Source organism: Pseudochaenichthys georgianus, chromosome 21 (assembly GCF_902827115.2).
Source record: "Pseudochaenichthys georgianus chromosome 21, fPseGeo1.2, whole genome shotgun sequence".
NCBI classification, from domain to species: Eukaryota; Metazoa; Chordata; class Actinopteri; order Perciformes; family Channichthyidae; genus Pseudochaenichthys; species Pseudochaenichthys georgianus.
In genome coordinates this window covers 31,690,155-31,760,307 of record NC_047523.1, presented here as the reverse complement: position 1 = coordinate 31,760,307, position 70,153 = coordinate 31,690,155, and the positions used below count along the sequence as shown (strand labels likewise).

Genomic DNA, 70,153 nt, shown 5'->3' with positions numbered 1-70,153 from the left:
AGACTAAATGAGCAACGCAAATGAAGAGAGGGCAGCCCTGGGCTATATGGAGTACATCCTTGAGGAGGATCACGACAGCGAGATAGAGGATCAATCAATCAATCAATCAATGTTTATTTATATAGCCCAATATCACAAATGTTACATTTGTCTCAGTGGTCTTCACAGTGTGTACAGAATATCAGTATGACAATACGACACCCTCTGTCCTTAGACCCTCACATCGTACAAGGAAAAACTTCCGGAGAAAACCCACAGTTTAAAGGGGAACATGGGAGAAATCTCAGGGAGAGCAACAGAGGAGGGATCCCTCTCCCAGGACGGACAGACGTGCAATAGATGCCGTGTGTAAATTGAAAAGAGGAAAACGTTTCCGAGGATGAAGACTACCTTGAGGCAAACGATGAAGATGAAGATTATGATTATGATCAATTAGATGAGGAAACTGATATTTGCCCAGATGAGACATTCATGTCCAAAAATGGTGAAATTCAGTGGTCCTCATCCCCTAATGGACACCAGGCAACACTATCGGCAGCAAACATAATGAAGGCAGTGCCAGGTCCCACCAGGAAGGCAGTCTCTCGTGTCACAGACATCAAGTCTGCTTTTGAGCTGGTAATTTCGAACACAGTGCTGAAGATCGTTCTGGATATGACCAATCTGGAAGGGAGACGTGTATATGGGGAGGAGTGGAAGGAGCTGGATGAAATGCATTTACATGCGTATTTGGGTCTCCTCATCCTGGCTGGGGTCTACAAATCCAAGGATGAATCGACAGCCAGCCTGTGGGACGCAGACACAGGCAGGAATATATTTCGAGCCACAATGTCTCTGAGGACTTTCCACATTTTCTCAAGAGTGATCCGATTTGATAATCGTGACACAAGAGCTGGCAGACGTGAGAGAGACAAGCTGGCAGCTATAAGGACAGTGTGGGACAAGTGGGTAGAGCGGCTTCCACTTCTCTACAACCCAGGACCTAATGTCACAGTGGATGCAAGGCTGGTGGCATTCAGAGGTCGTTGCCCGTTCAAGCAATACATGCCTTCGAAACCGGCAAAATATGGCTTGAAAATATGGGCAGCATGTGATGCAAACTCCAGCTATGCATTAAACCTGCAGGTTTACACTGGAAAGCCAGTTGGAGGAGCCCCAGAGAGGAATCAGGGCATGAGGGTTGTGCTCGACATGGCACATGGTCTCAGGGCAGGGGTCACAACATATCTTGTGACAATTTCTTCACGTCCTACAACCCGGGTCAGGAGCTCCTGAAGAGAAAGCTAACAATGGTTGGAACTGTACGAAAAAACAGAACGGAACTCCCTGCCGAAATGCTGGTGATCAAGAACAGGGTCCCTCAATCCTCCAAGTTTGTGTGCACAGACACCACAACCCTACACACACACACACACACACACACCATGTATACATCACTTCAGGGGACATTACATTGACTTACATGCATTTCCTAGAGACTTATCCTAACCTTAACCATAACCAACACATGCCTTACCCTTACCCTAACCCTAATCCTAATCCTAACCAAGTGTTCACCCTAAAATGAATGATTCCCCTTATGGGGACCTCCAATTTGTCCCCATAAGGGAGGCGAGTCCCCACACGTGACTATGTAAACAGATGTAGGTCCCCACAAGTGTAGTAATGCTAGTCCACACACACACACACACACACACACACACACACACACACACACACACACACACACACACACACACACTTTGTATTGAAATACTTTCAATACAAATCCTTATGACTCATTTGGCTTGATTCTAAGTGAACGGGTCAATTTGTCTCTGGCCCCACGCAAGAGCATGGGCACACATTAGACCTAGTCTTATCCCATGGTCTGCCCATTTCAAATGTCAATGTGTGTGAGGCAGCTTTATCGGATCACCTGCCTGTGCTATTTGATTTTATTCTGCCCTGTCATAGTCTTAAATCATGCGCTCCTGTCCGTCACGGTCGTATGATGAAACCTTCCACTGCTGCTAGTTTCTCCCCTGCCTTTGTTAAATTAACACAGTCTGATACTATGTCCGCTGACTCCATGGACACTAAGCTATTAACCTCAGCCTTTCTCTCTTCCTGCACTGGAGCTCTTGACATTGTTGCTCCCCTGAAACTCATGCGCCCCAAAGTTAAATCTGAACCCTGGCTCAATGACGTCACTCGTGCTGCCAGGCGTGAGTGCCGGCAGGCTGAGCGCAGGTGGAAGAAGGACAAGCTTCATGTAACTCGTGACATTTTGAAAGAGAGTTGGAGAAAGTATCAGAGCACTGTAAAAGCTGAAAAGATGAGTTACTTTTCTGATGTTATTTCTAGTAATTTAAACAAACCTCGTGTTCTTTTTAAAATAATCGATGCTATGTTAAACTCTCCTTTATCCACTTGTATTGATGCTTCAACTGAGATGTGTGAAAAATTCCTCTGCTACTTTATAGACAAGATCTCCACTATTAGAGCAAGTATCTCACCACCCTCTTTTGACCCCTCCATTGACCTCACATGCACTGCTGTCTTCCAGCAGTTTGAACCTGTGTCGTTGTCATCTCTCAGTGACATTGTTGCTAAATTAAAACCCTCATCTTGTCCCACAGACCCAGTCCCTGCTCGACTTTTTAAAGAGGTATGGAACACTATTGGACCTAATGTCCATAACATTATAAATAGCAGCCTAGAGTCCGGTTCTGTGCCAGATTATTTCAAACAAGCGGTTGTGGCACCCCTGATAAAGAAAACTAATCTGGACACTTCTGTCCTCTCTAATTACAGACCCATCTCGAAGCTTCCTTTTATTTCAAAGATATTGGAGAAAACCGTACTCTTACAGCTGCAGTCTTTTATACATGCACACAATATTTTCGATATTTTTCAATCCGGTTTTAAAGCGCTTCACAGTACTGAGTCTGCCCTTCTAAGAGTGTTCAATGACCTCCTGGTCACGACAGACTCTGGTGACTCTGCCATCCTTATGCTCTTAGACCTCACAGCTGCTTTTGATACGATTGACCACTCCATCCTTATCTCTCGTCTAGAGCACTGTGTGGGTATCAGGGGCGCTGCCTTAGAGTGGTTCAGGTCCTATCTGTCCAAGAGATCTTTCTCTGTTACGCTTGGTGACTTTACATCCTCTTCTGCCCCCTTATCCTGTGGAGTTCCCCAAGGTTCTATTTTGGGGCCTATTTTATTTTCCTTATACCTTCTCCCCCTTGGACTGATTTTTAGAAAATATGGCGTCTCCTACCACCTTTATGCGGACGACTCCCAATTATATCTACCCCTAAGAAAAAACACTAGCTCTCTGATGCCCCTGGTTGACTGTCTTAATGACATAAAGGCCTGGATGGCGCTAAACTTTTTAAATATAAATGAGAGCCAAACGGAGGTAATTGTGTTTGGACCAAATGGTGATGTCCCTTCCATTGACCTGGGTTCCCTGCAACAGTATGCAAAACCCATGGTCACTAATCTGGGTGTCAAAATCGACAGTGCTTTTAAATTCGATAAACAGATAAACTCTGTGGTTAAATCCAGCTTTTATCACTTGAGGCTCCTGTCCAAAATCAAACCAGTTTTATCCTTTTTAAACTTTGAGCGTGTAATTCATGCCTTTGTTTCAACTCGTTTAGATTATTGTAATGCACTTTATGCCGGCCTAAATAAGACTTCGCTAGCCCGCCTGCAGCTGGTACAAAACGCTGCGGCGCGGCTGCTCACAGGAACCCGCAAGTTTGACCATATCACACCAGTTCTGGCTTCGCTCCACTGGCTTCCTGTCCATTTTAGAGTCCATTTAAAGATTTTATTGTTTGTTTTTAAATCTCTTAATGGGCTGGCCCCAGAGTACATCTCCGACCTCTTACAGGTGTACACCCCCTCAAGGGCTTTGAGGTCGGCTGATCAGCTGCGGCTGATAGTCCCAAAAACAAAGAAAAAGACCAGGGGAGACCGAGCGTTCTCATCGGTAGCCCCCAGGCTCTGGAACGACCTGCCCCCTCATGTTAAATTGTCGCCCACTCTTGAAGCTTTTAAGTCCCGCCTAAAAACCCACCTATTTTCCCTCGCTTACCAGTCAGTCTGAGCTGAGCTATGTCATACCTATTTGTATGCTTTCACTGTCTGTCCATGGCCTTTATGTGCCTTGTTTTTATTCTTATGTGTGCTTTTTTTATCTATTCGTGTAATATTATATTTTATTATAATGTTATGTTCATTGTGAAGCACTTTGGCAAACCCTCTGTTTTTAAACTGTGCTATACAAATAAAGTGGATTGGATTGGATTTGACCCTGAACAGAAGAGGTGTCTCGTCTCTATTTATCAACATCAACCAATTGTAAAACAAGTTGGAAATTTTTTTAATTAATTTAAAACATGTTATGTTATGCAAAACTAATGTATTTTATATCGAGGTTTTTCCAATGTAAAAAAGAAAATAGAAAAATGTGTTTGAATGTATATTGTTAAGTGTAAGTATTAATATGTCTGCATGTAACTGCACTATAACTGTTCCACAGTAAGAGGGCGCTATAGGCATAAGGAGGCGCAGCTATTGTAGCTGACGTCAGGTATCAGGTATAAGGGATTGTTCCCTCCCCTTCTATCTCTCTCTAGCTCTCATGGAGAGCAGGTCAAGTGGTTCAATGCACATATGAAAATAAACCACGCCAGTTAAGGCTAAAGAAGACCTCGTCGTCATGACCAGTTTATTGCTATACATGTGACTCTGTCAACAGGTTATGGGCCCAGATCGCAGAAGAGCGAAATAACGATCGCTAGTTAGCTGAAAAGTTTAGGCTAGTTTAGCGGCGGGAAAACCGCGGGACGCTAAAGCTAAGCTAACGGGCAGCTAAGCTAAGCTACAATCAAAAGATGGCGACCAGAGGCAGAAGCAAGTGGCCCACGTTTGACGGAAGGGCAGAAGAATACGAGCTCTGGGAAGAGCGGATGTTGTGCTGTATGCACGGAGTGGGGCTGAAAAAGACCATTTTGACGGGCCTCACGGGAGAAATAACGGAGGCCGCGCAAGCCCTGGATACTAAGCTGAACGCTTAGGCGAGTCGAGACGACGCCCGGAGAGCAGCGGGAAGGGAGGACTTCACCTTCGGGTCACAGACAGAATACGCCAGCCGGTCAGCGCAGCAGCAGCAGGCCCAAAGGAAGGGACTGATCGTGGACACAGGTGCGTCGTCCCACATTATCAACGTCAGGAACCGATTCAAGAACTTTGACAGCACCTTCGAGCCGGAGAGACACAGCATGGAGCTGGCAGACGGGAAGCGCACTTTCGGGTTGGCGCACGGGAGAGGAGACGCACAGGTATGCCTCATAGACAGTGAGGGGCGCCGGTGCACAGTGACGTTGAAGAACGCCCTCTACATACCCTCGTTCCCCCAAGAACTATTTTCTGTAAAATCTGCTACTGCAAATGGTGCCAAGGTGTTCTTCAATGAAGGTAACGATGTTCTTGTGGAGCCTGACGGTACGAGATTTAACATAGAGGTGTACAAGAGAATATTATCTACAAACAGAATGTAATGAAAATGATGTATGTAATGTCAGTCATGATATTCAGACATGGCACGAGATCATGGGTCATTGTAATTACGAGGATATACTGAAGCTGCAGGCGGTAACAGTAGGCATGCACATTAACGGTGAAAAGCATAGACCTAACAAAGAATGTGATGTGTGTATAAAGGGAAAGTTCACTCAAACAAGGAACAGAGGTCCCACAGAAAAAGTAAAGACACCACTTGAGCTAGTTAACACAGATCTAGCCGGTCCAGTAAATAATGAGTCCATAGGTGGCTTTAATATGCAGTCTTTCACAGATGTGTATACAGGGCCAGTGTTTGTTTACTTTCTCAAAGCAAAGAGTGACGCACTTCAGGCCACAGAGAAATTCCTTGCAGATGTCGCTCTGTATGGCAGCGTAAAATGCCTGAGGTCCGACAACGGAACAGAGTTTACAAATAGAGAGTTTCAGTCACTGCTGAGAAGGAACAAGATCAGACACGAGACGTCCTGTCCTTACTCCCTGCACCAGAACGGGATAGCTGTGCGCCCTTCCCTCTGAAGGGCGCACTCTTTTCGAAATGGCTAGGTGTAAGCTAATAGACGGTAACTTACCTAAGAGTCTATGGCATTATGCGGTCCAAGAAGCAGCTTACACCAGAAATCGGTGTTTTAACCAGCACACGGGCACCACCCCATATACAGCACTGACAGGAAAAAGGTGTGATCTAGCCAGGATGCACAAGTATGGGTCAGTGTGTTATGCTTACCAACAGGACAGAGGAAAACTCGAGTCCAGGTGTGAGAAAGGACTTTTCGTAGGGCATGACAAGGGCAGCCCCGCTTTTCTAGTCTATTATCCTGGTAAGGGGAAAGTGCGAAAGCACAGGTTAGTAAAGTTTGTCACAAAGACAACATGTGAGAACGAGACACAGGAGCCAGAGCTGGACTCCAGAGTAGGGTGTGAGAAAAGAGAGACGCCACAGCCTAGTGTACTGAGCACAGACATGCAGACAGACGGTCAACAGCCACCGGAGGATGATGGCGAGAAGCACCCTAGGGTGACGTCAGGTGCCTCATGCAGTGGGAGATATCCCCCCATGGAACATAAACCCCCAAAGTATCTGAACGACTATGCCCAGAGAGAAAGTGACGAGGATGACAGTACACTTACCAGCATAGATTACTGCTACAGAGTAGTGAGTGGTGTACCTCAGACCTTTTAAAGAGGCCATGATATCCCCTGAGTCAGGAGAGAGCGATGGATGAGGAGATGAGGTCTCTGGAGGACAATCATACTTTTACTCTAACAAAGTTACCCGAGGGTAGACAGACAGTGGGAGGCAAGTGGGTGTACTCAATCAAGGAGGGTATTGAAGGGCACGACAGGTACAAGGCCAGGTTTGTAGCTAAAGGCTACAGTCAGAGGGAAGGAATAGACTACGGTGAGACATTCTCCCCTACAGCTAATCTGACCAGTGTATGGGTAGTTATGCAGAAGGCAGCCGAAGACGACTTGATTTTTACACCAGATGGATGTGAAGACAGCCTACCTGCATGCACCCATTGATAGGGAAATATATATGGAACAACCTGAAGGTTACGAGAAGAAAGGAGAGAAGCTAGTGTGCAAGCTAGAAAAATCCATTTACGGCCTGAAACAGTCTGGGCGAAATTGGAACGAGATGCTTCATACATGTCTAATTGAAGACCACTTCATACAGAACCCAGTAGACCCCTGTGTTTACACAAAGGAGTCAAAAGAGTCAGGAAAAGTGATAATTGTGATTTGGGTGGATGATTTGATCATCGCAGCAGACAACACTAGAAACCTAGAGCAGGTGAAAGGTATGCTCTCCACCAGATTCAAGATGAAGGACCTGGGCAGGTTAAAACATTTTCTAGGCATGGACTTCGAACAGTCTGCCAGTTGTGTAAAAATATCCCAGAAGAGATATGTGGAAAAGATACTGAATCGTTTTGACATGCAGGAGTGTAGAACTAGGGAAACACCATGTGATCAAAAGCTAGACTACAATGAGGATGCACAAAAATTGACGGATGTAAAAATGTATAGAGAAGCTGTAGGCAGCCTCATTTATTTGACAACATGTACTCGCCCTGACCTATGTTTTGTAGTGAGTAAGTTATCACAGCATTTTGCTGATCCCACAGAAGAGCACTGGATTACAGCAAAACTTTTTTTCCGTTATCTTAAAGGTACAGCAGATAAACAGCTTTGTTTCAGGAAGAGCAGCGAGGGCTTAGGGCTTCAAGCCTATAGTGACGCAGATTGGGCGGCAGACGCCACAGACAGGAGAAGTACCACAGGGTATTGTGTGAGTATGGGTACAGACAGCTCACTGGTTTCATGGAAAACAAAGAAACAGCCCACAGTGGCACTGTCAACTTGTGAAGCCGAATATATGGCTCTAGCCTTGACAATACAGGAATGTATTTATCTGGAACAACTGCTCGAAGGAATGGATACCTATGTATATAAGAAGACTGTTGTTTATGAAGACAACCAGGGAACCATTGCACTTGCCAGAAACCCTGTGTGCCGACAGAGGTGTAAACATGATATAAAATATCACTTCATTAGATCTGTCATCAGAGAAGAAAAGATGACACTGGTTTACTGTCCTACAGATGACATGGTTGCAGACGCTATGACCAAGCCTGTCTCCAAACTGAAATTGAAAACATTTGCAGGGGTCATGTTCGGTGTGTAAAATATTGCCTATTATGTAATATTGACTGCCATGTTCTTTTGATGTTTTGAACTGTTATTTTTCTTGGAAAAGTTGTACAGTATACATGTCATTCATAAGTGGGAGTGTTAAGTGTAAGTATGAATATGTCTGCACTATAACTGTTCCACAGTAAGAAGGCGCTATTGGCGTAAGGAGGCACAGCTATTGTAGCTGACGTCAGGTATAAGGGATTGTTCCCTCCCCTTCTATCTCTCTCTAGCTCTCATGGATAGCAGGTCAAGTGGTGCAATGCACATGAAAATAAACCACGTCAGTTAAGGCTAAAGAAGACCTCGTCGTCATGACCAGTTTATTGCTATACATGTGACTGTCAACATATATGTTTTGAGAAAAACGAGTGACTTATTCTAATGGATCTTTGAGGGGTGAATAACACATTGATAGTAATAAAAAGGTACAAACTATGTAAAAAAAAAAAAAAATCTGGATTTTGGGACTTCTGACCATTTTTGGATAATTAAGCATGCACTGGGTCAAATTGACCCACAAATATTATTGCTGTTACAAAAAACGAATATAACAGGTTAAACACATTTGTGCATTCTTTATAAATGCAAACCGAGTCAAGCTGACTCCGGAGGTAGCGGTATGCACCTTAAAGTTGTTTGCAATCCGCCAAAAAAGCGAGAGAAGAAGAAGCCGACTCGGAGCTGTCCGACTTCAGGCGAGCTTTTTGAGACTGTAACTAGGCTTGTTTGAGACACATTGCGGTCACATCACTAAGCCACCAGGGTGGGAGGAGGGGGTCAGGAGGACGGGACTGAACTGACCGCCCAGGGGCAAGGCAGAGGACCAGGAAGGGGTCTCGGGCTGACGGCCCGGGGGTAAGGCAGAGTCCAAAAAGGGGGATTCGGGCGGACGGCCCGGGGCAAGGCAGAGGGCCAGGAAGGGGTCTCGGGCGGACGGCCCGGGGGTAAGGCGGAGTCCAAAAAGGGGGACTCGGGCGGACGGCCCGGGGGCAAGACAGAGTCCAAGGTGGGGACTATGGAGGGGTGAAGGCAGCGGCAGGAAGAGTCAGGGGGCCGGGCCCGAGGGCGAGGCCCGCTGCACTCAGGGGGCCGGGTTCGAGGGCGAAGACTAGACAGCTCCGCAGGCCGGGCAGGAAGGCGCTGACGGGACAGCGCCGGAGGCCGGGCATGACCCGGTGTCGGAGCTGGTGGGACAGGCCTCGGCAGGATCCCCCACGGAAGAGGACCAGGACACGGGATTGGCAGGACCCCCGGCAGGAGAGCAGTCGGCGGGGCCTCCAACAGCACAGGACAAAGGGTTGGCAGGACTCCCGGCAGGAGAGCAGACGGCGGGACCCCCAACGGGACAGGACAAAGGGCCGGCAGGACCCCCGGCAGGAGAGCAGTCGGCGGGGCCTCCAACGGCACAGGACAAAGGGTTGGCAGGACCCCCGGCAGGAGAGTAGTCGGCGGGACCTCCAACGAGACAGGACAAGGAGCTGGCAGGACCCCCGGCAGGAGAGTAGACGGCGGGACCCCCAACGGGACAGGAAAAAGGGTTGGCAGGACCCCCGGCAGGAGAGCAGTCGGCGGGGCCTCCAACGGCACAGGACTAAGAGTCGGCAGGACCCCCGGCAGGAAAGCAGTCAGCGGGACCACCAACGAGACAGGACAAGGAGCTGGCAGGCCCCCCGGCAGGAGAGTAGGCGGCGGGACCTCCAACGGGACAGGACACAGGGTTGGCAGGACCCCCGGCAGAAGAGCAGTCTGCGGGACCCCCAACGGGACAGGACATGGAGTTGGCAGGACCCCCGGCAGAAGAGCAGTCTGCGGGACCTCCAACGGCACAGGACATGAGGTTGGCAGGACCCCCGGCAGAAGAGTAGTCTGCGGGACCTCCAACGGCACAGGACATGGGGTTGGCAGGACCCCCGGCAGAAGAGTAGTCTGCGGGACCTCCAACGGCACAGGACCTGGGGTTGGCAGGACCCTCGGCAGAAGAGTAGTCTGCGGGACCTCCAACAGCACTTCAGTAGGGACTTTAGATGGGACTAGAGAAGGGACTAGGAAAGTGACCTGAGGAGGGACTAGGGAAGGGACTAGAGAACGAAACTCGAGAGGAGACTCGAGAGGGGAACTAGAGAGGGGACTTGAGGAGGGACCTGGAGAGGGGACTTGAGGAGGGACCTGGAGAGGGGACTTGAGGAGAGACTAGAGGAGGGACTAGAGAAGGGAACTTGAGAGGGGACTCGAGAGGCGAACTAGAGAGGGGACTCGAGGAGGGACTAAAGGAGGGAACTGGAGAGGGGACTCCAGAGGGGACTAGAGGAGGGACTAGAGAAGGGAACTTGAGAAGGGACTCGAGAGGCGAACTAGAGAGGGGACTCAAGGAGGGACTAAAGGAGGGACCAGAGGAGGGAACTCGAGAGGGAACTCGAGGGGGAACTGGAGATGGGACTGTGGCAGCTGGGGCCACATCTGGGTCTGGCACCAAGGCTGCTGGGACCGGGACTGTGGCCGGAATTGAAGCCAGAATCCTGGCTGAAAAGTCCGGTTCTGGAGCCGGAAACATGGCTGTAAAGTCCGGTTCCGGAGCAGGGACCGTGGCTGCTGGGACCGGCAATGGAGCCGGAACCATGGCTGCTGGGCAGGGAACCGGAACACGGATCCATGGCTGTGTGGGGTGGTACTGGAGCACGGTACCGTGGCTATGTGGGATGGTACTGGGGCACGGAACCATGGCTGCTGGGGCCAGAACTGGGTCCGTAAACCTTGGCTGCTGGGGGCTGAACTGGTTCTGGAACCCTGGCTCTTTGGGCTCGTGCTGCCAACCTGGCCTTGCGACCCCTTCCTTTAGGAGCCGTTTGGAGGCTCCGTGGACCTCCAAAGGCCAGACGAGTACCAGCGAATGGCTCCTGGACAGTAGCAAACACTGGGTGAGAAGCAGGGGCTGACGCCAGACGGACCACACCAATGCGTGTGGTGTCAAAACAGGAGTTGGGAGACCTGGGTCTGTCAGGATCGGGAAAACAAATTGTGAGGTAATCCAAAAGCCTGGCAGGTAAGAATTTCACCAAACTTTGATTCCTCAGTGTAAGGTGGACTGCTTCTGCCAGAGCAGCATCTCGCTGCTGAACCCTGACCGCTCCTATCCATTGATGAGAGCAGGTAGCCAAAGAAAACGTAAAATCCAATAATTCCTGCTCAAAAGGATCTGCTGGGCCCATATTTAAGGTCGGGTTGTAATGTTACGGTGTGTGAAGCAGGTAGGACCCAAATGCAGATTAAAGTACAAATAATTCCTTTATTTCAAGGCTATGCTGACAAATACAGAACAGAACACTCACCGAGGACAAGCCAATACACAAGACAACCCGACAAAGAGAGACAGAAAACCCAGAACTTAAATACACCCAGGACTAATCACATAAACACGAGACAGGTGAGGAGGGAGGAGAAAACACATAGGTACCAGGTGAACACAATTGGGTAATCAGAGAGGGAAACCGACAGAAAGCAAACAGGCAGGAAACGGGGGTGAACACTTTACAAAATAATATAGGAAACCCAAAGATAGAAAAGGACAAGAAAAATACCAACACAGACAAATCCTAACAGCAACAAGCAGTGAAGTGGAAAGTAATGTACACAATCTACAGAATAACATATAGAATGAATTGAATGATGAATAAACAGTGGGGTATGAATACACTAGATATCAGCCTGTGAGCAGTATGAACAGTGTGTATGAATATGCTAAGATATATAAAGTATGAAAACGGTAAGCAGTATAGTATAAAATATATAGATATTAATTTCATGATGATAAACATTGTGGAACAATGATGAAAAATGGGAATGGATGTGGCGACGTAAAACTGACACAAAACAACAACTTTTGCCAGCCAATTGGAGAGTTTCATCAGCAGCACGTGGTAAAACCCATCAATGAGCGCTCAGCTCGAGATACCAGCGAGCCGTTTCCCATCAAGCATTTCGCTTCCGCAGCTCGTGGAGAGCAACTGCGCCAACTCGCCTCGCCTCGCTCTCAAGGCTGCGGGCGTCTTTGTCCCGCGAGATTTCAAAGTTTCATGTGGGCGAGCCTCCAGAGCAAGTCGGACAAAATGACTAACCATCATGCAACGCACTAGCAAGACGTTGATCGCAACTGCGCAGGTCTTGCTTGTCTCAAACAAGCCTACTGTCACTGTCACTACCCGATCCGTCCCCCTGCCCGATCGGTACTGCGCATGTGCGAGATGGTCCGCCATATTGGACAACTCCGGACGGCAACCCAAGATGGACACTTGACACAGTGGCTTTTAGCAAAGCTCAAAAAGAAAACTCGAGAGAGATGAGTTATTGTTAATACAACGTGACTTCACTATTATTTAACAACTCTTTTTATTGGGTTCTTTTATGTGGGGTTAAGTACATTGTCAGAATAAGTGAGAAATGGATTTAACTTCTGTTAGACAGCTATCATACTGAATACATATTTACTGTGAATGTATGCAAAAATGTATGGAATATGGCTGTCTAACAGAAGTTAAATTCATTTCTCACTTATTCTGACAATGTACTTAACCCCAAATAAAAGAACCCCATAACAAGAGTTGTTAAATAATAGTGAAATCACATTGTAATAACAATAACTCATCTCTCTCGGTTTTTCTTTTTGAGCTTTGCTAAAAGCCACTGTGTCAAGTGTCCATCTTGGGTTGCCGTCCGGAGTTGTCCAATAGAGAGGCGAAGTCCCTCCCTTTCCGGGAGCCTCCATGGGACCCCGGAAGCGTAAAATTATACATTGAAGTCAATGGAGAGAGAAAGGTTATCTTTTGATCCCGTTTGAATTGTGCCACGAATGACACATATGATGTTTGTCAATTTAAAAGAATATTTTGCAAGTCAAAAAAATAAAAATGTGTCGTAAAACTGTGAAGTTACACATTTTTTTGTGTGAAACCGCTGAGTGAACTACAGGTCTCTGGTCTCGCACAATACGCATCACAAAGACGGCCGTCACGTTAGCAAATTTCACCTGTTTCTTTCAGAATGAGAATAAAAGTATAAAACGAGGTGAAAATCACTACAGGTCTGGACACGTTGAGAGCTGTACATACACGAAAGGGGAGTTAGTCGGTTCTGTAAGAGCAGCGGGACCGGCTTTACAAGGTTTCGGTGAGTAATATGAGTGCAATGTGTAACGTTAATGTCAGCTAGGCTAGCTAACATTAGCTAACAAGGTACACTAACGTGTTTTGTTTCAGGAACTAGTTTTCTCCTTAAGAACTTCGTGGTCTCTGTGTATGCTGTGTGGATAACATTAGTGTTCACAAGAACAAGGTAAACCCCAGTGTTTTGTTTTAGTTGCTCTTCAGATTGAAGCGGCCAGTTTTATATCGACTATACTGTATGTGTGATCTCCTTTTACATCTCGTTGTGTCATTTGAGTTTATTTGCTGTGTGTAGATTCAAGGGTTTTGGTTATCTTGTCAATTTGTTTGGTTATCTAGGCACAGCTGTGTGTGACTCCCTCTGGTACAGTGGTATGTGTTTTCCTAATATAGAGAGCATTGATTAATTACTTAACTACACACTGAGTCTAGATCCTGACCAAGTCCTTTTTTATTGTTGATCAAATGTTTTTCAAAAATATATTCATACACATTTAGGAAAATACAATGTACAATCACAACCAGTACAACACAAATTACAAAAAATACAGAAAAAACAAACAATAACAACAATCAGACAAGAGTACAAAACTATGGAAAAATAACCCCTCCCACCCCCAGATCCGGACCATCCTTGTATTATTGCTCGTTCAATCTATTATAGCATGCTAACAAACATGGTACTTACTTTATTTGTACAGATCTGCATGGGAGACGATGGCGCGATGCAGAGCGCTGTCTGCGATTGTGCACGGGGGATGTACAAATGCAGCCACGCTGCAGCATTGGCAATATGTGCCATGTGGCAGATCAGCTCCACAGATGTTGAGTGCCAGTGGAGGAAGCCTGGCACTTCCAAAGTAGTCCAGCCGGTGTCTCAACTTTACCAACAGTGAGAGGAGACATACAACCCACTGGCCAGAGACATCGCCACTCAGGATGTAGACTGGTTCAGGTCTGCACTGAGGGGCGCACAGTGTGGCATGGCATGGCTTTTGTCACCTGAGCCAGAGCCGCGGCCTCAACATCAGGCCATTGTCACCGTGCCGGAGCTGGTGAAGGGGCATGGGGGTCGGGGGCTTGAGGCAATGCTTGCCTCAATGCGACTGAGCAGAGACCAGCAAGCTGCCATCCAGACAGTGAAGTGTCCACCATCATTATACATGATGGTGTATATAGGATATATATATATATATATTTGTATACATATCTGTAAATTGTATAATTTTATTTGATTTAAAAGTCTTTTTGATCTCTCTGTCTATAAACACAAACTGAGTAAGATTGACAATAAAGTTGACTTTGAAAAATATATATATTCTTTATGAAAATAGTTGACTGTTGGAGAAATTAATTGATTTGATTTTCTGAAGTTAATTTAACTTTGGCGACCATGTAAGGTCATTATTAAAATTACAATCAATTTGTTTAGGGTTGACTAAAATAATGATAAACATTTCATTTGGATAATTTACTGACAGAATAAGAAACTCAATAATGCTCTACTCACCTGTTCCTTTTTATAAAGTGAAACAGTTGAAACGATAGATTTTAGTAAACTTAAAAACAACCTTCTCCAAAAGCTATCGAGGAATATACCGAATACTTATTTTAGAACGTTATTACATATTATTTGTATATAGTTTGAATGATCCATAATTGACAGAAGCTTGTGTTTACACTGACCTGTTACTCATATATTAATGTCTTTGTAACTTCTGTAAACCACTACCTCACTCATTTCTTTCATTCATCACGGTTCAGTAAACTAAGTGACACATAAACCAGTTTAATCATTATAATAACGTAGGATTGCAACTCTTTGAAACTGTAGGTGGCTCTTAAAAGAGCCGTTGTATTTGGGTGTGCTGGTCTCAGGTCAGTTTAAGCCCTCTCTCCGCGGATGCGGCGGGCCAGCAGGATGTCCTTGGGCATGATGGCGACCCTCTTTGCTTGGTTCATCTTACTGGGGGCAGCTACATGGATGTCGGTGCAGTCCACAGTCATTGTGCAGTTGAAGGCAGAATGGATTTATTATTGACTCCGAATGAAGCACAACTTCATGTCATACAATACATTGACTTTATTTGTAATTGTGTAAACAAATAAAGCATTGATTAGCAAGCAGGACCTGCAGGAACAGAGCACGGTGATGGATGGAGCTGGGAAGAGAGAAGAATAAAGAAAACCGATCAACTTTATTATCGGATATTAAAAATTCAATTTCAAAACAAGTTGCCGCTCCTACAGTTTTCTAGTGTGTAAAGATGATTTCACTTGACCTATGCACAATATCACACTCAATACATGTGTGTCTCTGGGGGGTGCATTGTGCCTTTGATGTATATAAATAATATACCATAACCAAATACTATTACGTACAGTGGAAATCAGGTTGCCAGAGCAGGTCAGTGTGCATGTTCCTCAGGGTCTCAGCAGTTACAGGTGAGGGAAAGGAAATAAAAGAGAAAAAGGTCAGTAACAACACTTTAAAGTAACAACACTTTGAATAATTATCTCTTCTAATAATTTTCTCTCAGTAATCACTCAACTACTGTCTTTCCAACAAACAGATTGACTCACCCTTACTGTCATCACAATGAAACACGTCCAGAAGAATGTCATGCAAAGCTATCAGTACTTGAGATTATATTGGCCCCAAAAAGAACCTTGAAAAGGACGTGTGTGTGTGTGTGTGTTTGTCAGGGAGTGTATTGTGTGTGTCAGGGTGTCTGGGAAAGTGTATGTGTGTGTGTGTGTTGATATCTTGGTCAGGGAGTGTAGTGTGTGTGTCAGGGTGTCTGGGAAAGTGTATGTAAGAAGGTTTATATATATAGGATTACTTTAAAACAGTCCCAAATAATACATGTTCACTTCAATACAGTTCAAGATAATACCTGTTTACTTTAATACAGTTTAGAACAATATCTGTTTGCTTTAGTTTACTTCATGTAATAAAATAATAATTTCATGGTAAGGCTACCATTACTAAAGTAATGTAATGCTAACTAACGTGCTCGCTACTCGTCGCTACTAGCTAGGTAGCTAACTTGACTGTGTTCCATGCACAACATGTGTATTACCTGATATGTCTGATCCGGCGACTCCTGGTCCTTTCATCAGACGGGAATCGATAGAACGAGCAAGTGGTTTGATCACTTATGTGATTACAACCTGGTACAAAGCACACAGGCATCTTGTAAAAGTGAATTTATTTTGAGCAATCTCTTATTTATTGGAGGGAATAAATCAGTTATGAGATCTTCTTCTTCTTCGCTTTAATTACGAGTCACAACCACTTGGAGAATTATCGCCTGTGACATCACTTACGCGAGCCAGAATGGGATTTGGGATTTGTAGTCTTTGTAGTCGCGTATTTTTCATAGTCTTATATTTCAACAGTTTTACGACAAAATGTGACTTTTTTGACATGGAACTTATTGTTTAAGATTGACAAACATCATATGTGTAGTTCGTGGCACAATTCAAACGGGATCAAAAGATACGTTTTCTCTCTCCATTGAATTCAATGTAAATTTTTCGCTTCCGGGGTCCCATGGGCCGGAAGTAGATGGGCGTGACTTCGCCTCTCTATATGGCGGACCATCTCGCACATGCGCAGTACCGATCGGGCAGGGGGACGGATCGGGTAGTGACTGTCACTACCCGATCCGTCCCCCTGCCCGATCGGTACTGCGCATGTGCGAGATGGTCCGGAAGTCCGGACGGCAACTCAAGATGGACACTTGACACAGTGGCTTTTAGCAAAGCTCAAAAAGAAAAACCGAGAGATGAGTTATTGTTAATACAACGTGACTTCACTATTATTTAACAACTCTTTTTATTGGGTTCTTTTATTTGGGGTTAAGTACATCGTCAGAATAAGTGAGAAATGGATTTAACTTCTGTTAGACAGCTATCATACTGAATACATATTTACTGTGAATGTGTGCAAACATGTATGGCATATGGCTGTCTAACAGAAGTTAAATTAACAATAACTCATCTCTCGGTTTTTCTTTTTGAGCTTTGCTAAAAGCCACTGTGTCAAGTGTCCATCGTGGGTTGCCGTCCGGAGTTGTCCAATATGGCGGACCATCTCGCACATGCGCAGTACCGATCGGGCAGGGTGACGGATCGGGTAGTGACAGTAGGCTTGTTTGAGACACATTGCGGCTCGCCTCGAAAGTAGACGAGAGTAGCCGATCGCAGCCGGGGGAGGTGTCAAAAAGCTCGTCTTAAGTCGGACAGCTCGGACTCGGAGTCGGCTTGACTGGCTGGGTTTGCAATGGCGGAAATTCCATTTTACCCACTGTAGACAAAGGTGATCTCCATTGCTTTATATAGGTTTGTTAATTCAGTCATGATGATGAACCACACCAGTGACTGGGTTCCATAATTAGAAATGCTCCTCCCTCTTAATGTTTGCAAAACTGATAGGTGGACAGGCTACAAATGATCAGTCCCTTCAGATCCGCACACATGAAGCTTGATGAGCATGAATTGAACAGACCTGCTGCTGTGTTAATTCTTTAGCTGCCACTTTAAGCTTTATGATGTGTACAACATGGATGTAATTTGATTTAATCTTGCCATTTTAAATGATGTATTCAATAAATAAGGTTAAACCAAATCATTACATTACAATAGATTTTATTTTAATGATTTGGTTTAACTTAAAGAGAAACTTTATTGTTATTGCACATATTACAGGTACTGAGACAACGAAATGCAGTTTAGCTTCTAACCAGGTGCAACAAGCAGTGAAGTGGAAAGTAATGTACACAATCTACAGAATAACATATAGAATGAATTGAATGATGAATAAACAGTGGGGTATGAATACACTAGATATCAGCCTGTGAGCAGTATGAATAGTCTGTATGAATATGCTAAGATATATAAAGTATGAAAATGGTAAGCAGTATAGTATACAATATATAGATATTAATTTCATGATGATAAACATTGTGGAACAATGATGAAAAATGGGAATGGATGTGGCGACGTAAAACTGACACAAAACAACAACAAACTTTTGCCAGCCAATTGGAGAGTTTCATCAGCAGCACGTGGTAAAAACCACCAATGAGCGCTCAGGTCGAGATACCAGCGAGTCGTTTCCCATCAAGCATTTCGCTTCCGCAGCTCGTGGAGAGCAAGTGCGCCAACTCGCCTCGCCTCGCTCTCAAGGCTGCGGGCGTCTTTGTCCCGCGAGATTTCAAAGTCTCATGTGGGCGAGCCTCCAGAGCAAGTCGGACAAAATGACTAACCATCATGCAACGCACTAGCAAGACGTTGATCGTAACTGCGCAGGTCTGCGCAGGTCTTGCTTGTCTCAAACAAGCCTGCTGACAACCTCCCCCGGTTGCGATCGTCTCAAACAAGCCTACTATCTACCTCGCCCCGCGGCAGATAACTGGATGGCCTACCTGCCTGTCAGCCTTCCATCCATCTCGTGCACAAACTTATCTCGTGCCCTCATTGGTCATGTGCACGTTCGTGTGTGTTGGAGGAGGGGCTCTGTAAGGAAGTCTGAAGGAAGGGGCAGATTTTTTTCGGTTGTGTACTTTCACATTCTAGCTTTAGCTTACTCTTGCTAGTTAGCATGACAAAGTAGCCTACCAAAAGTATAAGTAGGCCTACCCATTATTAAGAGTAATGTAAAATTGGGTAAAAAGTGTTGATCCATTGAAGTGTTGAAACTAGTTTCTTATATCCTAAACTCTAATCATGTATTAGATGAAAATATAATATTTTTAAAATGTGCTTTTTTCATCATTTTTGCATTACACCTTTGCGTTTCTTAATCAGTCAAGTCAAACTAGGATTACAGGTTTTATTTCTTATCTCTATGTATTTATACTTAACCTAATAACAATAACCTTTCGCGAGATTAAAGACAGCAACTGTAGCAACTTTTTTTAATCGTTTTATTTATTGTAACAGCAGAAGAAACATCAGGCCTGCTCAGCCCCTGGAGAGAGGTTGGTGAGTTGGCCTTCATAAACTGCAGTATACAGGCTTTTCTCACAGAAAACATGATGACTTACCAGGTACTAATAACATACAGTTTGGATTGCATTTGGATTGCCTGTTTTGTGAGTTAGCTCAAACATGGAAAAGAGTCATTGTTATTAGTTGCTCCTGTTATTTTGCTATGGTAAGACAAAATGTGCTGTGAAAAAGGATGTGTGTCATTAGCTCGATATTGGTCCCCGAGTAAAGCATAGACACTGGAAATAAGTCCGTAAGGGTCTGTTTGTACAACTTTAGTTTGGCCAAATATATGTTGACCATAACATGTAAACGGTTCTGAATATACAACATTGAATTATCCATTATCCCATTTTACTGTTATGCCCAAATCCACTGCGGAGACCACAGTTCCAGTGTCCAGCATGATATTTAACGTCAGGAAGAGCCAGAATTTTGCACAGACGTTCCTGAGGACGTCATCAAGCATGCTTCTCCACCAACACCTTCCTCAGGTGCTGGATTCAGAGCGGCCGCAGTAATGCTTCCTCTTGACTCGTGTCCAGCTGTGGAAAATAAACATCAATATGAGTTAGTTACTTATACAGCATAATACTCCTTATGTACCTATACTCTCATGGATATGTTTCATGACATAATGGTAAGTCAAAGCAAGCTAAATTATGTCAGAACATGTAAAAGAAAGATCAAGTTTGGCAAATAATATTCTTAAATTAGATTTGTATTATTTGATCGAAAACCAAAACTGTCCCATTCAGTAACATGGACATGGGGCACAGTCAATATTCCACAAATATCTGAAGAATAAACAGTAAGATGACTGAAAAACCCAAATGATAGCAAATATCTGTGACTTGTATGATATGCAGGGATCATACAGTTAAAGAGTTGTCAGTTTATTGTTCAGAGTATACACAGGGTTCATTATGTTCTAGAAGTTATTTCTCTTTCCTTTGCAGAGGTTGTAGTAGAGGAGGTTGTCTTACCACTAGCACTACATGGTGTTGTGATGGGCTTTTCCAGTTGCTCTCCTGCATCAATGGAGGCCCGGATCTTCCTCACCACGTAGATGCTAGCTGTGATGTGAAGCCAAACGATAAAATAACTGTTAATAGGTACAAATATAGCACATATACCTTGCAGGATAATTATTAATATTACATTAAGAAGTAGAAGTAGTATTCAGAAACATTTTACAGCAAAAAATACCTCTAATTTTTGTTAATATAAATATTTCCCTGTGAAATGTAGCAAAGTATGTGTAGAGTAACTTCAAATGGATACTCAAATAAAGTATAGGAAGGCCTTTTTCAATAAATGTAGCCTGCTTCCCACCACTCCATGTAATTAACTTAGGCTAATAGTTTTCATATTTCTCTCTCCTCGGCGTGAGCGCGGTCATAAAGATTGAATACAGGGCGAGAAGAGAACAAAACGAAAACAAATCCTACCTTTTATTATCAGTCAGACCATGGTTGTTTCCTTATTTGTATCTATTCGGTATAACCTAACATGTAACCTCTTCCGTTGCAGGTAAACGTCGCTGTCTGAACTCTCCAATATTGTGTTATAAAACCTGAGCTGTTACAAAAGCATTCAGCCAATTACATTCCGCGGATAATGACCGAGGCGGGGCTTAAAGCTTGTACACGCATTCTGATTGGCTTAGCTGTTACACAATTGCATAATAGGAAGCGCATGATACATATCCGTAAAAGAGAGCTTTTAGATGAGTCCAACATCGCAGATAACCTTCCTGCTTGAGACAGGCTCATCTTAGAAAAATGGTAAGATAGGTGCAGTAGTGGAAGAAATATTCATTTACTTAAGTATAAGATTAATACCACAGTAAAAAAAAGACTCCATTACAAGTAAAAACTGCCTAAGTAAAAGTACAGGTGAAATACTAGATCATTTCAACAGTTACTTTGAGGTTAGAGAGCAAATGTTCGCTAGGGGGTTTAATGAACAACTTATCTGAAACATGACATCAAACTACACAAGTATAAGAGTTCTAATATTTACAAAAAGGTTAAAGGTTATTTTGAAACAGTAAATAATTGTTTTTTTCTAAATTAAGCACATGCTTGAATGAATGAAAACAAAACAAATTGGGGTGATCCATGTAATAATTTATTGTCAGGCATTTTATTGCAATTGACAGAGCTTAAATGGTCCTTGTCCAATCTTAACAACCATCATAATGAATAACTATTCATGTAAAGCAGGGTGAAACCTACCTGGAATAAACACTGCACCCATCTTTTTCACAATAAGAGTACAGCAGTTTCTCATACAGTTTTCTTTGTATCTTCAATATATACACAGATTTCATTTAACTTAAAACAGCTTCACACAGCAAAACAACCACAACAAGTTCACACCGGAAACAGACGCATTCTTTCATATTACACTATTTTTTACAATAAAAAATAAAGTCGCAATCACCAGGGAAACAAACAAAACATAGTTAGTGAGGAGTCAAAGTCGGAAGGAATGAGCTGAAGTTGAAGGGAGGAAGGGTGAATTGGTTCAGTGTATACATCAGTGTTGGAGGATTTATTCATGTAGGCAAATGTAAGAACAAATACTGAAATGTCAATGTTTTTTGTCCGTTATCATGTCAGCATTGTCAACAAAGAGGTGACTCCATATTAAGCCCTTCCTCCCCTCAAGTTGTCACATTTTGTTTCACTAAACAAGACCTCACAAAAGACACAAACATTCACTGGAGGGATTAAAGAGGACAGAGGGAGTGTTGATGGGTCAGGACCTAATCCATCCTGATCTTCTGGTTGGTCATCCTGTAGATGATGCTGTCGTATCCTGGGTCCATGTTCCACAGGTTGTATGAAGTGACGATGACGGCGAGGGCCAGAGCGATCATCAGCCACAGCACAATGTTGAAGATCACGGCATACTGAAAGTTGTACTTGTAGGCCAGGTTGTAAGGGCTGCCGGGGTTGCTCTATAATGTAATAAAAGTAGACGCATTACTTACATAACAAACCTTCAACCTTTTCATCTTAATCACTTTGCAACAGGATGTACTAACTATTAGGAATCACCTCCCACCATCTGACTCCCATTCCCTTTAGCCTTTTTAAAGAGTTGCTGATCAAAGCATTCCTTGGTTCCAGACCTAAGTCATAAAAACTAAGAAGCATGGACTAGAACGGTAGTAGTAGTAGTAGTAGTGTAGTAGTAGTAGTAGTAGTAGTAGAATAACCTTTATTTAGCCAGGAAAATCAATTAAGAACAAATTCTTATTTTCAATGATGACCTGACAGGAGGCAAGAGGCTTCCTGAGGGGATGGGGGTTGGGAGGAAGAAAATAAAAAGACAGACTCCGGGCACTACAGAACCCAGGAGACAACACAATGACAATAAATACTAACAGTGTAGGTTGTTATTTCAGTGTCATATTTCTCACCATTGATAACATCACCCCAACACCAGACATGTACGGTACTTTAAATCAATAGAGCTTTGTCATGCACTTTTTTCACGGTACAGATTTTACCTTTGTTATAGCATCAAAGGAACAAGGGAAACTATAAAGACCATGAAACCAGCTCAATAGAAATGCAGTTTATGATTTCACACATGGCATAATATGCAAACACCATAAACTTAAAAGTAGTTGTCAGTTTATTAAGTAGAACTAACTCAAATGCATTCGACAGGGTTCATACACTTTTTCACCAATGATTTTCAATGACTTCTCCATGACCATTTCAGTACCACTGAAAATTGTTTATTTTAACATGGAACAGGAAAATAAGATCTGAAACATGTTGTGCCTCTAAAACAAATCAAATAGTAGGCTGACTAGCTTCTACACACTAAAGCAAATGAAATCTCTCACCAGCAAAATACCTCGACAGTTAAATGCCATTTTACGTTTCATTACTATAAAATACAGTATTTATTCTCAATATAGTATTACTATTTCGGCAATTAGCTAAAATATAAATTATATTTGATTCAACTTTAGTTACATTTCCATGACTTTTCCAAAACGTTGGGAAAAATATTGTTTTCCAGAACTTTTCCAGGGCCTGGAATTAGCATTTCGAATTTCCATGACTTTTCCAGGTTTTTAATGACCGTAAGAACCCTGATTCTAACACAACAGCCCTGCAATAAACTTTGTTTAAATTAAGGTAGTAGTGTGACGTGCAACAAGTAATCATGACTTACGATCTGTTTGGATTCCAGGATTGAACGAGACTTCCTGGTCAAAGGAGCCTGAAAGGTCTTCACTGTAACCACCTCCACCACAGTGCTGTTGCCATATAGACCATACACATCCTCTCCAAACTACAATGAGAAAAAGTATTATTATACACAGATGACAGATTTAAAATAAAAACGAGGATGTAAAAGTAAGTAAGGCCAATTTAGACTGTCTACTTACTTTCTGCAGAACGGTGGCGAGGATGGCGGTGGCGTCGCGGTACTGAGGAGAGTCCTGGCCGTAGACCCTGCTGAGCTCCTCCAGGCCGGACAGCTCCAGAGAGTACAGGTCCGGAGAGTGATCCTTCGCCAAGTGTTTGTGTCTCTGCAGCTAGAAAACATGTAAAAGACAAAATACATTTTAGCCTGAATCCCAGTGTTATTAAAAATGTAAGGCTGATTTAAAGGTCTGTCCCCTATTATACTGTTTTTCATCAATATAGTATATGCCTCAGATATATACAAGACATGTCTCTGAAGTGTTTGGCTCCAAACACCAAACAGATCATTGCAGCATTACCCATAATCCCCTCTGTTTCAGCCCTGTTTCCAAAGTGCTGATTCTCTGTCTGTTACTTTAGATGAAAATAAGGAGCCCCTCCCCACGCCCCTCTGAGAGAGATTTGGTTACAAAGAACACAAAGGTGCTCTAGGAGGAGATTCGGGTGATAAGGTGGTGGGGGGGGGGGTTACCTTGGTTGCTGATTGGCTAATGGTTACACAAGCCAAAACATCGTTATGACATCACAAAGTGGCCAAAATCTGATCAGCTCATTTTCAGACAGGTTTTTATAGAAATGGATCAGGACAACAAGAGAGAGAATCTTTTTTTCCTGAAACTTTCAGAATCTCTTTCCGCAGAGGGGACACGTGTTGATGTAGAAGAGACATGAAAAAGGGGATTTTGCACAATAGGTGACCAAAACCGGACAACTTACCAGAGCGGTGATATCGTGCAGGACTTGGACCTCAGACAGGAAGAGCAAATCAGCCTAGAAAGCAGAAACAGTTAAGAGGTAAGAATAAACAAGAGACTTCCAGTGAGATGAACATAGTTAACAGAAATAGTTAAAATCAGGTAAATCTAGTCACTTTATTTGAGGAACCTTCAGGAATCAAAGGTATTTTGGTGCTATATATATATATATATATATATATTTTATTAAGTGTACCAACAAGAATACAAAAATTGATATCTGTTTTTAATCATATGCAAATATACATAGTAAATAAGTATATTAAAAGGATAGTGATATTCCAGTTAAAGTCAGCCATCATGCAGATGCAGATGTGTCTCTAAAAAGTACATGGTGGTTGTTAACAGCCAGCATAGCCTTGAGTGTGTACGGTGTTGCCCTTTCAAACTCACCTCTGCATTCCTGCTGAGGGAGTTGAGCGGCAGGGAGGCCAGCACCGAGCCGTCCTGGGACAGGCGGGCGCGGATCTGCTGCAGGGTCACTGGCAGGTCCTCGAACACAGCATTGGCTTTGCCCAGCATATACAACCTCTGTGCGACACAACAAACACATTTCAAAAATCTAACACGTGAGTGATTGCACACATGGTGAGTATTCCCTGTACAGTCTCAGTATATTTTCATTACCTCCTCACTGGGGGCCAGCTGCAGCACTACAGGAGTGTCCTCAGCAAACAGAGAGTGGACTGTCTCTGCAACACTGTCCAAGGTGAAGGGAACCGGCTGTGAGAACAAAGAAGAAGAAGAACCACTGAATAACTAAGCCAAATGACATTGGATTGTTCAGAAATATATGATATCTGATGTGCAAAACATCATAACTCCACAGTCCCGTCTGACTCACATTTTCCAGGGGGTATGAGGCCACACTATTAGGCATGTCCAGGCTATCCACTCCTCTCACCACCACCAGGACGTTGGCTCGGGGACGCTGGAACAACGGACCAGCCTTAAGGCCAGGCCAGGCCAGATCCTGTGCAAATGAACACACATTGTTAAGGTGAGCTCCGCATAATCACAAACTTACACATGCAGTAAACTGTTTTTTTTGGCCTTTTGCGTGGCAGCCGAAACAACTTGTCGAAAAAACCTTTGGTCTCCATCAACCCCTGAGGGTAGGATCAGGCCCTTTAGCTGCCAAATCCTCTTTTGTTTACCAGCTAGAATTTAAGTGTGTCTGTCTGCAGATGGTATAGAGCAGTGGTTCTCAACTGGCGTTGGACTGGAAGTACCGGAGACCATAAACGGTTTGAACTTCTGTCATCTTCTCAATAAAACATCTTTGCTGATGTTTTTTTGAGACTTCTGGCCAATCAGAATCAAGATTGTTGCCGGAAGTCCCCACGGAGAATAACTTTGCGGTAGAACTATTCTTTATACATCCATGGGTACAACTTCAGATAAAAATGAACACAATGAAATATGCCCCCCGGTTGACAGGTCACAGAACCATGGGGGCTATCTACCCTTACCCACAATTTAAAGTTATTCACACAGACTATCTCCTCTTTACTCTTCTTTCTGTGTGGAGCAGTAAGTTCAGCTGTCAGAACAAAGTGAAAAACAAACAATGGCATCAAATATTATGAATATGTCGGGTAGTAATACATGTATTTAGAGTGTACCAGAATGCGTAGTTTATATGTTAGTATTTCTAAAAAATCTGCTGGGGGGAAATCCCCCCATACCCCCCTTCTGGGATTGGGTTTTCAGCATGTGTACCTTTTTATGTTATACAGTTCAGCTTTGATTCCATCATCTCATTCAACCTTTTTTTAAAGCATACTTTGGTTGTGTGAAGGGATACAATGGATATATGCACTGTACTTCACTTTAATTAATATTGTATGCTGAAAAGCGTATACATTACAGCACAATTTTTTGTTTTAGATTTGAGTGGTTCAATATGTCGGGTCGCGATCTATTGACAAAGGAAAAAGTGGGTCCCGAGGCCTGACCAGTTGAGAACCACCGGTATAGAGGCCCTGTGGAGCCTTTTAGCTTTAAACTTTAGAGGTTCAGTTCAGACAGTCTGAAAGACATTATAAAGAAAGAAAGGGGTATTACCTCGCTATAGTCTTTGGCATTGTTCTTGCATACATTATTTTTTATAATATATACCTTTTAGATCCTCCAGAAAAACGCGATTCTGCGATCGCAGAAATTACCGCATAATCAGCTAAATGGCGCAGATTTTTTAAAAGGCCGCATATTTATCAAAAGGCCGCATAATTCCCGCATTTTTCCACACAAAGTTGAGAAGAAAAAAAGTTAACTCGTCTTGACGTGAAGTGATGATGATGACGCGACGTCATCAGCTCGCGCATCACAGAAGGTAAACAACACCGTAGAGTGAACGTGTGGAGCTCACACGAGAGAGATGAAAAAATCGAATCCATCTTATTTACCGACGAACATTTCTGCTAAAGACCGGGCAAAGCAGTACCCCGATGTCTTGCACGAAAGTGGGGGGAAACTATTCTGCACCCCGTGCAACTGTGTGTTGGAGCATAAGAGAAAATCAACGGTGACGACCCACTTTGATTCATTCAAACATTCAAGAATGCTTTCTGCTGCTGCGGACAAGAAAGCCAAACAACTCACGTTCACCGAGGCATCGACCTCCAAAACCCTTTCGAGGGTTATAAGAAACGAGGTGAGTAGCCTACAAGATTGAAGCTGGTCAGATAACGAACAAGTAAATTAAAACAGAATGAGGCGGAGAAGTGTGTGTGTGTGTGTGTGTGTGTGTGTGTGTGTGTGTGTGTGTGTGTGTGTGTGTGTGTGTGTGTGTGTGTGTGTGTGTGTGTGTGTGTGTGTGTGTGTGTGTGTGTGTGTGTGTGTTTGATCGCATAATCAAGGATTTTAGCCCACGTTTTTCTGGAGGGTCTAACCTTTAGTATACCCCTTAAGCTTCTTTTGAATAGCAACTAGAAATTAAAGCACCTCTTTAACAGAGAAGCCCATGGTTAGAGCCACCAGGTCAGGGATCTTCTCTCCAGAGATGGGCCAGTCTCCTTTCTGGAAGGACACAAAGTCTGGAGACTGCAGCACCGTTAAACTGTCGGCATGTACACCTGTGAGACAAAATGAGAGGACGTTCAATCCCAGTAAAACATGTGGAAAATGTAAGAATTAAATATTAAGTCACAGTAGAAACCCAGGAAGAAAACATTTTCTACCCCAAACCAAGAATATATTTTCAATTGAGTCTAAAATCTACTTTTCCTCCTAAATATAGAGTGACCCATCATTTATTTATTATATAGGGAATAATAATGACACGCAAAGTCAGTTTCTTCCTAACTACCTGAACATTTATTTACAACAAATGTTAGCGAAATCCAAAACATGTATTCAGTCAGACATAAAAATGGACAGTGACCTCTAAATGAGGAAATATCCTGTACTGCTATTACCAACTGACCTTATTTCATAATACAAGTATAATGTTTATATTTGTGCCATATATCATTGCAATTGACTTAATGCCTTCCAACTAAATAGGCCTAGGTATAATATAATACATTTATGTTTGTCTTGAATGGATTCCAATAGTTTAGTGCTGTCACAAATATTGTTAGAGTCGGTTTTTTATGGAGAAATAGCAGGAAATGGGTTTTTTTTGTCTCCCAAACATACTGTAGACATGTCCTGCTTTTATCTTATTGATCTTATATTAAACGGAATATATTTGGCTTTGGTAATGACAAAACCCATATTGAAAGACATTACTGTGAACTCTGAGAAACTGGAATAGACATTTTACATTGTATAGACGATTTATCAAGTGACCTAGAAAACGGCACCATAATTGATAATGAGAATAAACGTTAGTTTAAGTGTTTTAAACTGAAAACCAAGACTCAAACATATTAATGTCATGTCATCTGTTGTTTTGCTATTTAAGACAGCAGGCCCTTTTAAATGAGAAGCCAATTCCCTTGTGTCAGTGTAGTGTTATAATTAACTCTGCCATGTTAAATTCACATTACAGCAAACAGCAGTTTTCTCCACCGGACGTCACAGGTCACAGTAAACTGAACCCACTGTAACCAGCAATACAGCTCCGTGCACTGAGGCATTAACTCGTGACAGAGAGCCTGTGATAAGTGTTAAAGAGGAACTAGCAGTGAACAACCTGTCACATGACAGCACAGCCTTGTGTGAATTACTAACCAGCAACAACGTGGAAGCAAAAGTATTTCTTTATATTTGACATGACCACGAATAATCTGTAAAGCCCAACAACACACATCCTTATCCTCAATGCTTTGCTAATGCGTTAGCAACGGACTATCAATATGATATGTATTTAAACCCTTGTTGAAAGCTCAATCGTATTAGATACTCCAATTATACCCGTATAACAATATGATTCCACACATTCCTATTCATTAACATCACAGTATTACACCTAGCTTTAGGTTGTATTAGAAAGCTAAAGGCGATGCTAACGAAGCTAGGTTGCCATTTGCAAAAACGGTGGAGACATGACGCTATTATGTTATATTTAAGAAGAAAAGACACATCCTAAAAGACGGGAATCGTGAATGTCTTTCTTCAGACATTACTTACCGCTTGTGATAAAGAAACAGAGGGCAAACGCCACGGATAAAACCGCCTCCATCCTTCGGCAGTTTGTCAGCGACATCTTTCTCCTTGGTGCAGCAGAGATCAGCTGACCCGACGTCGCGGAACCGCAAAGGATGATGGGAAAATATCTGTCACTGAAAGATATGAGGAACCAGAGCCCTAGATTTCTCTACAGGAAAATAAATGTTTGCGGAGCTCTCTATTTTAAGTTGTTATCGTTTCCTCAGTAGAATAGGTGTCCTTTTTTAGTATTCAATTGAAAATAACATGACTTCTCACATAAACATGTGTAATCCCCAACCAATTGAAAGAAAAATCACTTCACACATCTCCTAACACTTCTCCTGGTGGTTTTACTACCTTAATAACATCTGGTTAATTAAGGTCTATAAAAGCTTTTGCATCAAGGATTTATTTTGTATTGCATTTGCTTAATGTTCGTGATTATTCTTTAAGCAACCCTTTAGGACACAACATCTAGCAAAACATGAAAACTCACACAGATAATAAAGGAAATGAAAACACAAAAGTCCTCTTTGTGGACTGTAATCAAAATCTTTATCCCCATTTAAAAAAAAAAATGTAATTGATATTTTAATTGGTTGTTGTTGCCAAACATATTTTCATGCAATATTTGTTCAAGTTTTATATAATTTTTTTTTTTAAAAGTAATGAATTTAATTCTTATTTTCATCAGTTTATTTTTATTTAAAAAAAATCATATAAATATGTTTATATCTTTTTTTTCAAGTTAGTTTTTATGATTGTATTATTGCATTTTATTTATTTAATAATCAATTTATTTAATTATTCTATTTATTTAATTATCATTTTATTTTATTATTATTATTATTATTTATGTATTATTTTTCACATCCCTCGGAGGTAGGGGGGGGGGTCGTCTACCTAAGGCTGGCCTCCAGTTGTACTCTGTACTCGTGTACTCCAACTCATGCGATCTTCACCATTCACCCACACACACCATCTTGCCTCAATTATTCCTGTATTAATGCATTCATTTATGTGTACTCGTGTCATGTTCTATCCGCTATACCTGTGTGCTCGTTGTGTGCATAAAGGTAACAATTCCTTCCAAATCACATCACAGCAAGACCTATAGTCGGGCGTTCATGGTTATCTGTCTAGCAGTCTTTTTTTAATTAATTTTTTGGGAGGGATGAAACCCTCTTTAATGGTCACACATGCAGAGCACACAGCACACACAGTGAAATGTGGCCTCTGCATTTAACCCATCCAGGAGTCTTGTACTAGGAGCAGTGGGCAGCGCCCGGAGAGCAATGGGAGTGGGGGAAGGGGAGGGGGGTGTCCGGTGTCTTGCTCAAGGGCACCACGGCAGGGCAGGAGGTGGCCTCTCCAAGTAGCAAGGGGAGGGACATCTTTTGTCTTCTGATATGCTGATCACAAACACTTTTTTAAGGTCCACTTGCTAACTTTCTGCTGCATTTTACTGACATTAGTAGGAAAACAGAGTGGGTGGTAAGCATGCAGTGTAATCCTCACAGGCGACTTTTTCACCTAGAGGCTTATGTTCTGAAATTACATCCTGCTGTTCAGTAAAAAGGGATGTTATTCAGGAGAGGAGCTCTTGAGTGTTTTGAGTGTGGGCCTCCTGCACCTCCTGCCTCAGGACATTACTCTGACTTCAGCGTTCGTTCTGAGAGGGTAACTGGGGTCTGCCAGGCTCAACTCTTTGCAGCATCTCAATTAGCTGTCTGACAGCCTCTTGTCACTCCATAACCTTTACCTGGATATGAAAAACCGGCAAATGTCTCGCTGCCTGGAGACAGCAGCTGAAGCTCAGACTTCACTCCAGTAAGCTGTTGGCCTCAGATAAAACAAGGCGTCTTGGTTTTCAACATTAAAACACATCTTAAGATCGCTTCAGAGCCTGATGATGATTTTAGTCTGCTTTCCCTTTCTTAGAGGATTCCTCCAGGGGTTTATATTTCCCCCGAGGGGCTGGATTGGCCATGTACCTCTCTAGAGCTCCATTGTTAGCTTGTGGATCAACTACCTCAGAATTCAGGGCCTTGCTCTTGGCTTCATGCCAGCGTTCTCTTTGCACCAATGCTGCAGAGATAGGGCAGTTCTTTTTGAGTATATCTGCTTTGTATAACTCCATTTACTTTACCTCATTTGCGTCAGTGTACTTTACTCTACTTCAGCTTAGTTGAAACTTGGCCAGATCGTCACGCTGACACACTTAGCTGCTAATTTAGTGCGCTCCGCAGAGCCTCACAGACTGATGTGTTTCTCTCTGCCGCAGTCCTTTACGGTCACTGAAGTAAAGATCAAACGCTGATCCATACACTCTTAAACAAAGCGTATTCAGGATGTGATGCAGACCATCTCTGAATAAGCCCACTGAGGGGCCTTGGGTCCCCACCTAAGCTCAAGGTCCTCCCACTCTCTGTTCTTTGTGAATGCACCCAGTCACCCTCTTGATATCTGGGGAGCCTGGAGCCCCATTTCAACCAGTACTCCAATAAATGTAAAACTACCTGGCCTGAGGTTTATCCTGCTTTTTTTTTTTTAAATCTTGTGGTAATTGTTTTTATAAACTGTTCATATAATATATGTTTGATCTCATTAAGAATCATAAATGCATCCCTTTTCTTTAAGGCTCTCATCCCAAAAGACAAGAAAAAAAACTTCAAAAAGGTGTCAGGAATATTGGACATTGTAGTTTTATGAAAAGTTGTATTAGATTTAATTGTGGTTTTGTCAGTGCGACAGGTTCATTTATGTGCTTTTGGACAATGATGGAGGTCAATGGAAAAGGGCAATACAATAAATCTTGGCTAACACAAACAGTTCTTGAAATTAAGAAAAAAAACACTATCACTACTTCAATAATTGTTATATTATATTTTGACACACTCATGTGCAATATTCACTCTTGCATTACCAGTTACTTCTATATTTTGATAATGGTCAGTTAAAAAAAAAAAAAAGAAGATTACTGCTACTTACGTTTTGTAAATTAATAAAATGTGCAGGGTTTTTTTTATATCGCATGTAATTATACTTTAATCTGCACTGTATTGCCGTTGTAATGCCGTCAATTTCCCTGTTGCAGTTAAAGAGGTAATCTAATTCTGATATAAAGTAGGTATTTTCAAATTTAAGTGATCATGCAGATTTTTTGTAGAAATACAATAAATAAATACTCTTACTAATTCAATGTAAAAAAACACCTTCTAAAAAGATGTATTTATCATTGAATACCCGTTGTGTTTAATATAATAGATGTTGCACACTGGGGGGCGCTGCAAGCCACAGCTTTCCAGCAGAGAGGCAGTAAAGGGACATCGTGAGGTGTTCCGTTATGGCTGCAACAATAAATTGCATGACACCAACAATACACACATATTCCAAGAGATGGCAATGTAGGATTGTGTTGATCACACCTCGGTGACATCCAGGAGGAGAAAACGATAATTAGAGAAGATTCAATTTGACAGAGCAGCGAGTAACACTTTAGTTTTCATAGCCCGTTTTAATTCAACTGTGACTAAATAAAAAGAACGGAACACATGCTTCGTCTTGCAGTTTGTATATTTATTTTAAAGCAACTTCTTTGTAAAATATAAATACAAATTATGAGATATTTTAATTACAAAGTTAAAACAAAAATGAACACACAAAAAATTACTTTACTGCAGTAGCCTCCCTGTTATATACAAGCTCTGTGCCGAAGGGGTAAATATCAACATTATCTTAAAACTTTATTATACAAACAATTTTGTAGTTTCGCATGTTAAATTACAGACTAACGGGAAGCAATGTGAACATTTAAAAAAAGATACAACCGAATTGCTCCCGAGGCTCAAGCTAACGCTCAAGTCTGAGGAGAAAAAAAGACAGGACATCATGTGCTTCCTATCAACACAAATACCACATTCAATAGCACAGTCTCAGTACTATCCTGTACAGCTACACACATGCGCTGCATGCTCACACACTCCATCCAATCGCTGACAACACAATACACTCTGTTGTCATACAAAATCTTTCAGAGGAGTTGTGAGCAACATCGGAAAGAAAGAAAATCTCTTGATATTATATATATATATATATATATATATATATATTTATTTATACATATATTAATTTATAAAAATAAGACCATTATTATGTCTGTAGAGTCACAAATGTGTTGATTCTCAGTTAATGGAGGGACGCGTTTCAGCAGCCAATCAGCAGCAGGTCAGTTCATCTGTACAGTGCTGGGCCGAAGCGCAGGAACTAAAAGTTAGGCTAAGGCAAATCATCAAACCCTCTGGGGGGGGGGGGGTCTAAAGAGACTGCAGTCGTTTAGGATCAAGGACCAGGGTGCAGTGGCTCAAGGGGTCAGGAGGAGCCCAACTTTCCATTAGCCTTGATTTTGTCCTTCAGTTTGTCCCCTGGATGGTCCCAGCGGTCGTCCAGGCACTCCAGGGTGGAGCCGAGCAGCGCCGCCAGCTCCCCGCTGTCCTCCACCAGGTCTAACAGATCCTTGCTGTCCGCGTGGAAGCTCTCCAGCTCCTCTGGGCAGGAGAACAGCTGCGACAGCGAGGCCTGCCGGTAAAACTCCGCCTCTGCCACCGTCACCACCTCCATGTGTGGGAAAGCCTGTCGGAAACCGCGACCAGACATCCGCAGTCTGCGAAGCACGTCCGACAGAAGCAGCCAGTTTCTGGGCCTAAAAAGAGGGAATCAAACAATGTTTAGAAATCAAAGCCAACAGAGAGGTTTTTTTTCTTTTTAAAATGGGAGTCTGCTGTTGAGATCAAAGCTTACCCCTGAGAGAGGGACACCTGGATGTTGTAGCAAGGCAGCAGAGGGCGGTCAGAGAACTCAAACTCAAACACCTCCCTTCTATCATCCTCATCCTCGTCCTCTGGACCCGGAGGGTCAGCCAGGATGTCATAGACACCGCCCTCTTCGCTCAACTCTGAAACACACACAAGAACCCACATGAATAATGTTTACTTGGCATCTACATAATCATAAAAAAAACACTCAAAACTAGATGGCATTGAAGATGTTTAAAATGACTTGGTAAGCACTAAAACAAACAGAGTGCTGATCCGTACTCACCACACACAGCGCTGCCATAGAATTCCCAATAAAGCCCCGGGTCGTCATCTGAGCGGCCCTGAAGGTCAGCAAAATAATCTATGGAGAGAAGAAAGGAGCGGAGCCTGTTATTCAAGGGCTGGAGCCTCGGGGACTGGCGGAGAGGCAAATACAATTGCCCTTTAAGACTACAGCAGAAAAATGGATAAAGAGCACGGTAAAGACGAAGAGGAGGAGGGATGGTGTCAAGAGAGAAAAGAGAAATGAACAGAGCCCAATGTTCGCGGTGGGGAGGGGGGGGGGGTGCTGATGGTCAGGGGCCAGCGGCTGTAACACGGGGGAGGAGAGCGACTGTCTCCGCCGGGTTAGAGCTGGCTCAGCTCAGCGCAGGGCTGCCAGGAATCAAACAAGAACCACACAGTCGCTGAGTCCACACACACACACACACACACACACACACACACACACACACACACACACACACACACACACACACACACACACACACACACACACACACACACACACACACACACACACACACACACACACACACACACACACACACACACACACACACACACACACACACACACACACACACACACACACACACACACACACACACACGGAGCTGGATAAGCACACACGGCGAGAGCAAAGTGTGTATTCAGCACGTGCTTGCACACACACATTCACAGAGTGAGAGCTGGGCTTTGTGCCAGTGCTGAGGCGTCTGGCGTGTGTTTGGAGGGATTAACGGCCTCCAGATGAGTGGGACCAGGTTTGGGGGGGGGGGGGCAGCAATCGCTCGCTATCACTAATTTTCTCTGGTGCGGCTCGATCTCCCTCTCTCCCCGCTCCGTCAATCTCGCAGTCATCGATCCGTCCAGCCATGCTCTTTTCAAAATGCAACACCATCTTTCCAAGCATCTACATATAAATCTCCCTTTTGCACTAAACCTGAGCCGACCGTGAACCAACACCTGTTCATTTTCACCCTGATCTACCGTCTTTTCTCCCGCGGCTTGTCTCTTTTAGTAAATCCCCTGCTGAGTCGGAGTCAGATAATCGGTTTTAACTAGCTGCATGTTCATGTAATATTAAGCACCTGGCTGCAGGAGGAAGCGTGTGCCTGTGTATGCTCTCATTTCCTCCTTCTGTACACAAGCTCGCCGAGTCTCCACTTTCCTGCAAACATCCAGACGAGCCCTCTGACACTCACGCACCGAACACAGACCACGTCACACTCATGCGTGGCAGCCTTGTGAAAAGACTCTCACACACGCACACAAAGGCAGAGTCTCCAGCCAGAGCGAAGCCCATTTCCGCACGTACGCTGAGCAAACACAGTTGGCGTTGCTTAGTAACCAGATAGAGGAGCTCAGAGGCTGCAGCACGCACCCCGGCGGGTTGAGACTCCCTGTCTAACAGGTGGTCGAGGGAGGGGGGAGAGGGAGCCGGAGGGGAAATGGGATGACAGAGACAGACATGTATTGTAGCGACGGTTGGGAAGAGGGTTTACAGAAAGAGACTCAACAGGTTGCACAGAGGTCAGCGCTGTGAGAGAACAGCAAACAGTGGATGAGTCAAGATTGGGGCGTTGGGGAACTCTGTTGCAGACTGATCTTTTCCAAAATTAACCCTTCCACCACCTCCAATCTCCTTCTAACTGGAAACCCTCTTATACTCTTATTAATTCACTGCTTTTTTCCAGCATGAATGATTGACTTTGAACAACTGCACTCGTTGCAAAACAGTTAACTGCGCTGCCATTATTGGAATTCAGGTAATAAAACCAGTCAAATCCAATCCTATTACAAAAGTAAAAATGGGTCATGTCCTCCATTTGTAATTTACAGATTTTTAGATGGAACTTCCAGACCATTAAGTATTAAAACTGCAGGCCTGTTTGTAAGCCCTTTTTTTCGCAGGGCTATAAAGCGCACCTGCATATAAGCCGCAGCAGCTAAATTGTCCGTCTGTCTTGCTCTCGTTCTGTCTCTCGGTTCCACTATTACTTTGGCGCGCTACCTGTCTCACTCTTTTCTGGCCTCCAGCTTTTCCTGCTGGAGCCCGCCGCTTAAAGGTGGCGGGCGCGGACCGGTCATAGAGCCCATAGTGTTAAAGGTGGTTCATTTTACCTGTAAAATCCATAGATTTAGGAGGTTCCCTAGTGGCCGTTAGCTGTACAAAATGGAGAAAAAAGTCGCGGCTTATAGTCCGAAAAGTACGGTACTGGTTTATTAGCCTAGTTCATTCATGGATTAACATTATTCCTGATTTACAAAGACGTCAAATCTCTCTCAAAGTCTTTTTTTTTATAGCCAGGAAATTCCATGTCTACTAACTGATCAAACAAGTACAATCCAGGTTCAAACTTTGAATGAAAATGAATGAAGGGAAGAAAAATACTTTCCACAGTAGTTCATGTTGCTCTCATGATTCACAGAGTTTTACTTTGAAGCTTTCCACAGGAGGCAGGGGAGGATATGGATTACAGCTAGTAACATCAGTGTTTCTATATTCCTGACCAAACCCTGCCTATGAATATAACGTAGAGCCAGAAGGATCTTACCGCTGAGGAAGCGCTGCATGCCGTCACTGTGGGTCATCTTCAGCAGGCCGCGGCCGGAGTATGTGGCCAGGGTGGGGTCAGCGCCATAAGAAAGCAGGACTCGAACAACGTCCAGATGGTCATTCTCCACAGCGTCGTGAATCGGCCTGGACACACAAATGTACAGAGTTTAATATGGTGATGGAGTTTCGAAACAGCATTACAAATATAAACCCCTCCGAGTAATTTTGATACTGTGATAATTGATGGCTTTTTTGCAGCAATGTTTCTGGTAGAATTATTTACATGTACGTTTTCTTATTAACTATTTTGTCTGTTAAAATGTTGTTGGTCCTGCATGTCTCTAATATCGCTCAAAAGCAGCATTACCTTTTGAACTCCAGAACACTGCATGTTGCAAATCTTTTTTGCTGTTAGTCATTGCCTAAAATAAATTCAAATAATGCAAAGTTATTTTTTTTTTATACCCGTCTTATTCTATTCAAGCTTCACTTTCCATTTGCTTGGCTCTTTATTGACTGAAATTTGCTTTATTAATAAACGTATCTGCCACTTGCATGTACACAAAGTATATGCAATTTATATAAATAGGACACTTTTTTGATTTTAGAAATGGCAGCACCATTCTAACTCTAAAACCACTAACGTTGCAAATCTGGAAATGCTTTATTAAAAGCGGCTACACAATGCACCGTTGAGACTGTGCACAGTGTCCTAGAACAGACCCCCTACTGTACATTTTAATAACACAGCAACAGAATCACTATTCATTCCAATTTAAAACTGCAGCTAATCTCTCAAACCACTGCTCTTGCCAAACAATGTAAAATAAATCCAAGAATTGTTGCTATGAGCAAACTCAAGTACCGTACTTTTCGGACTATAAGCCGCGACTTTTTTCCCCATTTTTTTGTACAGCTAACGGCCACTAGGGACCCTCCTAAAATCTATGGATTTTACAGGTACAATTAACCACCTTTAACACTATGGGCTCTATGACCGGTCCACGCCCGCCACCTTTAAGCGGCGGGCTCCAGCAGGAAAAGCTGGAGGCCGGAAAAGAGTGAGACAGGTAGCGCGCCAAAGTAAAAGTGGAACCGAGAGACAGAACGAGAGCAAGACAGACGGACAATTTAGCTGCTGCGGCTTATATGCAGGTGCGCTTTATAGTCCGAAAAGTATGGTAACTTAATTGATGACTAAGTCCGACTCACCCTACAAGCAGAAAAAAACCGGAAAGAAAAGTTTGTTTGTTTATGCCAGTGTGATTTTGTGTGCATATGAATGATGTTTACCTAGTGCCATCCTGTGCGCTGCAGTTGATGTCCGCCCCGTAATCCAGCAGGTGTTGGACTATGCTGAGCCAGCCGCGGGCGCACGCCTCGTGCAGAGCGCAGTATCCGGCGTAGTCTCTGTGATTCACCTCACTTACTCGGTTTTCCAGGCAGTACAGCACCACCTCCTAAAGAGAGCCAGCACAGAGGGAGAGAAGGGTTTAATGCGTGAGATTGGGAGTGCTTGGATTTATATGTGGCGACAACCCAAGCAACACACGAGCAACACACGAGTCAGCCGGAGCAGACGCAGACGCAAACAGTCCTTCCCTTTACAGTTCCTGTGGGGGAGAAATGAAGGAAAGGAGGAACCGAGTGTGTTCCTGTGCTGGACACACACACACTCACAAATGCTCCGTATTACTAGAGCTGGCGCCAAAACACATTGAGGAGACTAAGTGTGACTCAACTGCATTTAGCCTGCCAGACTCTGCTTGTGCATGTGCAAGTGTGTGTGTGTGTATGTGCGTGCCATGGTTGGGACAGGACGCCGCTGTTGCAGCCAGTTAGGATGGCTGGGATGTGAACACAGCATAATGGAAGCGGAACAAAGAGATTTCATAGAGGCGCTCAAGAGCTGGAAGCGTTTCCTCTGGTCTCGGGCTGTGACAGTTGGGCATCCAGCACTAAGTAGTCAGACTGGTTTTTATTGGACGTGAGCGGTGTCTGCTGTTACCAAACAGAGACCAGACAGAGAGATATGCAGACGTCCAGCAGTGTGTGGAAATAGGGCCTGTCAAACAAGTGTGTGTTTCAACACTGTGGGAATGTGTTTTTATCTGTGTGGAAACGCAACTTAGTGTGGAACTGGCAGCAGTATTTGCAGACCTTTGGAAAAATAAACAGAAAATACCTAATTTGAATATTTGTAATAATGTAATGTGTGAATGCAAGACTCATACATCCTGACACACTCATACTCCGTCCTGCTAACAGTTCTGTGCCAAGGGGAGGAAAGCTGCTCATCTGAACCTGGGGAACGACTCCAAACTTCCATTTCTATGCTAATTCGAGCCTGCCTTCGAGTCCAAGTATTTATCTCTCTCTCTTTCTCCCGCTCTCTCTCTTTCAGCACAGGGCGGATGGAGGGAGGAAGAGGGATGGAAAGACAGTCGGCGAAGAGAAAACAGGCTGACAGAGGGATAAGACGAGGGCTGGAGAGAGGACAGAAGAACGGGAGAAAAAGAGAAGCAACACCCCAACAGATGACAGATTAATGAATCTGTGGATGAAATCTGCCGGGGCTGTCCTCTGGGCTGCAGCTGATAATAACAAGAGATGAAAGGGTGGTAGTGCGAAGTGGGCTGGGGGGGGTAGTGAGAGGAGCGAACGGAGGAGAGTCAATGAGAAGTGGGGCCGAGAGAAAAGAAGTGAGCAAGTGTGAGCAAGAAAAAGTGCGAGAGAAAAAGATAAATGGGGGGGGGGGGGGGGGGGGGGGAGTGGGACATCGCTCCAACTGGTTTTCACTCGCTGCCAACACTCTGTTTGCCTGCTGGAGAGAGATTCAGGAGCGCTGTGCTGAAGCTCCCCTCTGGGGGATTCCACTCGCTCTCAGTGTGTGTGTGTGTGTGTGTGTGTGTGTGTGTGTGTGTGTGTGTGTGTGTGTGTGTGTGTGTGGATCTGTATGAGAGAATGAGAGCAAGTGTTGGAGAGACTGACGGGTAGAGTGTCGATATGCAGCTTGCCTAAGTGTGTGTGTGTGTATGTGTGTCCGTACGTACGTGTATTTCTGTGCCGCTGACGAGTATGTGTGTGTGTGTGTGTGTGTGGCTGTGGAGGCGTAGCGCTAAACCTCCGAAGCCGTGTTTAATATCGCTGGGAGAGAGCGAGGAGCTTAACACGAGAGCCCCGGCTTCCCGCCACACACACACACAGAAACACACACTCCTCCGCAGTAAAATGAGACACCACTCCCCCCTCCTCTTTCCCTCCGTCCTCTAATCTCCCTCTCTAGAATGCTTCCCTGCGCTCGCCTGCAATCAATGCATCACTCAGACATTTAACCCCTTATAGCGCTGCCTTGTATGTGCCTATAATACAACAGATGTGTGTGTGTGCGTGTGAGAATTTAAATGCGCATGACATGTGCAGGTAATGCATGAATGGCTCTCCATGTGTGATAAAGAGCCAAACGTCTAAGCAGTGAGTTTTTGATGCCTGCCTTGACAAGTGCAGCGTGTTGATGTTCGTGTGTTTGTGAATGTGTTTGTGTAAGAGCCAGCCTGCTGTTGAATGACTGCTAGGGTGACAGTGGAAGCCACATAATTAGGGATGTCCCGATCACCTTTTTTTGTTCCCGATCCGATTCCGATCATTTGATTTTGACAATCTGCCGATACCGATTTTTCCCGATCCGATCTTTATGCAATGCATTAAGAGAAAAAAAAGGTAACAGATAACGGCTGGTCATCCAACGCGATGAATTCAGCTATCTTGGCTGTTATTGTGTTGGCCTTTTCACTGTTCTGGGGCAGTTTCTCTTTCCTTTTGAAAGTCTCTGAAAGTGTCGGTTGTTTCAGTGCCGTTCCCTGAGTGGCCGCTGTGTACTCGTCGTGTTGTTGTTGGTGTTTGTTTCTCAGGTGGCGTATTAGATTGGTCGTGTTGAACGTAGCTCTGTTCTTTCCACCACGCGGAACCTCCTTCTTGCAAACATTGCATCTGGCTGTTACACTGCCTTCGCTTTCAATTTTATAATACTTCCAAACTCCTGACATTTTCTCTGTCCCGACTCCCGAGTCACCAGCTGAACGTAGCCTCTCGTTAGCTTACTGCTACTATTAGACACTGCGCCCACTCTGTTGCCAGCTTTAAGAGGAATAAGCAACCAGGTCTGAAAACAAGCCCAAAGAAAGCAACACATACATGATGTTGTGTAATTTTAAACCAAAACTAAGGCCTCAGGATGACTTTAAGACGTGAACATGGTCATTTTTGTTTTGTAACATTAAATAAAATAATAAAAATATTTTATAAAAGAAAAAAATTCCCGATCCCTGATTTTTTTCTCCCGATTCCGATCTTTTGAAAATCACGTGATCTGGGATCGGAGCCGATCACGTGATTTTCAAAAGATCGGAATCAATTTTAAACCAAAACTAAGGCCTCAGGATGACTTTAAGACGTGAACATGGTCATTTTTGTTTTGTAACATTAAATAAAATAAAAATATTTTATAGAAGAAAAAAATTCCCGATCCCTGATTTTTTTCTCCCGATTCCGATCTTTTGAAAATCACGTGATCGGCTCCGATCCCCGTTCACGTGATCGGATTATCTCTACCCATAATGTAACTGCTAGTGGAAGCCCCATAATGTAACCATCACATATACGGTTAATTCATCTCACACTGACAAAAGAAAAAGAGACCGGTTTTCACTTGTAATATTCAGTCAAAATAAATTAATCCAGTCACAAACTAAAACTAGCTATATTTAACTGTTCTGGTTATACCATAAAGCGTTGCTACATTAATTGTAAATATCCTTGCCTATGAGTGTTTGAAAGCTTGGTGATGTAGACTTAGGGCTAATTGCCAAACTACTGTTGATAGCGAAACAACTGCTAACATGCTATACACTACTGCAGCTAGCACAATGTTACATTTTTTAATAATACCAGTCAGCAAAATAGCTAGCTGGCTAATCGCTTTCTAAAAAACAAGCTAATTGTTAGCTAAAAACAGTTAAAAGCTAAAAATGGGGAATTGAAGATGATGTATTTGCCCACTGTGTCTCCGGATTAAAATTGTAGAGTTACATGTATGATATTCGATGGGTTGACACAGCGAAGGATAGTTTTCTGTTTCATGAAAGGTCAATATTCTCAAGACTGTTGTCGCAAATGTGCGAGTCAAAGTTCACTACAGTTACATTTGAAAAGTCAGTGTGGATTTATTTCAGAAGCAAATCCACTAAGTGCAATGAGTCTGGTCCTAGGGGTTGCCATCATAGATGTTGGTCTGACTAAGGCTCTGAACATGCAATCTAATCTTCCTCTTTGCCGGGATCATACATGGATTTAAGAGGGAAAATCAGAAGTGATTCATGTGAGGAGAATAAATGACAGATTGCACCTTTATCTGAGCTTTCAATTGGCAGAGCTGAGGGGCCCCGGCACGAGGGGGAGAGGGATGAAGACATCCGCAGAATCTCTCCTCATTACCATTTCAAATGCTCAGAGAGCGAGGCAGACGAGGGAGAGAGAGAATAAAAGGGGAGTGAGCGAGGGGAGGAAGAAAGAGAGAGTGGGCTTTCATGTGCAGAGGCACGGATCACAAAACTAAACGAACATGAAATATGCACGTGTCGGCCGGGCATCGAGAACAGCACAGAGTAGTGCGTGTGTGTGTTTAATGACATGCATGTGTGCATGAGGTGATTCCGCATGTGCAGGTCTGTACAAGAAAAAGGACGCCTGTTCATTTGCTTACAACCGCTGTTTCTCTGTATGAGTGTGTTTGAGTGTGTGTGTAGTGAGCATGTAGGCTATGTGTGTGCGCAATTCTGAATTTGCATGTGCAGGTCTGTGTGTGTGGGCGTCAGCAGCGAGTGTGGAGAGTCGTCGCTGTGTGCAGCATATGGAGAGGAACACGTCAGGATGCCTGTGCATGTGCTTATTGGGACATAACGCATTTCTCGGTGTGTATTTGTGTGTGTGTGCGCTCGTAATCAGCATGAGAGCTGTGGGTGTGTGTGTGTGCCTCTGTCTCTCAGGCCCTCATATCTCTCTGCCTGTGTGTGATAAGCCCAGAGCTTGCGGCGCTAAAACACCAGCGCGAGACAAGCGCTCTGTGCGTCTACAGGCTTGTATGCAAGTGTGTGTGTCGGGCGGTATGCATAAATTGGTGTGTCTCTGCGCACGTCTGAGTGTGCGAGTGTGTATGTGTGTGTGTGTGTGTGTGTGTGTGTGTGTGAGTGAGCCCCAGGGGTCTGCCCCAGGCTTATCACACACAGGCAGTGAGAGACGAGCTTCCTGAGAGAGAGAGAGAGAGAGAGAGAGAGAGAGAGGGGGGGAAAGAAAGGAAGGGAGGGAGGGAGCGAGGAGGCGGGGGTGTTGTTTGCGCAGCGGTCAGCGCCTTGTTTGTGTAGTCTCAGGTTTTCTCCTCCCTCCTCCCTCCTCCCTCCTCCCTCTCTCCCTCTCCACACGCGGAGCGCAGGAAGGGAAAAATGCGAAGGGGTTCGGAAATAAAAGAGGAGAGGGAGGGAAAAAAAACGTTCGAGAGACGCATAAATCAGAGAGACGAGCCAGCTTCTCTCCAGCACGGCTGACTGAACCCTGCTGCTGCGCTGCACCCTGTGCATGTGTGTGCGCGCACGTGTGTGTGCGCGTGTGTGTGTGTAAGCAATGGAGAAAAACAGCCGCCGCCACTGCTAACCACAGTCACCACGGCACATTAGAGGGCCATTAGAACGCGATTATACTCCCAGTGCTTACCTCTCATTCACACTCTTGCTCTCACACTCTGACTCACACATAATCACAGACACACACACACACACCTCATCATCATAAATGTGTACAACAAACACACAAAACCATAAAGCAACCGGTTAATGAGCAACAAAAGATACACACACCTATTTACAGTTCTGTGAAGATACCTCTGCTGGTGATAAAACTGATCACGTACACACCCACACACCCACACACACGCACACGCACACCCACACCCACACACCATCAGAGGTGAGTGACTGTCGGGTGGACACATCACAATCTGCAGCTCAAGTGGCATAAAAACCATTTGGATCAATAAATCAATTTGTCAAATCTGTCAACAACGAGGGAGACACGCTCAGGCTCATAAACAGGAACACAAGGGACGATGCGAGCGAGACAGCGGGACATCCAACTTTAATTAAAAGCTTTCCGGGCAATTGGAGTTGTGAGATTCAGGAGAATATACACCGGTCTCATTCATTCTTGCATGTGTGGAGAACGAGCGGATCTGGTTTCGGAGCGAACGATCGGAAGCTACACAAAGAAAGAAAAAAAACTCCCGATGCTGGAGAGGCAGCGAGCATCAGTCTCCGTATAATGATCCCACCGATCCCTCATGCTGTCTGCGCACGCACATGCTTGTGTGTGCGTGCCTGCGTGTGTCACACTTCGCCTCACGGAAAATTAATGAGATGTGAGAGCGGAGCGAGGCAAGAGGAGGGGAGGGAGTGTGTGTGTGTGTGTGTGTGTGTGTGTGTGTGTGTGTGTGTGTGTGTGTGTGCTCGCAGGGAGGAGGAGGAAGAGGGGTGCCAACGACAATCTGAGTCACAAAGAGAGGAAGAGAAAGAGTGCCGAGAGGAAAAAGGGGGGGGGGGGGGGGAGAGAGCAGAAACCTGAGAGAGAAAGAGAGCGTAGCGGGCAAGAGGAGCAACACAAAAAAAAAGATGGAGTATGCAGAGAACAAAGCGTGAGTAAGGGTGACATAGAAGGAAATGATGCAAAAAGCAAGAGTTAGCTAGAGAGGAAGAATAGGACAGATGCAAGAGAAGAAAAAACTATTTTGAAAAGAAGAGCCGAGTTATGTCTGCCAGAGTCACAGACAGGAACAAAGTAGAGGGAGAAAATGAGCTCAATTTAAGAAGAGAGAGAGAGGGGGAAGATTTGCAAGTGACGATGAAGTGTAAGAGTGTAAAATGTGAAGAGCGAAAGAGATGAGGGAGGGCGACTACGAGGAAAGCCTATTACCTCGTAGCCGAGCCGCGCAGCTCTCTGGAGCAGAGTCTCTCCGGCGTTCTTGTTCACGATTAGCCGACGAGCCTCTGGCGGGATGGGGCGCACCGCGGGGGGCTCAGCAGGGGGGGTCCGGTGTACTCCCACCAGCTCGGTGGCGGCGCCACACGCTCTGCTGTTCACCTGGGGCTGCAGGCAGGGCGGACAGAGCATGGCGGGGGAGCAGGGCTTGACTGGAGAGCAGGGATAATGATTAGGAGAGGCAGCTCCCTTCCTCGGAGCGCCGCGCTGATCACTCAGCTGGGGAGAGAGAGAGAGGGGCAGAGCGAGTTAGAGCCACATCGCAGACTGGACACACATGGACGCTCAAGAGCACATGTTTGAAATTATTCACACGGTCGAGATGCGTGTATATTAATTTAAACTCACTCAAGTGTGTTGATTTTTATAATGAAGCAAATAAAACGTTTTTTATTAAAGTATGACTTGTCAATATTAGGCCAAAAATACATCCAGAAATAATTGTTAAATTAAGCTCAATTTATATTCTCAGCAAAAAAACAATTCCTCTAGTCTTAACATGCTTTCTGAATTATAAATACTACTAACATATAACTTAAAATAAAGATCCATTTGTCTATTTGGATGAGTACTGTATTGAAGACAGGACGCATCATTGAATAACCCACACGCACACTGCTTTCACACCAACTGTTCACACCCCAAACGCAGCACTTTTCTTTAACCGCTAAACCAACAGAGCCCTCGCAGCGCAACACAGGAGAGAAGGAGCTGCCTGCCTGCCTGCCTGCCTGTGTGTGTGTGTGTGTGTGTGTGTGTGTGTGTGTGTGTGTGTGTGTGTGTGTGTGTGTGTGTGTGTGTGTGTGTGTGTGTGTGTGTGTGTGTGTGTGTGTGTGTGTGTGTGTGTGTGTGTGTGTGTGTGTGTGTGTGTGTGTGTGTGTGTGTGTGTGTGTGTGTGTGTGGTGTGTGTGTGTGTGTGTGTGTGTGTGAGTGAAGTGCGTGCCCTCTCAGTGGAATTCCATGTCGAAGCAGCTGTCAGGCTGAGGAGGAGCAGGGGCGGAGAGCAGCGCGGGCGGAAAACAACTAGCCTTCTTTTTTTTCCCCCTCTTCTGAACTCCGGCACTTCATACGCCCGACCATGGCTGCCACATTCCTCAGTGTGTGTGTGTGTGTGTGTGTATGAGGGAGTGTGTGTGTGTATAGGCAGCCTTGTGCTCGCCGCTGAGTGCGATGTCTAATTGCTCAGGGGTTTTGTTGTTATGTCAGGAATGCTCTCCAACACACAGACACTCACAGCACTGGCACGCACTCGCACACAGAACAGCGTCGATGACACACGTTCCACAATTAAGGCCAGAGACAAACATGCATTCATGCAGGCGCTCCGCAGGGAGTCGATAAGGGCACAAGGAGGTCAAAGCTCCAGCAGCCCTCTAAACATTGTAAACATACTTCCTTCCTCTCTCCCTCCCTGCCTCTCTCCCAGCTGCATAATCAGAGGCGCCGACAGGCATACTGAAACAGACTCCGCTGCTGCTAACATCCAGACACCCTATCAGCGCTCACCTTGTCATCCTCAGCTGCTCCCAGATCAGCCGCGCAGCGCTGGCCTGGGCTGTTAGGTGTGGCCTCTTTCCGTTTCTCCCGCTCCCGCTGACTGGTGTGTTTGGTTTTGCACGGCCGCTTGCCCTTGGGCTTGTCCGTGTCACTATGGCGACGGGGCTTGATGGGAGGGGGGCCTCCCACGGACGGATCTGGGGCCGGAGAGGGGGGGCCCCTCCTCGGCTCCTTGAGGCCACGGTCACCTGAGAAGGGGCCCTGCGGGTGAGCTCTGTCCTTCAGTTGGCCGGGGGGAAAGGGAGAAGCAGCTACTCCTGGAGGAGAGGGGGGAGAGAGAGAGAGAGGGAGAGTGAGCGGCTGATAGTGCGAGATCTCAGTGAAAGGGGGAGGATGGGAAGGTATTGCAAGGCCATCTCTCACCCTCTGTTGGTTTATTAATGAGCGCACAGAGCTGTCTGGGAGCGCAGCATGCCTGCTCGCTCAGGAAGGAAAATAATTTAAAAAATAACACACACTCAAACACCCTCATAGTAACTTGCGCACACTCATTCACTGCAGCAAGGACACTGCTATGAGTAATCTCCTTAAACAAATGTGGCACTGTCTGGTTTCAGCCTCTTATGTTACATGTTTACACGGGGAGAAAAACCTGCCCTTGAAACCACAATGTCAAAATGCTGCTAAATAGCCAAATGGAAATACATTTCCTCCTAACGATTATTCAAAAGCATTTCAAACTACTCAGGAATGTGGGCTATGAGATTAAACAGTCCATTATATCAGCCCTAGTTTGAGAAACAATTCAGTTCAATTATATATTTGGCTATTGCCTAAATACACAGCCACTGTCGATGTAACCACTGTTGCAAAAGTGGCCATATATTTCAAATACGAGATCCGATTCGATTAGTGAGTTCCTGAAAAAAATAAATGTAAGAAAAGACAGACCACAGCCCTGACGGACACAAAGTCGACTAACCGCATTCATTGTAAAACATGGCTGTTGCCAGGGTGATATTATCTAGAAAAAGGTGAAAGCTAATTTCACTGTGTGGTTCTGGCAGGAAACATAAAACCAAAATATCCCCTGCTTTATTCACTTCCTTTAATCTCTCTCCTGCTCTTTTATTCTCTCTTCGTCTGTGCCTCCCTGTCAGTTTGGGCGCTCGAAAAAGGGAAAGCCCTGGTTTTAATAAGTTATCGCCCCTCCCCCCCACACCCACACACACACCCTCCCTTTCCCTGTGACTTGTCATGAGGGGGGAAAAGAAAGAGAAAAAGCATTGATCACACATTAGTCACACTACACCTGCCCACGCATATCTCCACCAGCCACTTCCCTCATTCTCACTTTCATGGTTCTCTCAGAGCCTGCCGACGACCAGCTGAATAAAAAGCCCCAAACCGCAGGGGGTTGGGTATTTTCGCTATTTTAGTCCCCAGGACCCGTTTCTGATTCCTCAGCTTTTTTTTTCTGGCAGGAGGAAGTATTCTCCACCTCATTTCCTTTTCCCCCTCCCAGAAGGCTCACGGGAAATCCCCCCCAAAGTCAGCCCGCTCAACAAGAAAGTGAAACGTGAGCCAAAGATAGATTTCCGTTACCCTAGCTGAACTCGGAGATACAGCAGCGGTTTGCACGGCTGGCGGTTCATTCTTACCATTAAGTAGCTTCTCGCAGCCCCACTTCCTGTTGATCTCGGCTCTGTGCGCTGCGGCTCGGTCCTCCGGCTCCCCAGGCCTAGCTTTGCGTTCCCGTATGCTCTGGACCGGGGTGATCAATCGTTGCTGGGGCCACAGCCGCTCCTGTTTGATCAGGCAGCTGTCGGGGGAAGCTGCGCCGGCGGTGGGCTTGCTGAGTCGCAGCCCCTTCAGCTCGATGCAGACCTTGAGCTTCCGGACCTCGTCGTCATCATCTTCATCAGGACTGGCCTGCTCACGCTCATCTGAAGATAAACAAAACACAGAATTAGCTTTTTTCTCTCATATCAAAAGTGTTGTTTATGTTGTTATGTCTTCTTGTGGAACCTACTGCTGCAGGTCTCCCTTGAAAAAGAGACCATTGATCTCAATGGGATTTTACCTGGATAATTAAAGGTTTTGAATTGAATTGAATATGGAACTATATTGCCTAAAGGTGTAAAAACCTTGCAATGTTGGTATTTTTCAAGTCTTTTTATCTAGTTAAAGATTAGATAGAAGACAATTCTCATCCCTCACAAAGGTTTTCACTCTTTCGGAAGACGCTACTCTCACCTTGTGCACACAACACTATTCAATGTACACACCTACTGACCTGCAGACAACCGTGCACACAGACCATTAATCACTAGTTTCTTATGGCTTGTAAAAACCCACATTAGCCTTACATTAAACACAAATGCAGGAAGCTGGAGAACAGACAGATTGCGGAGAAAAATGGAGGAAGACAAGGCAAGAATCGGGCGGAGAAACAAAGCAATAACGACTGAAGAAGCAGAGGGAGGGCTCTCCCCCTTGAAATTCACAGGGGAAGGGTATTTGACTTGTCTGCCAGTGCCGGGGAGAGCAAGCGCAATACGGCATGCCAGAAAGAAAAAAAAAAAGGGAAAAGGAAACCCAAACAGATGAGGAGAAAAAAGAAAAGGAGATGAGAAGAAAAGAGCAGCTTTGAAGAGAGTGGGTAAGCGCAGCGGAGGAACGGGAGAGCTGAGAGAAGAGAGAGAGAATGGCTGTCCCTCTTCCTCGCTTCTCCCTCGCACTCCGCTCAAAGGCAGGATTAAACACTTTTCCGAGCTGGCTGCCACACAGAGCGAAAGATGGGACAGAGAGTGGTAAGGGGGAAGAGAGCGGGGGTTGTGAGGGAGCGGGTTTAAGGTGGAATTGATTGGGAAGAAGCAAAAGAAAGAAATATGTCCTTAAAAAGAACAAGGGATGAGACCCGGCTCAGCAGAACACGGGATGAAGGGGAAAGAACGAGCGGAATTAGAAAGACGCCCGGAAAGCAGATGAAAAGAAAGAAGGGAGATGAAAGTGTGTTTGACGTTGCATGTTGAAGAAAGTCTCACCTGTAGAAATCCTGGCTCTTTTCTCGGGGTGGAAGACCCTTTCTGCTTCCTCCCACTCGGAGTCCTCCCGTTCGGCCTTGAGGCAGAGCTGGCGTTTCCTGCTGGCTCCGAAGCCGGGGCTATGCTTCTCCTCGGGGAACCCTTTTGCTGGTGTCAGAATGGGGGGCAAACAGTGACCTCCTTCTAGCTCCCTCTTCACCTTCCTGACTCCATCGTTTAGCCCTTCTTGCCCGGCACCTCTGGCCCCCTCTCGGGCCCTATGCCCTGGGGACAAAGGCTCGATCTGGCCCCCACACCTCTGGAGGACTGGAACTCTGTTGTTTGCGTACGCCGGCGACAGGACACCTGAGCAGAGCGAAAGGGACAGACGGATGGAAATATGGGCAGGGAGGAAGAAGGGGGAGGGGGTGTGGGCAGGGGCAGAAATAAGCAAGAGAAGATGAAAGGGAAGGGAATGCAGACAGACAGACCACAAAGCAGACAGACAGAAAGAGAGCAGGGGGGAGACAGGGTGGGGGGGGGTTGACAGAGGGAGAGTGCCAGTTAAACACTATCCAGCTTTTATTCCACTTTAAAGACAGGCAGTAAAACTTTGATGGGGTAAAGACTTTTTAATCTGATGTGAGCCGAGCCAATGGGCTGACTGGAGCGGCAGGAAAACATCCTGTGCACCCGCTGCACACGACGACTCCTATCCCCCCCCCTCTTTCCTCCCCCACGGCATGACCGCACCACACCCTTCTCACACTGAGCGTGACTCTTTCTCCCCCCCCCCCCCCCCCGTCTCCTCGACTCCCTCTCTGTCTCTCTCCATGCCATAATTAGGCTCGCACGTCAGCCGCGGCCTCGCTCCAACACACAGCTGGGCTCCCGGCCAACCTAACTAACCCCCCCACCCTCCTCCCCTTCCTCCCTCCCTCTCTTTCCGTTGCGCTCTCCCTTCCGCTTTCACCCGCTAGCTCTCCCCCCCCCCCTGCTTTCACTCTCTCTCTCACACTCACGCAATCTCTGCCCCTCCTTCTCCCCTTACCCTCCCTCTCGATCGTCTCTCCGCGCAGATAAGCACAAAAGACTTCTTGAAAATAAAACTCCCCCCCTCAGTGTCTCTCTCGCTGGCTCCTTCGCTTGCACTGCTGCTAGCTTGAGTGCACGAATGTGTGTGTGTGTGTGTGTGTGTGTGTGTGTGTGTGTGTGTGTGTGAACGATTCGAGTCTGTGTGTGTGGAAGAGCGTGTCTTTTTTTAGAGTGACCCGGTCTTGCCTCAGCATTTGCTGCAAGTGCACGCGAGTGTGTACGCGCACCTATTGTTTGTGTGTTCCTCTCCAAGTGTTCATTTGCAGAGTGGATGCGTGTGTGTGTGTGTGCGTGCATTACGAGTGTGTTTGTGTGTGGTGCTGGGTTACTCACCCTCCCTCTCTTCCCTCCTGGTGGTGTGTTGGCAGTGTTCCAGCACTCGCTCTCTGCGCTGGCCGTCTGCCAGCTCCCGTCCTGCTGCCGAGGCAGACACACACACACCGCCGCCCTCCTTCTCCTTCAGCTCCAGCTCCGAGAACCGCATCATTGCCCGCTGTGCGCACACACACACACACACACACAAATGCAGAGAAAACCCATGAAAACCACTCATCTTCTGCCCACGCCGCACACAGACCTCTCTAAGCCTCAATCTGGCCTCAACAGCTACAGAAGCAAATATTGCGTCATAAATCACATTGTCTTAAATTCAAAGAAAATGCCAAAGAAATTAAACCCACACACACACACACACACACACATATACACGAACGCACACAGGACACAAAAAAAAAAAGGTAGACAGATAAATCACAAGCATGGCATCAAGACACAGATTAGACTACTGCAGCCACTGTGAGTCCATGCACTCTGGGCATTAAATCCTGGCATCTCCCTTCCTGAAACATAAACATGGCTAGGAAACATATACATCTAAGCCTTGAGGCAGAGAGAGGAGATGAAAAAGAGGAAAGAAGAGAGTGGGGAAAAAAGAGGTGTGCAGCGATACAGAGTACAAAAGGAGACAGAGCCCATCAGAGGCAGATGTGATAAGAAATGTAAAGAACTGACCTCCCAGTTAGCTGCAGGTTGACTTATATTACTCCCCTCTCGTGATAAGACTTCCATCTAAGCAATTAGAATGGGGGGGCTCAATATATCTGTCCATCATTTCATCTTGTTTTATGAATTTATGTCATGTTTCTCCACAAGTTTCTTTACACACAATAGGCAGCCACAATCCCACAAAATAACACAATCAAATCAAAGTGACTCAACAGGTCAATTAACACTGCATCAAAAGTATCAAATCATTTCTGAACGGCATGAATGACACATTTGCAAAAAGAGAATCAAAACAATATGATCATTTGTTTAAGCATGATTGATACTGGTAATTCAGTTTTAGCTGTCTCAGTGAATTTTCTTTCAAACAAGACTCCCACATCTCATTTCTTTTTTTTTACATGTCCAGAAATAGAGCGTTTGATATTTTTGTGTTGCAGCTGTGCATTGACAAGCATGACACAGACAAAACCACAGTTTTCTAGGGCACATTCACAACATAGACAGACATGTGCAACCTATTAAGATATCTGCCTCTGAGGCCAGTGGATAATATAGCATAGGGTTTGTTTGTGTTTCTATGCTGAACATTGAGCACATAAGAAACCAGAGATAACCGTCTACAATAAATAGTGTGGGTCTGTAGAGCAGGGGATGAAGGCGTGGGACTTTGCTGTAATTGTGCGTTTATAAATGTAATTTGATGCGTGTTAGGAGAGGGGGTCTTTTAGCCAATCGGGTGAGGAGAATTATGACCTTGGACAGCAACCAGGCAGGGCAACATGGGCCATCAGGGGAAGGGTTAAGGGGGAGATCGACTAGCGGGTGGGGGCATGCAGGAAGCCTAAGAGGAACCCCAGACAGGGCAGCTGCTGGATTTGAAGCCTACTGCAAGCCCTCCACTGCCCCTAACCTAAGGGTTAAGCATAGCCAAAGGCGGTGTGAACTGTGAGGCTGCCACAGTCATGCTCTGAAACTACAGTATATAGCTCTATAGCACAGTCAGCACTAACACATGCTTTAGCCCCAAGGCAGTCACACAAGGACAAGCACGTATACGGACACACAAAACACGCACGCACAGAAATAACCTTTACAATGAATGCTCGCTAATCAACATACAGAGAAGGCAGCCCTGGTTAACCTTTGAACTGCCCTCCTTGATAGAGGACCTCCGCTGGCCTTGCACCAGCTCACTAAGACAATGATAAACTATAAGGGGAAAGTCCAGCCTATGGCCAGGACAGTAGCATGACAGCGTTTATAGTATTCTGTGCTGTGTTGAAAATGCAGAGTATGCCAATTGCATGCAGGGGTTGTTCTACAGGCAGTTCTAAATATTGCAGCAAGGGAATTCAAAATGGCCCTTTTGGGTTTATTCCTTGGTGGGTGTCAGAATTAAAAGTATGTTTGAATGTCTGCATATAAGAAACAATTGGTCATAACGACCTCTTTTCAGCCCACCAACAACTTGAGCCAAATATATCCTGTACTTTATATACGACACACACATACACACACAGAAGAGTTAACGGCCTTACCTGCAGGGCTCTCTGTTCACGGCTCAGCTTGCTGGAGTCAGCATACAGCTCAGTGGTGACACATTTAATGCGGTCGCCAACGAAGCCTGTGGAGTTAGCGATCCTCTTGGCCAGACTTGATCTACGAGAGCCTCTAGGTGAAGACAGACCATCCTCTTCATCGTCCTCATCCCCTTCTCCATGAGACTCCCCTAGGTCGACAATACTGTCTTCCTTTTCAGTCTCCCCTTCATACACTCTCTCTTCCTTCACCACATCTATGAAGTGTTGAGAAGAGTGAAGAGCCCGGATGTCTCTGTCCCCTTTGTGTTTACCAGAGCTGCGCTCCCCAGATGTGCGGGCACAGCGCAAGGTGCTCTGGTCTTGGTCTTCAACTTCAGGGCTTGGGCTCCGCTCCTCTGAGCTCTCCTCTCCTCGGGTGAACGGCCCTGGAGAATTTGGCAACATGCTAGATATTCCCCCAGGACAGCCCGTCTCCTGGAAAACGTTTGGTTTCCCAAAGGGCGTTTCTGGGTGTCTATCAGAGTGATTGGGCTTCAGGATTGGGCTTCGTCCCGAGTGGATTGGATAAGGATGGGAAAGGTGGGGTTGGTGTTTTAGCTCATAGTCAGTCTTTGTCAGATGTTGGTTACTATGACAACATTCATTTTGGTTAACCTTGCTGCTGGTCTCAGCGGAGGGCTGTTTGTGGACTGTTGGGGTAGACTCAATATCTGTGTCTGAATGTACAAGGTCGATGCAGACAATCTTTTCTCTGAATGTTGAAGAGGATGTTTTGCTATGATTGCGACTCTGTCCTTCCTTATCAGACTTTATTTGGCTTCCTTCACTCATCTCTTTCCCAATGTTGTGATCTCTGTGGACTCTGCCTTCTTCGACAGCTCCCCGGGATTTCTCCTGTCCCCGGTGCTTCAAAGTGGCCTCTCCTCTTTCTGCCAGCTTTTCGGAGGGAGTGTGCATCAGGGGATGGGCCATCTCCTGTGTGTTATACGTGAGGTATTCCCCTCCTGGACCAGCTGGGAGGTTGTGGTAGGGTAAAGGGTGTTTTGCCAAGTGGGTTGGGTAAAGGCTGTTGCTGCCCAGCAATACTGGGTGAGGGTAGACTGGTCCTTTCCCTGCAATCGGCAGGGAGTGTAGTGCCATGCCATCAGGGATGGGGTAGTGCAGGTATCGGTTGGCATAAGCCAAACTGTGGTTCAGGTAAGCGTCACTTTGAGGAAGGTAAAGGTGGCCAGGAGGGTGACCATTCTCTAAACAGGGCCTCTTGTAGGAAGACAGCTCTGGAGTCGTTCCTTCTCTCTTCTGTGAGGGCTTTTCAATCCCCTCTCTGTGGAGGCCCGGATGTTCTGAATGGCTAGGGCTGTGATTGACCCACTCACCATTGGGTTTGGGAGATGGAGCCTTGGAGCTGACATGAGAGGAGTGTTGAGTGGAGGGAACATTATGGTGTGGCTCTCCTATCCTTGGACAGGATGAGCTACGTTGCTGAGGGAGTACCCTCTCCAGACCCTTTTGTTTGATGACAGAGGGTGAGGAGCCTTTGGCCTGTGAAAGGCCCAGGTCTCCGTTAGGCCTTGGAGAGGGGGGCTGGCCGGGTGTGTGCTGCGTACGGGAAGGGGAAGGGCTAGGTACAACCCAGGAGGAGTGTAAAGTGCTGATCATTTCTGGCCTCTCAGGGACCTTTGAAGAAGTGCTGCTGACCACAGAGTGGGGGTGGGAGGAAGGAGAGAGAGACAGGTTTTCTTTTAGAAGCTCCCGATTAGGAGGCAGTCCATATCGTGCGCTTGATGGTATAGCGTCCATTTTAACTGGGAAACCATTGGGAGCCAACCCAAACTCAAGCATTCTTCCAGACAAATCCAAGGGCTTCTCTGGCAAGTCTTTGGTTGCTTTGTGTTGGTGAGCTGGCTTCTCACAATTGGCTTTTGAAGGGGACCTGCTATGTCTCCTCTCAACCCCTGCACTTCTTTGTTCCCCGTCTCTTGGCCTAGATTTGTGGGGGCTAGGTCGGGCAGGAGAAGGCTGCTCTGCTGCCATGCTGCTTACAGAGAATGGGTGAGGAATGGACTGTGTGGATGAGGATGATACTGATGCAGCTGATGAGGTGGCTGGGTGTCCTATCCTAGCGACTGCTCTTTGTAAATCCAGTGAATTGTCAATGAGTGTGGGAGGAGGGGGGGGCTGGGGTTGGCGGGAAGACGCATGAGGAGAAGAATCAGTAGGCAGACTATTATTATTCCCACCATTGGTGCCACTAGTGCTACTGGTATTATTGTTGTTGCTAGTAGTCTTCCTAGAGGGAGGTCTACTTGGTCTGCTGCTCCTGCTTGGGGAGCGGTCTCTGTCCATAGCAGCCTGGTGGTGCTGAGAATGAGGGGAAGGTTGGTGAAGCTGCTGTGCAAACTGAGGCGTAACACCGAGCCCCTTGTCCTGGCAGTGTACCAGTGAAGTGGGGGCCACTGTGACTGTAGGAATCCTCATAGGAGGTGCCACCATGGGAGAAGAGATGGGGGACTGAGGATAGTGAGGCATATAGTAGAGCCTCTCAGCGGCAGAGGGGTTTACATTACCAGACGCGTAGGCCAGGTGCTGGGGAAGATAGGGGTTGGGTTGGCTCATCAAGGAGGCTTTGTACATATTTAGAGCCGCGTACTTGGATGTGTCCATGAATGGATACATGCTCGCTTCAGGGTAGGGGCTGAGCCACGGCAGGCGGAGGTAGCCACCACCAGCACCTGCCAAGCCCAGCTCAGAGACCTTTTCTCCATGGCCTAATCTGCGGTCCAAGCCTAAACCTTCAGTTCCGGGAATCATCATAGGCTTGTGGAGTCCTGGAGGAGTGCCTTTGTAAAGACCCAGGTATCCATTACTGGGCTTACGACTGTCCAGAGGGCCATCAGAATTGTAGATGAGCTCTTGGAGACCATCTCTGTTATAAGTGAGGGGGTGTGAGGGCCCCTCTCGGCTCTTCTCCGCCGGTAGTGCTCTGATGCCTGGGTACACAACCCCTCCATGGAGACGAAGACCATCGTGCATCAGAGTGCCTCGGTCCAGCCCCATTGCTGCCAGGGGCGTTAACCTTGCATCCACCTGCAGCAAAAAGGGACGCCAGAGAAATTAATTTAACCATCATCAGATCAGTTGTGTGCGTGCACATCGTGAAACACACAACATTTCCAGGTAATGGTGACTAATGTGACAAATGAGTGTAAACGGTACTAAGACGAGCACGGGGACTTGCCATGTTTTGAGTGATGTGGTTCTCTTGTCTTAGTTCCAGGTTGGTCTGTGTCTCAGCAATGACATCACGGACAGATGTTGCCCTGTGGAGATGAACAAACGGTAAGCAGTCAGTGTCTTGGCTCGGCCACACAAACATAGATACAGACAGGCTCCGTTGTAACCCCGCTACATAAAAAAAATATCATAAGAAAAGTTATTAGGAAATCGAGCTTTGGACACTTCTGGGTCAACAAAGGCAATGTATAAAGGCAGGAAAGATAGCAGCATTGGAAGCTATTGTCAGCCTGCCTTTCACTCTCAGGCACGCAACTACACTAAGGTAGTCAGTAGAGATGAAAGCACTGTGTGGGCTCGCCTCCCCTCCCATCCGTCAACACCCCTCAGCCACCCCCCACCTTCCTCTCCCCCTCCCGTGACCCCCATCCTGCCCACCCTGTAGGCTAGACGAGCATTGTGGGGCTGCATCTATTCAGTCACGTTCCCCGCACACTGGTTTTTCTGTGCCCTCTTTGACCTGCTCTCTCGGCTGCCTTAGCCAGCGGAGCGAGGGAAGATTATACATCAGAGACCACTTCGGTGGGAGACCATTTACCGCCCGCCAACACAGAGCCACAGATCAACAAACACTCGCACCAACCAAATTCAGGCAAAAGTATAATATGCAGGAGAGAAATAGGCGATCATGTAAATTATACAACAAACCATATATTTGATGTGAGAGTGAATAAAATAAAACATGTACAAAGAAAAAGAGCATACCGACAACTGAAGTGAAAATGGTGTTTCTTTTTCTCCCTTTTTATAGACACGAGAGAAATGACTAAGCAAAAATATTAAGATCCTTTTTGTGTGAAATGTCCTTTAATGTAAATCCCGTGGAAAGCACTGGAGCATAACTGAGATGTTATTTTATGTTAAGGAGATATTGAATAACTCGCAAAACAATTGTAATCATTTAAAAGTGTTAAGAGATGGCAAATGTAATAATTGGTCTTTAAGATTAGATGTGTTTTATCTGCTGATTGGGAATGAATTTTAAAAATGTATTAAAGATATGCCAACTAAAGTAAATAATAAAGTCAACTCAGAATGTTGGCCCCTCAAAGTACAAAAAACTTCACACATTTGATATTTTTTAAACATTGCTGTACAATTAACAAACGAGCGATAAAACCAAACCATTATGAGTCATCCGACATTTCATATCTAACCTGGTCTGCCAATCTTCAAACAAGTCAAAAATACAACAAGGTAGAAAGATTATTCCAACTTGGCAGTTTTATATATAAAGGAAATATTTAAGTTTGAATATTAGAGTTGACTAGTTAGGTTAGATATTTTTGCAAGGCAGTGAGGTAATGAGGTGGGAGAGAAGCGCCTTAAATAGTCAAAGTAAAGCCTCGCCGTGTTCGGCAGAGCAGAGAGCAGCAGAGAAACTCGGCTGCTCGATCACACAGAAACGCCTCCGAGCCTGGCTGCCGCGCCGCTGGCACGCCACTTTTATTGCCATGACCTGGGGCCCATTAATCAGCCTGTTGCGGGCCCCTCGGCACGGCTCCTCCCTGCCTCAGCGCTACCATCCCCCAACAGCTCCCCTTACCCCGACTCCCCGAGGCCAGTCCTGCTTCAACAACATCCGCAGCTGACAGAACTGAAACGGTGTGCGTGCGTGGGGAAATGTGCTACAGTGGAGCTGCACATGTGTTACAGCCACGTGCAGACTTTGTGTTTCTGCAAATTGCAGACACCGTTGAGAAATCACATCAGTCCCGTTTCCTTTATTTCCTGGAGCGACACATGCACCTCTCGGTCTGCCTTACACGTCCACACACACGCACACACACGCACATGGCTCCTCTTGCACGAGAACAACATGATAGCCTAATGAAATAAATAAGCCTCTTACTCAAATGACACACTGCCTTTATGGATATTTCCATTTAACCGAGATGAAACTTCCACTGCAAATATAATGGACATATCAGTCCCCACCTTTATCTGTATATCTTTTTCCAGATAAATAAAGCTGAGCGACAACAGAGAGAGGAAATGATCTGTTCTTGTTCAGGTCCTTACTGCAAAAATACAGTGTGGGACACCACACTGTATTAAGGCCTGTTATTTCCCCACAACGTGCACACTCGTGCTGATGACCGACTAGTTTGCACAGACACGGCACCTGTCATTTCCATGAAATTAATAGTAGCCTAGCCCAGAAAAGATAAGAGGCTGCGCCGGGCCTCAAGGTCAGGATCAAGCACTTGACGGCACACTGCATGCACCGCCGGGAATACAGCTCAGCCTTAGTATGCAAGGACCCCTGTAGGCTCTGCACTGCACATTCAAAATGCAAAGAAAATGTGCCTTAAACAAATAGGGGCAAAGTTCCCTATAACCGCAGCATGATAGTGCTCTTAAATACTGTGCCTAGCCTACTTTGGAGAACAATAGGTGCACTATAATTGTGTAACAGTAGGCAGGGAAAGGCACCTGAATTCCCTTTTTTTTCTTTAATAGTTAGAAAAACATTCATTTCAAATGATGGGTATAATGTTGATGTGTAGATTGGATTAAATGTTGTATGGATCTAATGTACTCTGTCAAATTTTGTGATGCAAATATCAAATTTTCTTTCATGATTTTGCATGCATTTGTAATTTAGCCACAGCATTAGGTCTACATGTAGGCTTAATTACACTTATGTTGCAAAAATTGCCTACGATTGTACATCTCCTCTTGATCGCAAAATGATATTAAAGAATGATAACCGCTTAAGAAATGTAGGCTACTTTAGACTAGACAAAGCTGATCAATAAGCCTGCATACAAACTACTACAGGAAACTAGACCAAATAGTAAACATTTCGACAGATTGAGTTGGTCCCAATTATTAAAAAAAGACACATCACAGACGACAGGGACTGTGAGAGATGAGGTTAAATACACACACTATGCCTCCCTCCTCTCTGGGCGAGAGCTAGCGGCACCATCACCATGTATAATTGGCAGGTTCAGATGTGTGTCGTGTGTATGGTGCTTCGACTGAGTCTCGTGAAACTTAACCAAATGCATCGTTTTTTCACACATTGCATTGAATATAGTGTAATTGGTCAAGTCATATTCTTACCTGAAAATGATTTTTGGGAGGTGAAGATGCAACCTTCACCACTAACCATGAAGACTTAACAAAAGGCCATAAACCTATATTTCACATTTATAGTTTCAGTGGGCTATAGTAACATCAAATTAGCTTGTTGCTTGTGTTTTCTAATCTGACATTAGTGGCCCATAAACCGGATGCTTTAAATATTCTCCGGGAGAAACACTTCCAAAATGTCACCATATGAAGGACGGGGGAAGGAGAAAAGAGAGGGAGGGAGAGAGAGAGAGCTAGGAAAGGAGGAAAAGGCAGTGCGTGTTGACGCTCATCCCCGCTGCTAAGAATAGTTTGAGCAACAAACAACTCCCGACGGCCGTCCAATCCATCACACTGGTCGGCAGCAGCAGCAGGCAGGGGGGGGGGGTGAAGTAGTGCTGCATTTATAAACCAGACCGCTGGAGCGGAGCCCCGACTCGCGCCATTAAACAGAAAACCACCGGGTGTTTTTAGCGGAACCTCATATAGCTCTGCATTTTAGGGAGGAAGAGCAAACAAGGGCAGAGGGACCGACTGATAAAGGGAGAAAACTAACTCGCGTATCCGTCTTTCCCCTCTTTTCCTGTTCCTAACGACAATTACTTGAACTCTCCGTGACCCTCGGTACACGCACCGGCACCGCTCAGCATTTCCTCCGGGGCAGGGGCCTCTATTGCCCGGGAAGCACTGGTTGCGTGCGCACCGGTAATACACGCGCGCGTGCGTGCGTGCGTGCGTGCGTGCGTGTGTGTGCATGAGCGAGAGGGAGGGTTGGTGGAGTTGGGAAGGTGGTTGTTTACAACAGCTTCCACTCGCTTTACAAGTTGACAAATAGCCAAGTAGAAACTCAGATCTACATTAAAAGAACCGCAGGGCCATCAATCATGTATACATAAATACCTGCAGGGTTTATGATCAGGTTTTCAAAAGTCTGTTCGGTAACGGGAAACCGGGAATGTGGGTCTCGCTAACGTGAGTGAAGGCTCCCTCTCGCTCTTTGTCCCTGGAGCTTTGCCAGACTCTCTGAAGCGCAGAGCTCCGTACAGCTCTGAAAAAATGCAGTGTGACGCAGGATAATCTCCGCAGCGACGGGGGTGGGGTGGGCACAAACAGGGATTGAAAGAGGCGTGCACACACCGTACACACGACCGCGAAGTTGTTTGTGCCCAAAACGAAAGGAATTCTGCTCACACTGCCGGTGAACCAAATAGAAATCAGCGGGTAAAAAAAATATGAGAAAAACAGAGTGTGGGTCAAAACTACAGCCTGACTACCAAGCACACAGCCTCAGGGCCTCGCACACCCAGCATCATAAAGACAGACAGAGCGTGGAAGAGCACGCATGCCCAATTTGAATTGTTATTGATTATCAGGCTGACGTGTGCCAAATGGTCCAATTGATTATCTCAATTTAGACTAAGAGTCCATATGTGGAACCTACTGCTTCTCAGTGTAGTTTCTGATAAAAGTATGGCATATATTCATTGTACTACGTTTTTAGTTTATTTTGTATATTTATATTTGGGGTAAATACTTGTTACGAATACTTTATTTTTTTGTAATGTTTAATTATTTTGTGTTTCCAATCGTTTTTGTTTTTGTACCTTCTACTTAGGCTATTTCCTTATGTTGTTTATGTTGGCACCACCATACACCAAAGCAAATTCCTTATATGTGAAAAAGTTCCTGACAATAAGCTCCATTGTGAGACAGGGGTGTACAGACTGAGGGGCTCAGAGGAGATAAACGCTGTGGAGAGACATAGCTGCTGGGGGAGCGCAGAGGGAGCAGCAGCGTCTCCTCAGCTGTCACATTATTAGCAGCCGAGCTGTAAACAAGGGGCCCCTCCGTCCTGCGGGCCGCCGCACAGCCGCATGCAAGTCGGTGCCCGGTTCAACCCCCCCTCCTTCTGCAACACGGCCGTCAACAACGGCGACATTGTGAGGCCCCTCGTGCTGTCACTAGGGCCCGGGTGGCGGCTGCTGAACTGGCTCTATTCATCCCGGGCCAAATGGGGACTAAATGGCCCTTTATGCCACCAAAGGACCCGATTGTAATAGAGATGCGCATGCACGAGTCGGACCGCATTTACCGGAGGTTTCTTGACTTTCCTTTGAAATGCTGGCGTTGCTTTCATGTGTTTGATGTTAGGCTACTAATGAAAGAACATTACGCTAAAGGGCTGATCCCCCTACATATAACGCCCCCCCCCTTCATATATATAGGATGAATAGTCTGTTTAAAAGAGAAAGCTTAATTATTGGTGGTGTGTAAAGACAGGCTTAATTAGGATAAATGACTGTCAGTTTAACAGGTGCCGATTCATTGAGGTAAACCGAGCTTCCACACCTCTGACAGGGCCTACATTTCTAGCCTTTAAAAAGGTCACACACTTTGGGTGAGCAAATGACGCCGAGAAATCTTTCACATATTTTTTTGTCTTTACTATAACGATAACTGTAGGTGTTTACTTGGTTTAGAGCCGAGTTATGATCCTAAACTCGAGGTCAAAAGCTTTTATAACCAACATGAAGTCAGTCATGTGCCACGCAGACGGCAGATAAAACATTCCAGCTCTGAAGACAGCTGCTGTAGAAGACTCCTATCGCCATCACCCTGCTGCGCTGCCAAGCGTCTGTGGGATTTCGTCAGATAGATAGATGCCCGAGGCACCGACATCTAAAAACAAACGAGGAGGCATGATCAAGACCGAGCCTGCAGAGAGGCGAGGTGCCATCATTACTCTGCTGCCAAATCAATCTTTCGATAGGCCAGAGCGAGGTCAGGAGAGTAAACACAACCTTAGTGAGACTTAGATGTTTAGGAACAGACACTGTATTCGTGTATTAATTCATCTAACATCTATTTGTCAACAGAAGTCCACAGTTTGCCTTTGGAGACATGATTAACAGACATAATATAGGCAAGATGATTAAAATCTCTAAAAACTAGTATAAATGACCATCTGTGCGCAATCGTGTGCAGAAATGTCAGTTTCAATATGCGAGGCATGTGTTAAAGTACATACATGTAAGATGGGCCGTAATGACCTATGCTGGTGAAATAGTACTGGGGGGGGGCAACACATCTCTGCGGGGAAGTGATCCGTGTGCTCCAGACCTCGTCGAAACAAAAAGCTTTGTGCAGCGCTGAGAGAGAGAGAGAGAGAGAGAGAGAGAGAGAGAGAGAGAGAGAGAGAGAGAGAGAGAGAGAGAGAGAGAGAGAGAGAGAGAGAGAGAGAGAGAGAGAGAGAGAGAGAGAGAGAGAGAGAGAGAGAGAGAGAGAGAGAGAGCTCTCCCGTTTCATCGCAAGGTCCCGGGAGGCCAGCACGGAGCATAGCTTCAATCAAACCGTGACGTCTCCTCCGGGAGCTTCGCAGCGCCTGGAAAACCGATCTCTCCTCGGCGCTCTGCCGTGCCTCCGCTTTTGTTCACACGCACCTCGCTCCAGCAGCGCCGAGGCTGTTGTTTTATATCCAGGCGAGAGAAAAAAACAAGCGCGACAACAATAAGGCAGACCTCGTCGTGTCTCGTGGCTGGATCTTAAACCGAATATTTACTTGACGGTGTTTACGCATTTCCCTGCCTGTCGTCCAACACATTAGTGGTTTGATTTGCAAAACTGGTCCCGCGTGATTTCCTCTATATCTGCAGGTAATATCCCCCGTGTGGTGCTTATTGATTCCGGATAAACAAAACGGCCATACAGAAGGTTAATGGGCTTAAAATGGAGGTGCGGTTGCCCGTATACACAGCAGCAGACCCCCCTCCCTCCCTGGACACCCCACGGTGACACATCCACGGTCACATCACTCAGCATTACAATATGGCCCAGCAGGCAGGAGGCTAGTGATACGTTCAGGTGCACCTTCCCCCCCAGCACGCACAGATCCGTAGAAGCTCTTAACAGTAGAGTATACTAAACATGCTTTAAAATCAGACTTCCCGGATGTTAAGGACATATTGATATGGATTATACGAGTGTGGAGAGAAGATGTTGACAAAAGTAAAAGTTAAACATTGAAGGAAATATTTGCATATTTCCATTGGTGTAAAGTAGCTATACTCAAGTACAATTTTGAGAGACCTGTACTTAACATGCATATTCCAATGTGTTGCTACTTTGTACTTCTACTCCACTACAATTCAGAGGTGAACAGTGTACTTACTTTCACATTTCAAAGTAGCTGCACCTTTACCATCTTTGATAAACATATAATGCATTAACAATTAAAATGAAAACATATAATATATATTATTCCGAGCCACTTTGCATAATGAGTACTTTTACTTTTGTACTTTTACTTGAGTTACATTTTGAAAGCAGATATTTTACTTGTAGAGTATTCCTACACTCTAGTAGGCCTACTTCACTTAAGTACACTATCTGAGTACACCTCTGCATATTTCTATGAAAGTAAATTATAATCAAATAAACGCCAAAACTAAATCCTATTTTGTTTGCTGCGCCAACCTTGACCCCCACTTTAGACAGCTAATGGCCCTGAGCAATCAAACCCTGTTTTCGTAAGAAGTGTGAAGTCCTGTCGCGAAAAGAGGAAAAATAAATCGGTATGTCAATATAGCAGCCCTCCCCCTCCGTGTTTTAACACCTGGAAAACAGATCAGTCCCACACTGACTTCACAGTGGAAAAATGATGCGTAAATCAGTCCCACGTGGTACGCTATAAATAAACTCGGCCCACACGAAATGTGAAGTATTTGTTTGCTTCCACGACACGCACCACTAGGGGAACAGCCTCTATTACCAAAAGATCAGACTTAGCAGTTTAAAGAGCAGAGTCAGGAACAAGGTTATCTTGGCTGTAAAGTGTGTGAGTTATTGTGAGGTCGAGGGCCTCTGGGTAATTTGAAGGCAAACAATAATGGCATAGTTGCATAGAGTAGGCCAAATGAGTCTTATAGGGGCAATAAAGAGGAGAAGATTGGCACAAACATCTAAATATAATATCCTGACAAAATGTCATAATATATTGACACTTTAGGGAAAGTCCATTTGTCATTATTTCCACACAAAAAAAGAAGTGGGACAATGCTTTATCAAAACATAACTCGTCCTTTGGAACATTTGGTAAATAATTAGCCTTATGGTTTTACGTATCATTGTTCGTAATCCTCAAATTGGGAACAATGATCTGCACTTGGTTTGTTTTTATTCTTTAAAAAGTACAAGATCAAATCCAATTTTAAGTCGATGTATGACACGCTCATGTACCCCCACCAAACCAATGGTGACCGAGGTGACATTTAAATACAATTAACCCTTTATTCTGCATAAAATCCCCTTGAAGTAGCCTCCACCCCCCACCAGTTAATCCCCCTGCTCTTTTCCAACACGAGGTCCTGTTCTCGCAACCTGCGCGAGCATCAGCAGCGTGCCTTATGAGCAATTCTCTCCACCGTACGCGAATTGGCTGCCGGGAGCGAAGTGGTCTTTTTAGTAGCTGCTTCCCTCACTAAGCTCGTCAATGAGCTGGAGCCAGCCAATATGAGGCTCATCGATCGTCCTAAGAGAGCGTCCCCTAATTAGTGCTGCGTGGCTCCGGGACAGGCAGCAGAGGCGAGGAGGAGAACTCCCGCAATAGGAGCCGTTCTCTTCTGACAAAGTCATGTTAAGACACAATGCCTTATGGTTAAACCCTGCTTTGCTGGTCGCGAAAAGCTGGCTTCGCAGAGGAGCTTCGGAGACGCGTAAGGAAAAGACGATTAATTTTGGAACACTTCCAGCCAGCAGCACTTATTTCAATTAAACAGCAACTTGATGTGGTTCATACTGATGGCTGCCACCCACACATTGGTTCGGGGGGGCTGTAGTAGAATAATAAATAAAACAAATGATAATGGCAGAGTATAATTTTGTGGAACTGCAAAGTGGTTTTTATATGCGTAAAAGTTCACAAAGTAATGAAGAAATGATCGTGACAGTTATAAGTGGCACTTTTTAAAAAACAAAACAATTTGGATATAGTTAAAGAGGTGACACTTTCTCCCTGGTAGGGAGCAGGGAGTAGCCTATCGTAGCTGCAGGGGGAGGGAGGGTCCTAACTGGAGCTATACACGGATCCTTCGTGCGCAATGGATATTCCACCGCAATGCAAAGAGCAGTCACACAGCCAGGCTGCGTGCGAGCGAGTGAGAGGGGGAGAAAACACACTGCAGCGCAAAGTCATATCGGAGAACACCTGCAAGACATGAAGGGGGGTGTGTGTGTGTGTGTGTGTGTGTGTGTGTGTGTGGCAAGATGCCAGAGCGGTTTCCATCAACTAGACAGGAAGGTGAGCGGTGCAGTCCCGTCTCTCCCCCCCCCACACGCTACCTTTGGGACTGATGAGACAACTGATCAACGTCCACTCTGTCCAAACAAGCCCCCCCCCCAAACCACGAACACACAGTCAGCTGCCACACCAACAAACACACCGCGGGGATGCCCTCCAATTGAACTGAACCGTGTATAAACGGAGCAGCACCGCTCGCTTCCCTTTGGCAGGGCGAGGCTGGATTCCGTAACCTTGTTTAGCGCAGAAGCTCCGTGTGCGCGCACGAACACGCGCTCACACACACACTCCCACCTTCTCCCCCCACAGGCTCTATCACACTTCGCCTCCAAACAGAGTGCGAAAAACCTGAATATTCACCCACTGAGGACGGCGCCACTTTCAAGTCCGCTAATCTCTGGGACGTCCTTCTCACCTCCCTCCGGTTGACAGGACAGTTGTAAAGAGGCCAAGCTCACGGTCGGGTCAGTGTATGTGCATGTGTGTGTGCGCGTGTGTGTTATTTATCAACCACATGCCACTGCCCCGCCGAAACGCACAAAGACCACCCTATGCGCTATTCTTAGAAGTGGCCGATCCTCTCCCAGTCTCTGCGCACAACATCGCGTTTACATTCAACCCCACAAGAAGAATGTCTTTCATTTAAAAACACTAAAGAACACACTGGATATTTTGAAAGCGTCTGTGTAAGTATTCAACAAAACTGTCTTCATTCAGGATTTTTCCACATCGCCAAAGCCACATGTGCAAGAAAATACATTACGATTTGTTATGGATTATCTCACCTGGGTAATTGGTGCTAGATCCAGCCGTCGTCTGTGCGACCCACTCACGCCTTTTTCCTGTTTTCCCAAGTTAACTGGGAGGACAGAGATCCGTGCGTGCGTAGACGAGCCCGGTTCACGATCGTGTCTGCCAGAGACACACGATCCCGGCCGGACAAAAAAAACAACTAAAAGTGTTTTACAGGTTATCCACTTGTCACGAAACAAAACAAGTCTAACATATACAGCTCTTCTATTGTCTACAGGCAACTCTCATCCATTGCCCGATATTTTCAACGGACTTTTCTGCTGCTGCAAATGTCACTTGGATTGCCATAAAGCAACAAAACGATCCTGCGCGGAGGAAAAACAACCGTCAGGACGCAGCGAAATCCACTAAAGGAAAATCCGTTACGGTCCTTTAAAGTCGGGAGAGCCAATGCCCCCCTCAGGACACAGGTGGCGAGGTCGGTGGACTCGCGGAGAAATTAATTCAGCTCAGCCGTACCTCGCAGCAGCAGCGCCATGTTGGGTTTCAGCGGAGCACGCCGTCTTCGGAAAAAAGCCCCTTTCTCCCGCTACCCGTCACTCCATGTCCTCCGCGATTCCGGAATCCGTATCTCGGAGGGTTCGCTGAAGGTTACTCTGTGTGGCTTCTCGTCCCGCGTTTTGCTCGAGGAGCGTAGAGAGCACCCCGGTTCGCGGAGACTTCGCAGGGAGCTGTACGGGGAGTGCCGCACAGAATGGATGAACGAGACCGAGCGACTCGCTCCACTCCCACTCGCGCAGACTCTACCCAGAAGGCCAGTCGGGAGACCGCAATTACCATAAGCCTCCAGCGCACGGCACTGGCTGCGCGCGCACGCACACGCGCGCACACACACACACACACACACACACACACACACACACACACACACACACACACACACTGAGACACACACACTCAAGCTGAGGCACACAGAAAAGCACACACAGGCTCCGCTGAAACTCCAAAACAAGAATAGGCGAGGTTTTACCGGCACAAATAAAGCAGAAAATGAAGTAGAACTGATGATGTTATCTATATAATGTGTTATATTATCATGAAAGCAATAAAAGGCAAGAGCAAATATTTAAATGTTTTTTTACAAATAAGGAAAATAGAGGCTACACCATTGGAAAAGTGCACACATGCTAAACATATGATGTACAAAAGACATACTCACGTATTGTCTAAATTGAGAAGATGGCAACAACTGTAGGCTTCATGAACTGTTGTTTGTGTACCATAGCTCCCTTCTTCCACCCACATTTCTAGCATTGTTCATATTTTGTCCTAAAAATGTAGGATGTGGGACACACATTTAATGTCACTTTTGTTTTTTTCCAAGCCAACAGATAAGGTAAATCTGCAAAGCACGAGGCAACGGGGAGAGAGGGGGGGAGGAGGGAGGATGGGGGGAGAGAGGGAGGATGGAGAGAGAGGGGGGGAGGAGAGAGAGGGAGGGGGGAGAGAGAGAGAGAGGGGGGGGGGGAGAGAGAGAGGGGGGGGAGAGAGCGAGAGAGGGAGGGAAGAGAGAGAGGGAGGGGGGAGAGAGAGGGGAGAGAGAGAGGAGGGAGGGGAGAGAGAGAGGAGGGAGGGAGGAGAGAGAGAGGGGGAGCGGGGAGAGAGAGGGAGGGATAGAGGGAGAGGCAGCTCAAGGCTGGGGCACATCTGTTAAGGCTCCCATGTCAAGTGAAGGAGGAGGAGGGAGGCTATGAATATCAAGCCTGAGGTGTGTGTGCATCATGTGCCTGCATTTGTGTGTGTGTGTGTGTGTGTGTGTGTGTGTGTGGTGTGTGTGTGTGTGTGTGTGTGTGTGTGTGTGTGTGTGTGTGTGTGTGTGTGTGTGTGTGTGTGTGTGTGTGTGTGTGTGTGTGTGTGTGTGTGTGTGTGTGTGTGTGTGTGTGTGTGTGTGTGTGTGTGAGAGAGAGAGAGAGAGAGAAGAGAGAAAAGCAGCAGACAGACAGAAGCAGAGTAGGAGTAGGAAAGAGAGGGGGATTGGAAATGGAAGGTCTGGCTTTACGTTCGCCACAGCTGTTGAAAGTAGAAATTAAAGCAGACAGTCATACACAAACAAACACAAAGCTCACAAAGCACCCGCATGTGGATGCAGTCAAAAGCAAAGCTCATCTTGAAGGGCAAATTACCCAAAAAGTATGGAGACAGGCATGAAAGAAGTGAGCGGAGAGAAGAGGATCCTTGAGATGAGAAGAAAGGGAAAGAGGGTGGGTGTATTGATGCACAGAGATAAAACTGCACTTCTCATGGCTGAGGCTGCATCTTGTGAAAGTTGAAGAACTTTAATCCAACTTAAATAAAATCAGGCCCCGTCATTATCCCCACTCTCTACCTCTCCTAACTGGGAGTTGCCCACTATGACCACAGCCACTGAACACTGACCAAGGCTTCGTCCACACTTTTGAATCTGAAAAGATGTCAATCTACCCCAGGGTTCAGGTACATTTCTAGGATGTTTAATAAGCAGGAAAGTGCCTAAATCTCTTCTTCCTCATTTGTTTAGACAAATACACAATTGTGAGTTCCCAACAACAAGCAGTGGAAGAAACACTTAATGGTTACCCTGTGTGTCAGCTGCTTATGTCACTTATAAGTTCTCCAACCCTTAGGATGAGCTGTTTGAAAAAAGCTTAACTCACTAATTGACCGTAGTTTTTGTTTGTTTTGACAGATAATAAAACGTGAGTTGATTGCATCTCACAGATTCTTCTTCCTATAAGGCCAGGTTCGGACAGACTGCTTTAAACATCTCAATTGGTCAAACCCAGCTGCCAGTGATGGCTTGTTGTCCAAAACAAACTTACCATGCATTTGTGTATGCATACTTGTCTGTTGATGTTGGACATGGAGCTGCTGTGACGCAAGTCACATTTCAGACTTGATCTGACAATAAAGTAATATCGTATCGTACCAACAAAGAAGCAAGCCCACCTGGCAAAAGATAAACCTGGCCTAACTTCTGACTGCAAAGCAATGTCACCTGGCTAGGTGCTGCTGCAATTGGCCAATCAAAAATGTGTGTGAGTGTTAACTCGTGCTGTTGCACCATGAGATGTCAATTCATCAGTATTTTATTCTTGATCACAAAGCCTTCTGACAAAATAATCATGAATGCCGGTTGATGACAGCAGCTGTGCTCTGTAATTGGCTGGTTTCATTTTTCCAATTGACAATCTTAATTGTACTGCCACGCAGTCCTGCACCAGTCTCAGGTCATTGTTCTCTCCGTTCACAATAAAACACAGGATCAGCATTTTTAAGATTCATCTACGCTGGAGACGTTTTTTTGAAGCGGAAATGAAAAATTAAAGGCACAAAAAAAATGAATTGTTTTATTAAGCTGGCTAGAATGGACAGTCTATGCTTCACTTCACTTGTCAAGGGGCTGACATTATAGGACACTGTAACACATGCCATTTAATGGACTTTCTATTCAGGTTTATACATTCAACTAAGATATAACATTTCCTATTCACTTAGTGTTGCTTTGTTTATGTCCACTCCATTTATAATGG

The 70,153-nt window shown here is 45.3% G+C and overlaps 2 protein-coding genes and 1 long non-coding RNA gene across 4 annotated transcripts; all 3 read right to left on the bottom strand.

Moving 5' to 3' along the window:
• Nucleotides 1-19,352: 19,352 nt before the first annotated feature.
• Nucleotides 19,353-21,016, bottom strand: LOC117466745 (uncharacterized). Its single transcript, XR_004554305.2, has 3 exons — nt 20,891-21,016; nt 20,426-20,515; nt 19,353-19,984 (listed from the first exon to the last, which is right to left on the bottom strand). It is a non-coding gene; the product is annotated as an uncharacterized lncRNA (long non-coding RNA).
• A 538-nt stretch (nt 21,017-21,554) lies between these two features.
• Nucleotides 21,555-29,353, bottom strand: atp6ap2 (ATPase H+ transporting accessory protein 2). The gene is made up of 9 exons (XM_034110315.2): nt 29,233-29,353; nt 27,601-27,731; nt 25,499-25,627; nt 25,282-25,377; nt 25,048-25,185; nt 24,617-24,670; nt 23,860-24,009; nt 23,643-23,762; nt 21,555-22,407 (listed from the first exon to the last, which is right to left on the bottom strand). The coding sequence occupies exons 1-9, from the start codon at nt 29,306-29,308 to the stop codon at nt 22,213-22,215; spliced, it is 1,089 nt and encodes a 362-aa protein (XP_033966206.1). The 5' UTR covers nt 29,309-29,353; the 3' UTR covers nt 21,555-22,212.
• Nucleotides 29,354-32,805: 3,452 nt separating this feature from the next.
• bcor (BCL6 corepressor) lies at nt 32,806-67,377 on the bottom strand. Of its 2 annotated transcripts, XM_034110313.1 has the most exons (14): nt 66,617-67,377; nt 56,400-56,481; nt 53,159-56,248; nt 51,624-51,680; nt 50,946-51,105; nt 49,539-49,883; nt 48,153-48,437; nt 46,501-46,808; nt 44,929-45,213; nt 38,206-38,372; nt 36,911-37,056; nt 34,354-34,431; nt 34,054-34,207; nt 32,806-33,955 (listed from the first exon to the last, which is right to left on the bottom strand). In XM_034110313.1, exons 2-14 carry the CDS (start codon nt 56,400-56,402, stop codon nt 33,625-33,627), a joined length of 5,409 nt encoding a protein of 1,802 aa, XP_033966204.1. In that variant the 5' UTR covers nt 56,403-56,481; nt 66,617-67,377; the 3' UTR covers nt 32,806-33,624. The 2 variants fall into 2 exon arrangements, with proteins under 2 accessions (XP_033966204.1, XP_033966205.1); XM_034110314.1 differs by lacking the exon at nt 51,624-51,680.
• Between the last annotated feature and the right edge of the window lie 2,776 nt (nt 67,378-70,153).

Coding starts and splice junctions, on each gene's coding strand:
- atp6ap2 (XM_034110315.2), bottom strand. CDS start 29,308: ATGTCGCTGACAAACTGCCGAAGGATGGAGGCGGTTTTATCCGTGGCG. Junction 25,378..25,498: donor CCTCATACCCCCTGGAAAAT/GTGAGTCAGACG, acceptor TTGTTCTCACAG/CCGGTTCCCTTCACCTTGGA. Junction 23,763..23,859: donor TCGCCACCGTTCTGCAGAAA/GTAAGTAGACAG, acceptor TTCTCATTGTAG/TTTGGAGAGGATGTGTATGG.
- bcor (XM_034110313.1), bottom strand. Junction 45,214..46,500: donor GAGCAGCTGAGGATGACAAG/GTGAGCGCTGAT, acceptor CTCTCTCCCCAG/CTGAGTGATCAGCGCGGCGC. Junction 37,057..38,205: donor AGCGCACAGGATGGCACTAG/GTAAACATCATT, acceptor TTGTGTGTCCAG/GCCGATTCACGACGCTGTGG.